Below are 72,089 nucleotides of genomic sequence, written 5' to 3'. Positions count from 1 at the left end.
TCGGAAATGGAGTTGGGAAGGTGAAAAATGAGGCCAGTAGTTGCATGGGGTTGGAAGGAGACGCTCTAGGGAGTTATTATAGGGAAAATGGCAGCAGAGCTGGTGAAAGGAGTGAGCAGGGGTGCAGCCCCTTGTTGTTGTTTAGTCGTTTAGTCGTGTCCAGCTCTTCATGACCCCATGGACCAGAGCACGCCAGGCACTCCTGTCTTCCACTGCCTCCCGCAGTTTGGTCAAATGCATACTGGTAGCCCCTAGTGTAATATAAAAACAGAAGAGCTTTTCCTAAAGATCAGCGTTAAAAAAAAATAAGTTTAAACTATGCATTTAGAAGTAGGAGCTTACTCCCTGGAAACGGTGCATAAGATTGCAATCATGCTGATCCTAATCAAGTGGGTATTGTACAGTATTTTGCTGCTCTTTGGGTTTGGGTATTTTAAGGACTGAAAAAGATGCTTGGCTTTTTAAAGACTTGTTAGGGGCACGGCTATGGAGACTGTCATGGCGAGATCCTGAGCTTCAAAACTTGCCACTTGATCCCTGTCTTCTTTTTCACAGCCATCCTAACTAGGGAGTATTGCCCTAGCTGAACACAGTGGGTCTGAGAAAACAGCCATAGGTTTCTGTTGCAAAGCTCTCACCTTGGACCGGGCTGTTCCTTTGTAATAGGGCATGCAAGATAACCACAAAGTTTTTGAAACTATTTTTCAGCGGCTTATAATTCAGCTTGTTATGTGCATAAAAGCAGTTTTGTAACATCAGCTTATTTTTAAAATGTGGTTTATTTTTTATTGAGGGGCTTCTTGCCTCTTTCAGATACATGCTTTCCGTAGTGGAAGTTAAGATCCAATTGCCATTTAATTTGCCATGTGCACATTTTTGAAGCATCCAGCCTCAGAATGAAGCATTCATGACAAAATAGGTTGTGTGTCCATGCTTGTTGCCTTGCCATGTGTTTGCATCAAGACAATATAAATTCTTCAGCAAGCTCACTGGAGCTAATTGGATTAGAGTTCTGTTACGTTGATCCCATGAAGACATTTGTCCCTGGAGGCCCTTTATGTTAAAAACAAATTATCAGTGGGGCCTTTTTGTAATTAAATTAATGCTTCAACTCACTTCCTCCGTCTTGACACTGAAAGACGGCAGACATGGCTAGATAAACACAGCGCCTGTCAACACAGCATATACTATTTGCTTTTGGAGCAGAAATCTGGAAGCCAAGGCCTGCATAACTCAGTGTCTCTCTTTCTCAATTTAGACAAAAGGATGTGCTTGCTGCTTTCTGTCCCTGATCTGTGGGACCAATGCAACAATTAAGAGTTTGATTTACTAATACAGATATGCTGTTTACCCATGGTGGCGCTTCTGCCATTTCAGAGTGACCGTGGGCCTGTGTAAAAGAACCTTTAGTTGGGTAAGGACTGCAGCCAAGTTTCATGAGCTCATGTGTATGACATTACACTATGTTAGCTAGTGTGATTTGTCCAATATATGTAATCGTTCCTTGCCAAAAAGTGGGGAGCATTGTGCGTGTCCGGCGAGCTGGCATGAGGTGCATATTTGCATCATGCCAGGATCACACACTCCCAAGGCTAGTCCCATTCCCTATTGTGTGGGGGCAGGATCACAAGGGCTGAGGGCTGAACTTAATTGATACCATTTGGGATTTCCCCCAATCACCCACTGTCAGGGACTGGACTGAAGAGAAGGGCTGGGAATTGCCCCCTCCTCTCCCCCTCTGCTTCCTTCAGAGGGGGAGGGGAGGGGAAGAATCACCCCCCAGTAGCTGCAAGAGGAGGAACAGACAGGATTGAATTACAACAGGATGCTGAAGTGCCAAGTTATGAGGTATTGGGAGGAGGAGGAGGAGGAGGAGTTGGAGAACTGAGAGCAGACACATCCTTGGAGAGTCTGGGAGCTCCCTCTCCACGGACTCACCAGTCACTTAGAATTCAAGAGCAAAGAGCGCAACATTGTTTGACTCCTGAGACCTCCTATAGGGACACAGGGTGTTGCTGGGGAATGAAAGGGAGGGGCTCAGAGTGAGCAACGTCACCATGGCGTCCAGAACTAGATTTGTTGCCTTGGTCCACAACTGCTGAATAAAACCATAAATACGATCTTCCTTGTTTCTTCTTTGATCCTGGAGGCTACTGGGGGAGGAACGAATCCATCGAGTCCAACACCCACATTCAAACTGCAACACCATTGATTCAACATGTGCATGCTGCAACATGCCTGCAACCTGTATGATTTTGCACGTATTTGTCAGGTATTGGGTCTGGCTTTCATGTTCCCTTCCTCTCCCCTTCTAACAAAGCATTATATTACTATAGCAACACTATATATAGATGTTACAGTCAGTGTTAAGATGGTGTCAATGTGCCACTTCACTTTACTGCTTACTGTAATGTGTGCACAGACAATCTGTCAGTGCAAAAACAGTCACATCTTCAAAGTGTAACTTCTTCCAGAAGAAGAAAAATGGGGGTGGAGATATATAAACGTGGCACTAGCTTGCAAGTACAGCGCTGGGCTTTGTATTTAATCTGGAAATCAAGAAAGAGTCGTACACCTAAATAATGTATGGCTAATATAATTATTTTGAAAGCTCTGCAAGAGGGGATGTCAGACTCCTGATGGGTTCACATCAGGGTTTCCTTTCATTATTCGCCTCTCGTTCAATATTGCCCCTTCACTATGGATTGCATTGATTTTGTAATCAAGAAAAGTAGTCATGTGGTGATTTTTCTTCCTGGAAAAGAGGGGGAAATAACAAGGGTGCCACTCTAGGAGAAACTGTTTGGGGAAATTATCTGTAATCAGATGCTTGAGGATGGAAATTAACATTAAGCTAATTTGTTTCCCACAAGAAGGATCAAAATATTATATTTCCTTCTGCACAATGATCCAAATAGAAACGTTGAGAATTTGGGCACAGTACATAGGAAAAAACCAGGTTTATACTGAAATTTCTCAGAAAAAGCAACACAAACCACTACGTATTAGGGGTCGTTCACACTTCCCCTTGTTCCGTGCCTGAAAAGCATGGGTCCAAGCAGTTTGGCCTCTGCCCTGCCACTTTGCCCCAGAAAACATATTTTCCTAAAAACATTCCATAAAGAAGACCCCACCATTCAATAAGTATCTTGCATAACTCTAGCTTTAAAACCTGCTGGTCTTTATTGTGGGAGTTTCTAGAAATAGTGGACATTCTCAGGGAGTCACTGAGGGAGTGGGGGGGCACGGTTTTGGAGGAGTAAGGCAAATGCCACTAGAAAAACGACTAGTTAACTTGGCTGCTCTGGGACCGCAATCTTTTCTTGGTCTTCTGATCTAGACATTTACCTGCAAAGTTTGGGTAACTGTAACTTTAGCAGAGTTTGCAAGTTCTTGGTTGCTGGACAACGCACAAACTTCTTCCTGACAGGAAGCATTCCAGACAGGGATGTACCATGGGGGCGCTGCTGGGGCGATGGCCCTGGGTGTTTCTGGGGGGTGCTGGGAGGGTGGTATGAGGAGGATGCAACTCCCCCACTGGTTCCAGATGACTTGTTTATTGAGCATCCATCCCAATTTGTTTGCACAAACTTGGTGGGAAGGTTAGATGATGCCACACCAAGCAATTGTTATGCCAGAACATTTCCTCATCACTTTCCTTATTGTAAAAAGTGTGAGTTTGCCGTTCAAACTGAAACAGGTTTGTTGCATAAGAGCGTCATATCATCTTTAACTAAGCATCCTGAATTTGCCTGCATGTTACTGAATATCACCTGAAAATAGCAACAGTTTGGAAGCACTCGTAAAGTGGTCAGTCATATGGGAGAGGTAAAGCACTGTGGGGAGCTATCTGCTCTTGCAGTAGTCATGGAAATGGTCACATGACATAGCTGTCAACGTTTCCCTTTTTTAAGGGAAATTCCCTTATTCCGAATAGGATTCCTCGCAAGAAAAGAGAAAAGTTGACAGCTATGTCACATGATCCTTCAGTAATCCAGGCATACCAGTCTCCAACTAAACTTCTAAAAGCAACAATTTGAGACTCCTAAAAGCAATTCCCTACTCTCAAACTAATAATTTCAAGGTTGCCAGGCCAGAACTTTCAGCCACTGGATGCCTGGGCAAACAGGAATGTTTTTAATTCTCTCCTGATGTCAATAGGCAGGGAGTTCCACCGTGTAGCTGCTGCTACGCCAAAATATTGATTTATTACATCATTCCAGTTATACAGGGTCACACACATTAGCAGCTGTTGAAAGCAGGGGAACACTGGCTACTTTACTTTTATCACCCAATCCTGTGACTCCTATTTGTAGACTTCATACCTGGTTGTTGCAGCATGCAGAATCTCCTTGCAACAAGTTTCTCCCAGCAACTTCTTCCTCCTACCAGCTTCATTGCCTCTTGATACTGTACTATGCTCCTTCCATTCCTTCACCTGACTCAGTCAGTGTCTGCATCTTGTGATCAGCCACCTTGGCATCAGCAAAGAAACATTTTCCTTCCATCCATCTAACTAGCTTGTGTAAAGGAGCTGCCTCACCATGCAAAGCAGAACTTGTGAGCCTCCTGTCTTAACTTTGCACTTGATAGTCCACTGCCCCCCCCTCCAAAAAAACAACACCTGATTTCTGGGTGCTTTCACTCCAACAGGCAAGCATTCTGTAACAAAAGGCAAACACTATGACAATTTATTTAACCAACATGGCTGTTGACTCCCAGCACTCTCCATATTCCAGAGAAGATGAGCCAAGCTAATGTGACAAGGTCAGCGCTTTCACTTGAACTGTGAGGATCAAAACATTAGTCTTTTGGAAAGCTGCAGAAAATGTCAGAAAGGAGAAGAAAATCACTGCACCCTTTTCCTGACATTTCTATGCCAGATACAAACTCCATTTGTTTCCTCTACTGGCTAGTGAATATAATGGCTGGGGACTATAATCATTGGAATGAATTATTATATGCCTATGTTGTGTGTACATCATCACTATGTATGTTTTGTAGCATGTATTTATTTATTTGTTACATTTAGGGAAGCTTTTAATGTCTGATGCTGTATTGTTTTTCATATTCAGTTGGAAGCCGCTCAGAGTGGCTGGGAAAACCCAGCCAGATGGGCAAGGTATAAATAATAAATTATAATTAATTATTATTATTATATTATGTCTCACCTTTCCTCTAAGGAACTCAAGGGGGTATCCAGGGTCCTCCCTCTCCCCATTTTATCCTCACAACAACCCTTTGAGGTAGGATATGCTGAGGAACAGCAACTGACCCAAGGTCACCCAGTGAACTTCATGGCTGAGTAGAGACTCGAACCCTGGTCTCCTAGGTCTTAATCCAACACTGTGTATGATGGATGGGAGATACTCAGGACATGATACAGTCCACTCAGGGTGCAGAGAATCCTGGGAGAATTCAGTAGGCTTATGTCTCTCCACCCCATTCAGTCCTCCTTCTTGCCTCAAGTAGCTGTTGAAATCATCCAGAATGTGCAGGGCAACCTTTTCCAACCTGATGCATCAGCCTCGTGTTTTGGATTTCATCTCCCATTATCCATGGGTATTGGTCATGGTTAGGGTTCCAGCCATTACTGGAAGGCACCAGGTTGGAGAGGATTTGAGCAGAAACTCTACTACATCAAACCAGTTGGGGGACGGGGATAAGTAGTGTCAAGTTATGTCTGCCTTCACTTTTGACTGAGTTGTAAATTTTGAACAGGTGTTGTTCATTTTTAACGAAACCAGCTATTCTCACTTGACTGTACCTTTGCATATTGGTTTTAGAAAGCTAATTTCAGTCACTGGAGCATAAACTGGGGAGATGGCTTGCCAAGAGTAACCCACAGATGCATCTTGACAGGTCCATTGCCTGCTGGGGAGGAAATGGACAAGCCTCTCCTCCCTGCACTTGCCTGCACTCAGCCAATGGGCATTTTCAGCCTGTGGATCTTCCAAGTTCTGTCTTGTGTCACAACTTGCCAGAAGCTAGAATGGGGGAGGTCATCTGGTCTGCCTTCTCTCCTGAGATTCTACAGCTCACTCAGCCTCATTCATTCTGGCAGAGCTTCATAATGGCCTTGTTCCAGCTACAGAGAAGCTGTCAAGCGGCCTCCCCACTCTCTTGAGCAGATATGGAAGATTCAGGCCCATTGCATTCCATCTCTTCAACCATCCACAACAGTCAAGGAGAGATTCGTATGCTGCTAAGGCCAAAAGCAGGGGCCGCCGAGGTCGGTTATCTTGGTTACTCTTATTCCACATGCTGTGAAATGAAAGTCAGTCTCTTCCACTGTATGCTAGTGGAACTACTAATATCAGAATAATTGTTTCAAAGATGGATGGGTCCTACCATAGGCAACCCGATCATAACTGGGCTAGCCATTTGCATACAGAAAACTAAAATTCAAAAGCAAGTGGTTAGAAGTGGCCCAATCTGTACTATGAAATTCTAAAACAGGTTGTCATTTCCAATAATTGACCTCTCCTTTCCTTTCTTACTAGGTGGGTGATGGAGAGGGAAAGCATCATAAGGGCAGCATTTGCCCCAGTATTCAAGATCACTGAACAATGGGGATCATAACCAAGGCCCAAGACACAGAGCCAAAACCTACAAACCAACATAGCTTTAGTCAGGTGGCTAGTCAAAGTATCTAATGAAAAAGAAACAGCATGATCCATGTGCAAAGACATTCGGAACACACTCAGCTTCACAATATGTTTTACAGGCATTAGAGGGCCTATTTATTCATTTAGTTAACAAAACTTGTATACTGCTTAACTGTAAATTAAGTCTCTAAGCCAGCGGTAGGCAACCTAGGGCCCAGGGGCCGGATGTGGCCCAATCGCCTTCTTAATCCAGCCCGTGGACGGTCCAGGAATCAGCGTGTTTTTACATGAGTAGAATGTGTCCTTTTATTTAAAATGCATCTCTGGGTTATTTGTGGGGCCTGTCTGATGTTTTTACATGAGTAGAATGTGTCCTTTTATTTAAAATGCATCTCTGGGTTATTTGTGGGACATAGGAATTTGTTCATTCCCCCCCCCCCCAAAAAAAATAATATTATATAATCCAGCCCACCACACGGTCTGAGGGACAGTGGACTGGCCCCCTGCTGAAAAAGGTTGCTGTCCCCTGCTCTAAGCAATTTACAAATAATACAAAACGTACATTAGAATATGGGCCCAAGACCCCTTCCCATCCACCACCAAATCTTCAGTCTACATACCAGGGTGGCGTGTAAATCGGCTTGCAATCTGAAATCCCATGAAAACTTGTTATTCTGAGAATGAACAAATAGGTATTATATTTACGATATAAACAATACATTATGTTACCATGAAAGATGTTTTCCCCACAGGATTCTCTTCTCTTCCCTGTGCTATGTAGCATCTACACGAAGCCGCTGGCAGAGATCATATAGGGCATTCTGTCTGAGATGTCTTCAGTATTTGGGTGGCACCCACCTTTTCCTCTTATTTCATCAGATACAGGGGAAGCTGCTGATGTCCAGAATCAGCGTTTGTGCACAGTAATAGATGGGGGTGAACAAACTGAGATTCAATCTAGACAAGGCGAGGTTCATCCACCCAAATGAATGGTGTTCCACTCCTTCTGGACGGGCTAGTGCTACTGGATCAAGTTCACAGTCTGAAGGTGCTTATTCAACCAGGCGTTGTCGTCATAGAATTGCAGAGTTGGAAGGGACCACGGGGGATCATCTAGTCCAATCCCATGCAGATCTTTTGCTCCATGTGGGGCTCGAACCCACAACCCTGAGACTAAGAATCTCATGCTCTACAAACTGAGCCATCTGCAGAGCTGCCGCTCAAGTGGCCTCCATGACTTGAAGCACCTTTTTATCAGCTTTGGCTGATATGCCAGCTGCAGCAGTACCTAGATGGAGATTCGTGGTGTCATGAAAATCGCTTGGCACGCCCATGAAATCATTTACCCCTCTCTGAAAAATATGGAGAGAAATTTCTGTTGCTTTGGGGGGATGTGGCAAAAAGAAATCCCCAAAGTTTTCCAGAGGTTGTGGCTTACTTCTAAATTATGTGCCTGAAGGGGAATGTTTGTGTCAATGCTGTTGTTTTTACTTTGTAAAAAGTGTTGCAGCAAACTTGCCTTTCCAGTGCCAGATATAGAGACCTTCTGTTTTTACATCCTGCGCTTCTCAATTTATGATTCCTACTGTATTTGTACATCCACATTAACTGTTTTATTTATTCCTCTACTGGAAAAAAGCCACAAATGTTTGCATTGCTTTCTGCTGCAATTAACATTATATTTTAATATTGAAATCTATTCTTTCTTCTACTTCTTTGTGATCAGACCAGAGAACATGTGTCATTGGGCAGTGTGACAGATATAGTTAGCAAATAAGCAAACACCTAAAACCCTATTCAGATTCACCAGTAAGATTTCACTTAGTCAAAAAGGGAACTCAGAGGCTGCCTTCTACCAAGTCAAACTATTGGTCTATTGGCCTCAGTATTGTCTCCACTGACTGGCAGCATAGGGTTTCAGATACTCTTCCCCCCCCCCCCAGCCCTCCTTGAACATGCTGGGGATTGTACCTTGGGCTTTCTGTATGCAAAGCAATTGCACCACCACTGAACTACAGCCCTTGTCCATAAATTATCCCCCAAATAATGGATCCAACTGAGGCTGTGCTTTTGCTCCTATGCTGTGTTTGTCAATTCCTAAAACTAGAAGCTAATGGTTTGCAAAAAAAAGAAAACCCCTTAACTTTGAAGGCAGCCAATTTCCATAGCCAGCAAAAACAAATTAAACATTATGGTTTTTGTATGGCATTATTCACGGAGATATTGTTCAAATGTGTCTTGCATCATCTTACAAGATTCTTTCTCGGCCCATGGGATTTGCTGAACAGAGTGCAAGCAAACTGCATGGAAATTTCATCAGTGGGCTACATTAGATATTATCGCTTTTGTTCTCTCTGGATGATTAATTCCCACATCTCCTTTGTCTTGCTACTCACATCGCAGACTAATATGATTCCCCCACCACGTTATAGCACGTGTCAATCTAACTAGGGCTTTCAGAGCTTAATGGCAGAAGACTGAAGCAAATCAAATGTATTATCACTATTAAGAACCTCTTGGGATGCACCTCATATGTTTTTAAACCATCACATATTTGGCTGGCTAGAAGCTGAAGCCACCCACCCACCAGGGTGGGGGGGTACATGTAAGGTCAGAAACAGAACGGGTTTATATATTGCTATCTGACAATCTTCACCTCTTCCACATTAGCCCAGTGCAGAACAGGCTGAACACCACCTACCCAGTCTAGGGAATCACCCACTAACAGTGCCTCAGTCTCCTGGATTGAGCTTCAGTTTATTGGTTCTCTGCCAGTCCACTGCCAAGTCCAGACACTGGTCTGGCACATCCACTGCCACAGATGCAAAGGAGAAATGGAGCTGTATTTTATCTTTATATTGTTGCACTCCAAATCCCCAGATAACCCATCTCAGTGGTTTCATGTAGATGTTAAACAGCATGGGGGGATAAAACTGATTTATGTGGCACCCCACATTGGGGGATCTACAGGACCAAACAGCATCACCCAAGCAACACCCCCCTCCCTGGAGATGGCCATACAAGTAGGACAGCTGCTCCAGAAGATTACTATGGTCAGTGGTATTTTAAGTTTGTTTTGCATACATTCAAGTTCTAATGGAATTGTCACGTACTGTTCTTTGTGTGTTTCATTGTCATTTAACTCCGGCCTCTATACTTGTTGTCCCTTACACCCAGTGGCGTAGCGTGGGTTGTCAGCACCCGGGGCAAGGCAAGTAATTTGCGCCCCCCAACCCGTGGATTTTAGCACTCGAGTCTCTTCCACTAGATTAGTTAAAGAAACCCTTACCCCCTAAGCACATATATTGTTTGTTATGAAAATACTGTCTCGTCACTGTTGAACCAACCAAACTTCAATCCATCTGGTCAGCTCAACATGCAGAATGACCAGCGTGCCCCCTTTCAATGCAGAGAGACTTACCTGCAGCGGCGGCTTCTACTCAGTTCCCCGCGTCTCCTCGAGTCCTCCCACCTCCTGCTCGGCAGCTCAGCCAATTGCATCCATTTGCCTTTCGGCCAATGAGGAAGTGGATCCCACTTCCTGATTGGCTAGGCGGAGGATCCGTGTGACAATAGCGAAATTTTTGCGAAATCTGTGACAGTGCTGAGAGAGAGTGAGTGAGCCAGGTAGGGGCAGAGAGCTGCGAGTGCGCCCCCCCCCCCCGATGTTGCGCCCGGTGCGGCCGGGCCCCCTGCACCCCCCACGCTACGCCACTGCTTACACCCGTGCATTCTGAGAAATGCATCTTCATGCACTGACTCTAGACCTCAAAGGCTTTTGCCACAATAAATTTGTCCGTGTTTATGCTGCCACAAGTCAGTTGGTTCTCCTCTTCTACAAGGAGCCTATCTAGGTGACCGACAGACTCTGTATGGACCTGAGAAGAACCTGCTGGATCAGGCTAATGACCCATCTAGTCCAGAATCCTGTTCTCACAGCGGCCAACCAGATGCCTGTGTGAAACCAGCAAGCAGGATCCAAGCACAAGAGCACTCTCCCCTCTTGTGGTCCACAGCAGCTGGTGTTCAGAAGCATTACTGCTTCTAACAATGGAGGCAGAACACAGCCATCACGTCAAGTATGCAAGAAACTCATGCTCAGGTGCCTAACAGAGTGCTGCATCTTTCGAAGATGAAATCTGTGTCTTCCCAATGGCCCCTTTATCATCAATGTGTTTCAGGTAGAACAAAATGAGCCTGTTTGTCTATCATCCACCATTTCACTTGAAAACACATTTCTGTGCTTAGAACTCCCCTATTGCCACACCAAGGGCTGCTGATGCTCCTGCCCATCCCATAATCTACATTAAAGGCATGTGCTGCCCACAATGTTCCAACATTGCTCGAACTCTATTTTATTCTTCATACCGCTGCTCCTTGTACGAGGCATTTTCTGTTACATCTGACGGCCACTAGGTGTCGCTGACTTCTTCTCCGCTGGCTTTCACGACTCTCGATGGCAACACAAAAGGAGCGTTCGTGCTCGCCTTAATATTTCTATTCCACGTATGACACTGCGTAGGCCACGGTCAAATGCCACATCTGGTTGTTCAGCAACGTGCCAGGCTCAATCGTAAAGGCAAAAAGCAGGTTCGCTGTTCGTTTCCCCCTGGGACTGTTTGCAGAGGCATTTTTTCTAAAATGAATCACGACATCCCCTTTTCACATGGGCATCTCTCTCTCTGTGTGACTGCTAATGGGATGCAGAGAAAAGAAAACCAGAAGTATTTGTGCAAAGCCATCCAAAGACAAGCACTGCATAAAAATCGTGACTGTAACGCAGAGCTAAAGGTAAAAGGACCCCTGACCATTAGGTCCAGTCGCGGATGACTCTGGGGTTGTGGCGCTCATCTCGCTTTACTGGCCAAGGGAGCCGGTGTACAGCTTCCAGGTCATGTGGCCAGCATGACTAAGCCGCTTCTGGTGAACCAGAGCAGCGCACGGAAACGCCGTTTACCTTCCTGCCGGAGAGGTACCTATTTATCTACTTGCCCCCTGACGTACTTTTAAACTTCTAGGTTGGCAGGAGCAGGGACCGAGCAACGGGAGCTCACCCCATCGCGGGGATTCGAACTGCCAATCTTCTGATCGGCAAGCCCTAGGCTCTGTGCTTTAACCTACAAGGCCACCTGTGTCCCTTATTGCAGAGTTACATCGGTGTTAATAATCCTAAGCCAACCACAAGATCTGGGCAGATCTGATCCCTCCCCATGCAAGTACAGAGGGGCATGTGTAGAAGAAGTGATGCGGGGGTCAGCAGAAGCTCCCATTCCTCCCCCAGCACAACCATGGGCTGAAATGCTGCACACATCAAGGTGAATAGGAAGAACAGGACACCAAGTGAACCCTGTGTTGACTCAACCAGAAATGCTCCCAGACAGATTATACGCAAAGCTGAAAGAAATCCAATCAACGGGGCAGGACATTTAGAAAAGTCTAAATATCTAAGTTGTTAAATAAAATATACAGAAGTAAAGCTAGCCAGAATGAAGCAAGGAACTGGAAGAAGTCAGCTTCCACTTCTGTTATTGGCCAGTGTGACAGGGTCAGAGGTTAGAGGTTAGAGGGTCAGACTTGGAGTAGGAAACCCCGGGTCCAAATTCCCACTTAGCTGCTAAGTTCCCTTGGGACAGTCACAATGTGTTAGCCTAACCTACCTCCTCACAGGGTTACTGCAAGGGCAAACATGGGATGTTGCATTATTCCACCAGTAACAAAGAATTCCCACTTCTGACATGGCTAGGCTGAAGTTTTCGAAAGTAGGGATTGTCGTGGACATGGGCAACCAGCTGCCTGTCACACATCATGATAAATCAGATAGTATTTTGCACCAAAGTTCAGATACCTTTTCTTGATACTTATCCTTCTATTCTTCTTACTATTTTTAATGTAATCAATTATGAACTGAAGGAGTGAGTGAATGTTTAAATGGATGTTAGCCATCAATAGCTTTCAGCAGTTTAGCTATCTCAAATAAACAGGACTTTGCCTCTGAGAAGGTGAGCTACTTTCCTTGCAAGTTACGAATCAGCAAGGCATGAATTGGCATCAATCAGGGCAGTAGCCTTACAAAAGCATCCTGATAGGGCCAGAGAGCCCTGTAATCATGATGCCAACTTGTCTCATCAGAGTAAGCAGCGAAAGAGGCTGGGAGCAAATGTGTGGGGTTTTTTTGCTATCCCTGCCAAACATGTGTGCATGGTTGAGAACTCTTGAGCAGATAGAACTAATAAATGATTGAAAACTGGTACCGTTGCCTGGGTCCCCTTCCAAACCCAGGCTACATTCATGACATGCCGAGAAGGACAGTGTTTTCGGTTTTTGTATGTGAAAGCACCTTTGCTATGGCTGCAAGTTGGTGTATAAGTCAACAATGGATACAAGCATTGGAGCCCTGAAGGCATATTTACACTGCAAATGTACATCATATTGTACCGTGGTAATTGTCATGGCTTCCCTCAAACCATTCCAAGATTGTGTTCCTTAATGATGGTGTTGAGAATTCTCTGTCACCATCCCTCCTGCACACCCGCAGAGAACTACGAGTTCCCAGATATTCGCTGCTGCACAGAAATGCCAAGTGGCAGGAAAGTGAGTTGGCGCAACGTCTAGTCATCCTGATGCCAAAGGCACAAGTTACGCAGCCAAGGAAAAGCATCCCGTTGGGAGGTTCCCATGTTGTGGTCCACAACATGTTTTGGAAAGTTAATTTTGGATAGAACAAGCACAGGATTTTTGCATTTAAATGAGTACAACTCTGTTAGCACATGACATCTCACGTTCCAAAGATTAACTTGATCCAACAATCTCTCCCTTCCCCCTCCATGCAAACAAATCTCACTGCAGCCAACTAAAGACAACCAACCATGCTCTGTTCCCCCCCCACCACCTCTCTCACTGCCAAGGAAATATAATGAATGAATAGAAAGAGAATCTACCCAAGTGACGCTGAAACAAAATCTCACACATACACTATGTAAAAGAATGCAGGTTTGCCACCCACTTCTCTTCTCCCCCAACCTTATACTGTATACAACATCAATGTCTCACATAGGACATAACTGATTTGTAGAAAAGATACTATGACCTGAAAATAGACAATGCACGTGCCCCAAAAACTTGAATAAAAAAATTTTGTGTGTGAGAGAGAGACTGCATTAACACTCCAACAGATCTCACGTCTCCATTGAGTTCCTGGGATGCTCCACAAACCATAGCTTTGGATTCAGGCCAGAAAGAAAGTCAGCTTTGAGCTCCCAGCATCAGCAAAATTCACCCACATACGCTAACCCTCCTGGCTATGGCTCTCCTTCCCAGGGTGGTAAGGCATCCATCCAGGTGAGGTAGGAAAAGGCCCACACCACTCCTCCTGGGAGAATCTCCTGTTAATCTCTATAACAACAAGGCCATACCTCCAGTTACAGAGATAAGGATATTTAACTGGCCATCAATTGACAAAGAAACTAGCTTAACCAGTTAAGCAGTTCCTCGATCCTGTGACAATATTTTCTCATTTAAAGCTGGATTTACTTTTTCCATGGAAAATCTGGTGTTTTTCTAAAAAAAAACTAAAAAAAACCCAGTAACTAGAAATCGTAAATCCAGATGAAGGATGCAATCCTAACCCTGGTTTCAACTAGCCAACAAGCAGTTGAAACCAGACATGAGCACAACTGGCTTCTCCATCTTGTGACACCACCCCCCAACAACTGATAATGGTTCTGGAGATACTACATAGCCATCATAACTAGAAGCCACTAATGAGCTGGCCTCTATGATAGATCTAGTAGTATTAATGCTTTGGGGGGGGGGGTGGCTGAGGCTGAGAATTCCTGGCCTAGTTAGGCCAACCTAATGATAACATGGCAGAAACAGTATTTAAACCAGGTACCTTCTCAGTTTATTGTTTCAGTTGCTTTCAGCCAGGGCCGGATTTAGGTTTGATGAGGCCCTAAGGTAATGGGGCCCTTTGTATGTCCCGCTGTCCTTTGTCAACAACAAATTGTCGCTGTTTTTTTGTATTGAATATATGCTATATGGTAATTTATGGACCTAATAGGTATCTAAAGCTATTTGCACATAACAAAATATGTACATCATAGGAGCCTACACAATACAAAACACTGTTGCTGTGTGTAAGTTTTATTTGTTTTTTATCTTATATTTTGGAAATGTACATCCAGGTGTGTTTTTCCCCCTCTAATGTTTTTTTTGGGGGGCCCCAAGAGAGTGGGGCCCTAAGCTATAGCTTGTTTAGCTTATACATAAATCCAGCACTGCTTTCAGCACATAGCAGTATCTTTGGCTTTCTTGTTTTTTAGCGCAAGGGCTATGCCCCCCCTCCACTCGCAGAGGCAGAATACTTCTGAATACCAGGTGCTGGGCCCTGCCAAGTGTGGCATGAGATGCTGCGCTCAGATCGTGGGCTTCCCAGCGGCATCTGGCCGGCCAGGTGTGAGAACAGGATGCTGCATTGACTAGGTGGGACCCGGCACGGCTCTTCTGGAGTCCTGACGCGCAATGCTAGCCCGCAACAACGGTGCACTAAAGGCAAGTGGGCGGAATGGATCTTGTTCTCCCGTAAGGAAAAAAAAAAGATGGAGCGAAGGGTGGCCAGGATCAAATAGCAGCGCGTACACAGGGCAGGGATCTGGAATGCGCAGAGTTGGGAGCGGCGCGTGCCGTTCTTTGGCACCGATGACGGCTAGGGAAGCGCTAGCTTGGCTTTATTTGCGGAATAAAACCGCCGCCCCTCCCTTCTCAACCGTTGCTGGACGATCCCTCCAGCAAGCCCACGTGCAAACGGCCAGGAATCCCAAACGACTGAAGGAGCAGCGCGTCTAATGCCCCCTTAAGGTGTCGCCGCCGCCCAAACGCCTGCACCTTGTAAGTCCACCTTAAAAGCCAATTCATGGAGGGGACTTGGGCAGGACCGGACCATTTTCCTGAAGGAGGGGGGACCGCTCTTGCTGACCCCGATGCCAAAAAGACTGTCTCCGTCTCTGTCAGTCTTAAGCAAACCCGTTCAGAAAAATAAAGCCTGCCAATCGCTTTCTTCCCTCCCCGCCTCCTTCCCGCGCGCGTTTGAGCCGATTCTATTTGTAATCGTCCCGGTCGGCCTTTAAAGAACCCCACAGGGAGGTCGCTGTAGCTTTAAGAGGGTAGAGCTGGGCTGATTGGTCGCAAACGGGGAGGGGGCAGGAGAAGGCGTGACTGACGGGGAGGGGGCGGTTTCATGACCATCTTCTCCTCGGAGTGCTTTTCCAAAGGGATGGATTTACTTTGAAGAGAAAGAAGCGCCAACTGGAGCCAGAGAGCGGCTTGTCCTGGGACGGGCGAGGCTTGGGCCAAGCCGGGTGCTGGCGGTGAGTGACTTCTGGGCTGCCTAAAGCGCAATCTTTTTTGTTTTGTTTTCGCCCACCGAGAGGCGATGCATGTGAATCTTGAGCAGAGTTCTGCTATCAAAGCTTGTGATTGTCAAACGCTGCACACCCTGTAACTTGCAGATCTCTCATTTCCAGAAATGTAAATCTCTCTTCGTATTAACTAGCCAGGCCAGTTATAATTCTACCCCTTCGAAGAGGTGCCAGTGAAGAACTTTGCCTGTGTAGTTCGCCTCTTTCCTGCAAACTATTTTCTGTTCTTTAAATGACTAAATATAGTTCTGTTCGGATGACCTAATTTGTTGGGCGATACAGGGAGAAGCCTCTTTTTTGGTAACTGTTTAGCAGTACAGTTATTCGTGAGCAATAATAATTTATGCAGCATACTTAGGAATGCTTCCCGCCCCCCGCGTCGGTTCTGTGTTTACTCAGAAGCATGTCCCATTGTACTAAGTGCGGTTTACTTCCAAGCTAAATTTATTCAGAACTGCAGCCTCAGTTGATCATAGTATATTTCACATGCCTGACCTTTATGCTTGGACTCTTCTCTGGCTGCTTTTGGAGATTCCTTTCAAGAATATACTTTTTTAAAAAAAGGGAAAATGCATACACCTCCCTTTTCTAAAAAAATCATTGGCTCAAAAACCGAAAGCCTCAGAACTGAAGCTATTGGCCTGAAAGGTACATAATAAAGAGCTGGAAAGAAAAACAAAAAGCTGTTTCACAGCAGGGGAAGATGAATGAAATGAATGAATATCAAGCTTATACCACAGTAGCATGCACATTTACTCAGAAATAAGTCTCACCTTGTTTAATGGGACTGCTCCCAAGTAAGTGGTTCTAGGGTTGCAGCCTTAACGGAGCTTTTTTTGTGTACACAAAGAACAACTAGCATACAGAATCTAATGTCCTGGCTGAAAATCTGGTCTCTAGCTAGGTATGAAACAGATTTCATGAGGAAAAACCCAGTCAGTAGTTAAGCCAATTCATATAAGTAACATAAGGCTGATCTGCCAGATTGATTCGGTGTTCTGTAGTATTGGGTTTGTCCAGAATCTGGCACTGTGGTCTTCGCTAAGTGAAAATATGAATAGTTGGAAAGTGGATTACCCCATCTTTGCTCAATTTCTTGTAGGAGTTTACAGCCGAAGCCTCTGTTCTTCTGCTCTTAAAGCAAGCCCCTGTCAGTCTTATGAAAGTATGCATAGGATTGCAGCCTTAAGAAAGAAACTGATACTGATCATTATTAATAGTTCAGAGGGTGTATCTGTGCTTGACAATGTCAAAACAAGAAAAGAATAGTTTTTCAGTGCATCAGATGGAATGGACTCTCATCCTCAGAAGCTTTTGTCACAGTAAACTTTTCAGCCTTTTTAAGGAGCTACTTCTTTTGTGTCACGCACAAAGTAATAGACTAATATGGTTATCCCTCTGAGGGTCGAAATGTGAAATGGATGAGGTAAAATAACCTTGTGATGAACTGCTTCTCTCAAAAAGTTGCATGTGACTTGACTCTTTGGCATGTAGCCATGTGACAGCATTGCCACACATCTAGCTTGCAACATTTAGGGCTTCTTTGCACGTGATTTTCCTTGTACGTGGGGGGCGGGGATTAGCACAATGTGTTATGCCTATTCTATGCATTTGCGTCTCCTGCAGTGGCGTGCATGGAAACTGTTGCCCCTTTGTCACAACAACGCTTCAGCCACATTGCAAGTGTAGCTGCAAACTTGAGCCTGTAAGAGGGGAAACTGTTTGACTACATACGCCACATCACGGGCATAGCCAGGATTTAGGGGGGTGGGGCAGAACCAAGTTATCTGCGACACAATTTTTTATTTATGTACATGGTTTAGGGGGGCAGCTGCCTTCCCTGCACCCCCATTCACCACATGCCATGTTTCTGCCCGGATTCACTGCTTCCATATTCTCAGCTGCATCAGTTCAGAATGCAAATTGTTGCTAGCCCATTTTGTCACAGGACTAAAAGGCCCTTTTGAAACTCGTATTTGTGCCTTGCATGAATGCCTCTGATGCATGGTGGAATATAGAAGAGATATGGAATGTTTGCAAGCATGTTTCCTTTTGTGCAGACAGGGGAGGAGGGCTGGTGAAAAGACGAGAGAGGAGATGGATGGGAAGAACTATAGGCACCTCATCAAACTTGCAGACAGTTCTTGGACCAGTCACTATCCTTAGTTCCACAGTAGCCACTGGTACCCTCCAGCTCCACTTCCATCAGCTAGCATGGCCAATAGTTGAGAATGATAGAAGTTGCCATCGGCAACATCTGGAGGGCACCATGTTGCTTACCCTTGTTTTAGATTAATCTTTCTCACGCAACTATTGTAAAGTGAAGGAGTGGATTTGGAAGAATGGCATAGTATAAGTAAATGAACTTTTAAACCAAGGCTTATTCATAATTTTAAATGCATTGCCTGTTTGTGGCTGGGTTTTTTGTGTTGTTGTTTTTTGTCTAGGAGTCGACATCACTTTCACAAGAAAGTAAAAGTATTGTTTTGTGGTGGGGAGAGATTTCTCTGCAGTGATGTGGAATGCCCTCCACTAAGTGGAGCAACCTGAGCCAACACTGATTTAGTCCAAGGTCTGGATTGTTTAACCTGCTCTGCGATTGGCAGATTTTAGCTGCCTTAATTTGCTGTTGCTACATTTAGTAACTCTGTTGTATGGTTGCCTTATTTGTTAACTTAGTATCCATTGAGAGGAATGTGGGTATAAGTATTTTCAATAAATAAAACGCAAAGACTGGAAGATCAGAAGATACATATATCAAGTTGTTTGTATGCCACGTTGCCACAGTTTATCCATGTTCAAGGTGGCTTACAACATGAAAATAATAATAATAACTGCAACATAACAAAAGCAGTCATAATCAGTAAACCAAACATCAAAAGTACGCAGACAGACTGAACAATTTCCACATAACTCACAACAAGATCTAAAATAAAGATACAAAAAACCAACAAGAGTGCAACAGCCTCTGTTTTTGTCATTGGAGTCACTCAGGGCTCTGTCATCCCAGGCCAGGTGGGAAAAGGCCTGCAAGGCAAGGAGCAGGTCTTCCAGGACTCACAGCCAAGATGCCTCACGCATGCACACAGAGTATCAAGTCTTGGTGAGGAGTCAATTGATACAACTAAATAGATGGTTCATTTTCCCCAAAGACAAGAGATGTATGAAGGAATCCATTGTGAATGCAGTGTGTGACAATCAAGTCAAGCGTGCTGTAGTGGATAGAGTGCTTGACTGGGTTCAACTGCTGATTCAGCCACTAAGCCCATACAGTATTTCACTAACCTGGGTCCTCCCAATGTTTTGGACTACAACTCCCAGCAACCTTAATCATTGGCCATTCTTCCTGGGACTGATGGGAGTTGTAGTCCAAAATACCTGGTGGTTGCGAAAGGCTGCACTAAACTCCTCGGACAGCCTTGGCCCATTTACTGTGTCGTAGCCTAACCAACTCACTGGGTTGCTGGGCGGATGAATGAGGATAACCTTCCATGGGCTGCCCTGATCTCCCTAAAGGTTAAATAGGACCATATGCCTCACTTGAGTCTTTCTGTGTTCCTATTACTCCCCCCCCACACACACACACACCTACCTTTATCATTGGAACATTCTTGCATGGTAGGTTATTCTTAAGCAAGACCTCCTAGTGAGATTCATGACTTATATAGCTATTAGCTTTCTTGTTTTCACAGGCATTTATGCCTTCATAGTATTGTATGGTGTATGCTTTTATGTTGTCCTTTTTGGCAGCTTGTATTCTACATGTTGCCACCTTTTATTGTTCATTGTGCTATGCCAAAAGCTGTAATCGAGTTTGTAATCTTCTAAGATCTATTGCACTGCCCCACCAAACCAGTTGGACAAAATGTTTCAGATTAAGATACGAGCCCACTTGCCAAATGAGGTCTCCTGATCGCCTCCCGCAGGGGTGGGGACCCTGTGAACCTCCAGATCTTGTTGGATGCTTACAAACTATGGATCTTCTTCCCATCTGTTTGGAGCTGGTGTAAGACACACCTCATCCATTTAGCTCTGGGTTTTTTTAATTTTTTAAAAAACTGTTTTCTATAGTTCAAGAAATTCTGTAATGATGTTGTTGTGTTTTCAGTTTTAATTGGATTTTTAAAAAGACATTCACTATGAACAACTCTGAATTGCTGTGAAAGTGGTATAGAAGTATTTTAATTTTTAAAAATGCATTAATGAAATGTATTTCCCTTTTAGGAATCAGTCCCTTGATAATAATAATAATAAAAATGCATGTGTAGTGTTAGGGGGACTCTGTCAGCATCAAAAAGAAGCATATATACCCTAAATATATTCAATACAACATGAAAGGTCCTGACCCTGAAACTGAATCTTCCCATAACATTTGCTGGAAATCGATGGACATTTTAAATGGCTGCAAAAATCCATTTGTGTGGGGCTGGGTTCTAGGATGGATGCAATTAAGAGAAATTAGCAAGGGAAAAGTTAACTGGCAAAGAAGTCCAATTTGCCCACGGCAGTGAAATACTTCTGGCTGCCAGAACTCTCAGTATGGAATAAGGTGTGCTCTACAACTGCAGCTTCTGCTTGGGACTAATGAGTCAGGCAACTAATGAATAGTTACCATGGGTACACGCACAAAAAGTTGCCGCCCCCTATTATAGGGGGTCATATCCATCAGCCCGGAGTTGAGACTGGGGAGGTGCCAGACCATTGTAATGGAGTAGATGAGAACCTATAAACTGAAGCTGAATCTCAACAAGATGGAGATGCTGTGGGTAGGTGCTTCTCTGGTCTGGAAATTAGGTAGCCCAGCTCTGAATATGGTTACACACACACACACACACACGTCGTTCAGGAGCACTTTAGATCCTGCTTTGACCCTGGGTGCCCAGTGGTTTGCCAGCTATGACCATACTTGGACAGAGCCTGGCTATAGTAATCCACACTCTGATTATCTCTTGGTTGGATTACTGCAATGCACTGTACGTGGGGCTGCCCTTGAAAATGAATCAGCAGCTACCGCAGGTATGTTAGTATAGGAATGATGCCTCCATCTTCCTGTCAGATTCATGCCTCTTTTTTCCTGCCTGCTGACTTATGGAGAAAGAGCATCTCATCAGAACTGGCCCCCAAAACATGCTGCCTGCTGAAGGGGTGGCCTGCCAACTATTCTTAAATTTTGGCAAATACAGATAGCTTATGAAATATATACTTTGTGGGTGTTCTAAATACTGAAGGTAGAATTCAACTTCACACTGTTCTAATCATTCATGCCTGCAGAAGTATTCCAGCTTGCCAGACAGAACAATGCCCCCCCCCCCATATGCTCTTCTGGGCTTCTCCCAACCACTGCCCCCAGGGCCAATTGCAGGGGGGAGGAAAGCCCCATGATGCAAGTAGAGGTTATTGCACAGGGCTTTTGCTGATGGGGCTGGTTAGGTGAATATTACTAATTTGCCTGTCTCCTAGCTTTGGGTATTTTATTTTTCAATTCTGCTAAAGCACACAAGAGTTATCGGTTTTGCTATATCTAGACAAAGAGGGTTGTGTCTTCAGCTTTGGCATGGTGTGGCTTTTGCTGGTGGAGCTGCATTTATTATAACCGCAAAAATGGAGAGGAACATAAGGAAGTTCACTCCGTCAGATCTGGGTTCCGACCAGATCATACTCTTAACAGCAAGGTCAGAGGTTATCATGCAGCCTATAGAAAGAAGATGGGAGTCTTGTATTCCTAGGTTCACAAAGCAACCCTATGCTTGCTTAGTTGGAACAAAGCTCTATAGCTACGGACTGGGGTGCTTGACTATGTGATTTGATCACCCCTGCCTGATCAAGGTAGGCCCTACCCCATCAAGACAAGTTTCGCCCCTCAATTCTGCTTACACTCCAAGTCCTCCTCTGCCTTCTAGCCTATGTACCTTTCCCCAAAGAGGGATAACTCTGTACAGTTTTCCTCTCATTGCAAGTAGCAGGCATAAGGGAGGGCTGTATTTGGGATTACAGGACAGGGAGAGGGGGGCAAAGGGTTAAAGCCCTCTACCCCAGTGTCATGCACCCCAATCTGCTCTGTGTGCAGGCTATAAACGATGCAAAGGCAAGCTACACGTAGTTTGACCTTAAGTAAAAATGACTCTGATTGAACTTCCGTGTAATCTGTTGCAGAGTGAGATCTTGTCATTCTTATCATCTCAAGAATAGCTTTGGTGACCACACACACACTCACGACTTTATTTGTCCAGGAAGGATGTGAAACCCAATTTCTGTTTACTAGCAGACTTGCGGGCTGATTTCACTTACTCACAGTTTTACAGAGGAAGTGAACATTGCATAAAATAAAACGCCTTCCCCCTTTTTTCCTTACAAGAGAGAGAGAGAGAGAGAGAGAGAGAGATTCTTAAACTGGGTGGAACATCCCAAGAAAGTGAAATGGGATGGATGAACAACTGATCCGCAATCTGAAACAGCAAAGGGGTTTTGCTTTTTGCTTTTTCTGCCTTTATTGGCCTGAGAAATGCTAACTGTGTGAGGGTGGGGCTGCCAAAGAGACACCAGAGAGACATGAAAAAAAATCAAACCTGATGGGTTCCGTCTGCCCAAGCAGCTGGACGCCAGCCCCGGCCATACGTAGGCTTGTGCTTTTAATTGGCAGCGGTGCATCGTGATGTAAGTGGAGAGCATGGAGATGATGAATCACGCTCGTAACTGGCACAGTGCCTCGCGTGTGCTTCCTAGCAGAAGATGCAGCAACAGGAGGCTAGGACTGCATGGAGCAAGAACTGCTCTGTGTGTGCCTCGGAAACTTCGTGCTATTCCGTGTGGAACAAATAAGTCATTCTTGGGTGTGTTGATGGCTGAATGGGGGGGGGGGGTAGGTGGGGAATTAGGTGCTCAGCCATGTGATCACCCCCTACCTGAGTTCTTGCAAATAGAATTGAGGCAGGCAAGTATGTGTGTGTGTGCATAATTATTTTCCATCTATATATGTTATGCAAGAAGAATTCAGTTAAAAGCATCCATCACGCACCATATATCAAAGGGGATATCTATTAATAATACGATCAACTCATTATTCTGAGTTCCCTGGTATCGTAGTTAAAATATGGAACTCACTTCCACAGGAGGCAGTGATGACCTCCAGTTTGGATGGTTTTATAAAAAAAGAGAGAGAGAGACAAAACCGTGGAGGATAAGTCTGTCAATGGCTGCTAGCCATTCTGGAGACTGTGCGCTGCTTCCACGGCTGGAGGTGAAATCCTTCTGAACACCAGTTGCTGGAAATCATGCTATTGTTCTCAGGTGCTGCTTGCTGTTTTCCATTTGGGGCATCTGTGAAAACAGGAAGGGACTACTGCATCTTAAGGGACGTGGGTGGCACTGTGGGTTAAACCACAGAGCCTAGGGCTTGCCGATCAGAAGGTCGGTGGTTTGAATCCCCCCGAGAGGGTGAGCTCCCATTGCTCGGTCCCTGCTCCTGCCAACCTAGCAGTTCGAAAGCACGCCAAAGTGCAAGTAGACAAATAGGTACCACTCCGGCAGGAAGGTAAACACCGTTTCCGTGCGCTGCTCTGGTTCACCAGAAGTGGCTTAGTCATGCTGGCCACATGACCTGGAAGCTGTACGCCAGCTCCCTCGGCCAATAAAGCGAGATGAGCGCCGCAACCCCAGAGTCAGTCACGACTGGACCTAATGGTCAGGGGTCCCTTTACCTTTACCTTACTGCATCTTAAAATACCATACCATAGCACCAAATACAATAAAGCCCTTCTCCTTATTTATAATTGATTCATTTTTCAAAATTCAAATTCTGTCTGTACTTGAGGAGTTCCCTGCTGGATCAGACCCAAATCCCAAACTGGTCCCGCACCATCCTGTTTGTCTTTCACTTATTTGGCAACATATAGAAAGCAGCTTCTTAGACTCTAGAGTCTTCTTCTGAGTCGGTCATAGGCTAGATGGACCATAGGTATATTGCAAAGCTAGAAGGAACCCAAGATGTCATCTGGCCAACTCTCCATCCCAAGGCAGAAGTCTCCACATACCAGCCAGACACTTACTTCCCACAGTCCGGTATAACAAATCCAGCTTTCCAACATTTCAGACAAAAGTATTTCCCATCCCTGTTATCTGAGATCCCTGCAGCAACACTGATAGTAATATGTCATGCCAGCAAAGTGCAGGATCTGCTCCACAATGGTGTTCAGTGGGGCTTACACAGGTTTGCAGACTGAAGGCGCTTGAGAAGGGTAGATGATTCCTGCTCTTCCAAAGCTGTGTAAAAATGGCAAGCTGCCTCAGCATGAATGCCCTTTCAGTTACTTAAAACAGTCATTTGTGACATTTCGGTGTGACACAACTCTGTGGAAATCTAAATGTGAAAAAAGGAAAAGAAAAAAAGAACAGCTGAGTTTTCCTTATGCAGAGTTTTGGAATCCAATGTATTTGTCCTTGATTTCTGAAGATTGGTATGAGCTCTGGAAATAATAAGAGTAGAAGGGTAAGCGAAAGTGTTTTTCTAATCTGTGCTATAATAACACACGTGTGTGTGTGTGTGTGTGTGTGTGTGTAAGGTAAATCAGATAAGTAATTCACTTTCAAGGCTACAAGGGGATCATATTATCCACAAGCTTGAGAAGGAACTTGAAAGGTTAAGGAAACATCACTCAGAACTATTGCTTTAAAGATCAAAGAGGCCGGACTCCTGTGAAATGCTGAGAAAGTAAAGAACACGAGGGACTGAGTCCCAATTTGAAACAGAACTTGTGCAAAAGCAGGAGATAAGAGAGCGGGCAGAAGCGGGATGGGTTTTGGGACAGCATTTGTTGCAGCAGTTTAGACTTGGTGTGGAAATCTGGCAGGCAATGGGAGAGGAGGGGGGAAAGAGAAGAAGAAGAAGAGTTTGGATTTGATATCCCGCCTTTCACTCCCCTTCAGGAGTCTCAAAGCGGCTAACAATCTCCTTTCCCTTCCTCCCCCACAACAAACACTCTGTGAGGTGAGTGGGGCTGAGAGACTTCAAAGAAGTGTGACTGGCCCAAGGTCACCCAGCAGCTGCATGTGGAGGAGCGGAGACACGAACCCGGTTCCCCAGATTACGAGACTACCGCTCTTAACCAGATCAATCATGCAAAATATGTTCTGTGTCTTTCTTCCGGAATATCTGCAACGGACTCTTGCAGAAAGACCATCATATCCTGGACCATATTTCAAGAGGTAAAAATGCGGACAGAAAAAGTTGTTGAGCTTTTTTAGGGCAATCACTGCCAGAGCCCGGGTTGCCAGACCCTGAACCCAAACCACCCATGCACACACAAACAAACAAAAATGGAAAACCCAAAGTCCAGGGCATTTGCTTTAAAATGTAAAATTTCCTCCAAATGTGCATGTAGGACCCCCCAAAAGAGGACATGTCCAGGAATTCCCAGATGTATGGCAACCCTACTTGGAGTCTTACCTATTTGTGACCCATCTATGCTGCCTGTTTTGTGGAAGGCAGCATAACAGTTGAGGCCTTCTGAGCTGGCCACATGGCGTTCCTAAATATGACTGGCAGAGTTGCTACCTCTGATATTACCAGCAGCTACTGGCCATGATAGCTATATTTTACCTGCACTGTCAGAGGTATTATGTCTCTGAATACCAGTTGCTGGGAATCTCAGGCGGGCAGAGTGCTTTGTGCAGATTGCAGGCTTCTCACAGACATCTCATCAGCCACTGTGAGAATAGGATTCTGGACTTGATGGACCACTGCTCCCCCTCAAACCCCACATTTTAAAAAGGAATAGGATTCCAATCAGATCAACCCAAGGCTTGGTTAAAAAGGAATGGTTTTGCCTGGCGCCTAAAGGTGTACAATGAAGGCACCAGGCGAACTTCCCTGGTGGGGAGGGGAACTTCCCACAGAGGGGGAGCCACTGCAGGGAAGGCCCGTTCTTGTGTTGCCACCCCCCAGACCTCTCAAGGAGGAGGCACATCAAGGAGGGCCTCAGAAAATGATATCAGGGTCCGAGTAGGTTCATATGGAAAGAGGCAGTCCTTGAGGTATTGTGGTCCTGAGCCGTTTAAGCCTTTATAGGTCAAAACCAGTACCTGAATTGGGCTTGGAAACTAATTGGTAGCCAGGGCAGTCCTGCTCTCTACAACATCTTAAGTCTGTTCCATCTTCTCCATTACAGCAGGTCAGATATTTGAAGACTGTTGTCACATCTCCTGGCTAAGCACACCCAACTCTTTCAACCATTCCTCATTCAGCTGTTTCCAGAACACTGCCCTGGTCTTCCTCTGGACATGCTCCCGTGTCCGTAAGGATGTGGCTCCCAGATTTGAGCAAGGTGCTCTGTATGCAGCAACATGCGGCATGAATCTGCAACCTCCTTTCCTTTTCCTGCCTTGTGATGCCCAGAGAGTTCAGCTGCAGCTGAACTGTTCAATATTCCCTGATATCCAGGCTTGAAACCCTGAGAGGTCTGGGTTCTTTTTTTAAAAAAATAATCCTAATAGTTGCGGGGTAACTCAATACAACATTGTAATACAATTTCTCCCTGCCCTCCCCATCAAACTGTGGCAGGATGGGGGTGGGATTTGCTGCAAATTCTTCACAGATGGCATACTTATGTGGGAGTCTGCATTTCAAATATGTTCATGTTCCAGGCTGTTTTAAAAAAAGAAATAGAAAAAAGTGGAGATTTTTTCTCTCTGTGGAAAATAGATCTGACTTTAAAATGCCTCTTCTCTTCTCCACACCCCCATTCCAATTAAAACAACCATCCCCTTTCATTTCTTGCAATACTTAGCTCTAATCTATACTTTAGCTATTCCGAAAGGCTGTGTTATAATGTCACTGCCAGATTCAGCTCAGAAATGGTACCTGGTGGAAGGCCAGTTCAAAAACCTTTTTGTGCTTCTTTCAAGAGGTCCAAGTGCACCCATGGATGCTAGAATGGGGAGGGGCGCTGTAAGTGCTGCTAAGTTAGTCACTAGATGGACTCGGAAGTTTCTTCTTGCTGTTCTTGTTTGGGAGATACAATAATGTTCTTGTCTGTCTTCCCGAGTCGAGCATCCTCTAAGCCTTACATGACAGGAGGAAGGAACTTTGACTTGGTGTGCATCGTCTCCTCCCAGTAATGAAAATGCATTATTATTATTATTCATTACATTTGTGTACAGCCCTTCATCCCCGGATCTCAGGGCGGTTCACAACATAAAATTGCAATATAAAACCCACAAAATACATAGGAAAAATAAAAGCAACAGCAAACCAATAATTCCCCTCCCTCACAACGTATTTAAAAGGGCATTGGATGCCAATCATCCAAAGGTCTGGTTGAAGGGGAACATTTTTTCCTTGCCCCTAAAGATCTATAATCTATAGCTGAACCTCCCTGAGGAGAGCGTTCCACAAATGGAGAGCCACTGCCACCCTCTGGACTTCATGTGGAGGAGGCACACAAAGAAGGGTCTCCGAGGATGATCTCAGGGCCTGAGTAGGTTCATATGGGGAGAGGTGGCCCTTGAGGTATTGCGGTCCTGAGCTATTTAAGCTCAGGTCAAAACCAAGACTTTGAATTGGGCCCAGAAACTAACTGGCAGCCATTGCAATTGGGCCAGGATTGATGTAATATGCTCAAACTGTCTTGACCCAGTGAGCAACCTGGCTGCCGAATTCTGTCCTAGTTGAAGCTTCTGAACCATCTTCAGAGGCAGCCCTACATATAACACATTTCAGTAATCTACCCTAGAATATTAGAAGAGCCCTACTGGATCAAGCCAGCACCCTGTTCTCACAGTGTCCATCCAGTTGTCTTCCCAAACTCATCCTTCCAAACTCAGTGCTTTCTTTTTGTTGATGTTCATAGAATCATAGAGTTGGAATAGACCACAAGGGCCATCGAGTCCAACCCCCTGCCAAGCAGGAAACACCATCAGAGCACTCCTGATATATGGTTGTCAAGCCTCTGCTTAAAGACCTCCAAAGAAGGAGACTCCACCACACTCCTTGGCAGCAAATTCCACTGTCGAACGGCTCTTACTGTCAGAAAGTTCTTCCTAATGTTTAGGTGGAATCTTCTTTCTTGTAGTTTGGATCCATTGCTCCGTGTCCGCTTCTCTGGAGCAGCAGAAAACAACCTTTCTCCCTCCTCACCTTGTGTGTGAGTGTGTCTTTGCTGCCTCTGGTAGCTGTTTAGTTCTAGCATTCATGGCACTTTTATCAAGCTAGGAGTACCAGCACCTTCTCTTTTTTTCAGCCAACCCTCCAACTCATACCTTTCACCAGAACTTCCCAGAGTAGGCTACAGAATAAGAAAACAATGCAGTAGAACACAACTCATAAACAGTCAAAAGCAGTTTCTGGAAAGGAGGAGAGTGCTGTTGCCCTCATTTCCCATCTGTGGTCTTCCCAGAGACATCTGGGCTGCATAGACCTTTCCCTCTGATCCCCCAGGAAACCACTTATGTGCTATTGGCCACACACTTCTTCTGTGAAATGTGCACTCTTGAGAGACTGTTCCATGAATGTCTATATAGTATATAATTTTAGGTGCTGTTGTCTACTGTCAATAAGCCAAACTTATTAATGAGCAGCATATTGTGTAGAAGGCAGCATGGCAGACCCCAGACATTGGCCGTTTTCCAAGCTACCTGAAAGAATGGTGCAAATAGGCAACAAAGCAGCAGTAATCCTGTTCAAATTTATATTCTCCACAGGAAAAATAGGGTGGGGGCTGGTGGAGAAGCAATTTACATTAATCATCATCCTAGAATTATTCTACTGAAGGGTCTTTACAGCTTATGCTATTCTGGCTGTGAATTTAACTTGGCACCGTGTTGTCTGAAGTATAAACTAAGGTTGCAGAAAGGTGCCACAAGAATACCAAGTGAGGAGTATTTTATTACACTCTTATTTTCCCTGAGAGGCCCCCCACATTCCCTCTCCCCAAATCATGCTCTGTGTTGTGTTGTAAAAAGAGGGAGGCAACTCTTTGATGCCAGTCAGCGGAGCCCATGAAGGAAGATGTGGTTTCTTACTCACTTTTTTCCCCATCTAGCAAAACTGTTTTTAATTAAGCATTTGGGATTTGAATTATTAAATAACAGAGCAGTTTCTGTCTGCTTTTGTTCCCTAGCTAATGCGCCTGCCAGACCATTATTGACCTATTTTTTAAGAGATTGGATAATGAAAGCAAAATGGGGATGTTTTACAAACATGTGGCAGAGCAACCCTATCCCATTACATATTTTAAAAAACTGCATGTGCCGGTTGTTTCGGTCAGACCTCCCCACTCCATCTCAATTTCAGCAGGGATATAAATTGCACACTACTCAAGGGACAGCTCTGGTTGCTATAATCTTTTGCCGTGACTATCAACAAGCTATCGTCCCAAATTTCTGAGGAATATTTAAATCCCCGTTTTCTTTAGGAATTCGCTAGGATGTTACTTTAGAATGTTCAGATGTTCACTTCTTATGTGGGTTACGGTCCCCATGAGAGATTACTACATCACAAAACTTAATGTGGGAATAATGCCTTTAAATGGTTGAGATGGAGTTGAACACTAGAACCTGTGTGATAGCTGCACCCATCAGCACGGAATTTTTTGGGCTTTCCTCCAGATCAAAAGCAAGCTAAATCTTCTATAGTGCATGGCTTTGAGAAAAAAAATCACACATTTCCCTCTGTTTTTCCAAGTTGTTCTACCAACTCTTATGGCTTTGCCAAACACTTGCCACTCACAGTATGGTTGTGTTCAGTTGGGTTCTCTTTGTTTTGTGGGTCATTTCCCTCATATTGATGAGTCCATATTTGTAAGATGTATACACAGTGCATACCGCTTCCTAGTTCCTGTGTGCCAAATGTGTCTTTTACATGCCAGCAAAATAACAGCTTAACTTCCAATCCAATAAAGATGAAAGGAATTAAATGAATTAATAAGATTGAATTAAATAAAACTGAGCTGTTTTTAATTGGGTTACTACACTTAGAGCCCAACATTCCTCCAAGGAGCTTAGGGTGATATATATACCATCATCATCATCCATGGTTCTTCCTCCAGCACCCATCCATTTAATCCATACAACAACCTGTGAGGTAGGATAAACTGGGATAGCATCTGGCCCAGTGTCACCTTGTGACAGAGTGGGGACTTGAACCCCGGTGTCCCAAGTCTCTTTGCTGTAATCGCTACGCTGCCCTGTCATTACACCTCTTGTAACGCTCATGTTACAAGAAGGGTTGAAAAGTACTTGCACAAGCAATTCCCCTTTTCACACTTTTGTCTTCAAAATATATACAGTGGTACCTCGGGTTAAGTATTTAATTTGTTCCGGAGGTCCATTCTTAACCTGAAACTGTTCTTAACCTGAAGCACCACTTTAGCTAACGGGGCCTCCCACTGCCGCCGCACATGATTTCTCATCCTGAAGCAAAGTTCTTAACCCGAGGTACTATTTCTGGGTTAGCGGAGTCTGTAACCTGAAGCGTATGTAACCTGAAGCGTATGTAACCCGAGGTACCACTGTATGTAAATGGTGTATCTTTTATTACAGGGAAATGCAGTTTCCTCCTTAGTCACTAAAGGTCCATGTTGTGTTATGGAATGCCTTTTCCTGTACCTTGGGTTTAAGTTAGGGATGGGCATAGATGACAATTTCCATTTCTCCCAGTTTTTCCAACCTTAAGTTCAGTTCTCCACGCTTCCAAATCAGTTGGTGATTTTTCAAAAGTCCTTATGAAAATTCATCAGCATTTTGTTGAGAATTCATTCCTGACATACACATTTTTGTATGCAGTTTTGCCTAATATACACCATTTTACAAAACAATTCCCACTAATACAATGCATTTCCGTATATTCTTTCCACCAATATATGTGTGTTTATGCATGCTCTACCCTTCTATACACAGTTTTGTACACATTACTTGACTGGAGAAGTGCATTTCAAACTTTGGAGAAGGGGTGTCCATTTCAGTTTGCTTATTGTGTTGGAAAGTTCAACTTTTTGAATTTCTCCTCCACCCCTAGTAACTTTGGATCTTTTTCTTTTCCTTCCCTTGTTTACTATATAATTTTCACAATCAGCCTCCAGGGACTGGAGTCCTTCTACAAATATAAAATTGTGGTTTTATTTCCATTGGTTAAAATAAATGTGTAGATAATGTTGTTCACTTGGTTTGACAGTGAATACTTGGAGGTACAAAAACTGCTGAATGTGACTAGTGGCTAAATGAAAACATGTTGTGGTAGGCCAAGAGCAATTCCTTTCTTAATCATCCCCCAAGGAGGTTTTGTATAATTTCATGTGTTTGTTTTAAAGGAACTCTGTTTTAAAAGCAGTGGCACGCGTCTCTGTTTCCTTTTGTGCTTTTTTTTCAGCAGAGAGGATTTTCTATCCAGGAGCTTGTCAAGAAAATGTCAAGAGTGGGCCTCCTTGGGTTGGTGGTCAAGGTAAAATACATTACACTGTCGACATCCATTAAGGCCGGGAAAAAATAAACCTCTGGAGGCAGATCTTAGCTGTGATCTTGAAGTTTAGAAGTCTGTTGAAGCACAAAAAATTGAATATATGCAGTTTTAGAGTGGGAGGAGAAGTGGATGTCCTTTATACACCTTCATGTGTGCACAATTGTTGAAGCAGTTCCACATGCTGGTCCTAAAGGAACCAAAGATTAGGACCTTTTGATGTGAAGAGTATTGTTTTGGTTGGCCCAAAACATTTGGCTGCCTGAAGTAGATGAACACACCCATTCCAAGTTTAGAAGCTGACTGGACTAGGAGTTGAGTTTGTTTTCCACGCTGGTAGGATTAGCAAGTAGCACACCTGAGGATAGTAGGTTTGCTTAGGAGTTGGGTATGCTGCTTTAGACCAAATCAGACCACTGGTCCATCTAACTCAGTACCGTCCACACTGACTGGCAACAACTCCCCAGCATCTCAGACAGGGGACATTCCCAGCCCAGATGTAGGGACTGAACCTGGGATTTTCTGTGTACAAGGCAGGTGCTCTGGCTGTCACCCTTCCCCACCCAGCTTTGGAGAGATGTAGGGCAGTCTGTGTGACACGCAAAGAATCAACGCCTTGCTGCTGCCCCTCATCTCTCTGCCAAATGGTGGCCCAGTCCTCTTTTAGCCCCAGAAGCTGCTGATGCTTGTCTGCTCAGGAACACACACACACACACACACACACACACACACACACATTTTTGCAGCCCCAGATCGACAGCAAAACAGAAAGCAAAGGTTTATTGAGCTCTTGTGGGTCACAAGTTGCAGAGGCCTGCCTTTAGTACAGCAGTCTCTGCTTTAAATGATGGTTCTTAATATTTAATGTGACTCTCTGAGGGCATGTAAGCGGCGTGAAGCCACTTTTCTTTTGTGAACCAACCCCTCTTGCCAATTGGCAGAGGGACCTTGCATTCATAACAATAACAACTTACTGTAGTATATCCACTGGCAGTGTGTGTGAACTTGTGACACAAATAAGTTTTTCCTCTATACGGAACCTTCCATGCTCATCCTCAACATGCTGCTTTGAGTCTAGATCCTTTCTACCACTGTGGTGGCTGCGGCTACATGACACTTACGTGAAAACCCACCACATACCGTATTTTTCCATGTATAAGATTTTTTTTTACCAAAAAATTAGGTTTAAAATTGGGGCTCATCTTACACATTGGTAGTGCTAAGGGGTGTTTTCTTAATTTGGAGTCCCCCAAAATAAGGGGCGTCTTATACATGGGGGTGTCTTATACATGGGAAAATATGGTAATTAGGTTATCCATGCCTTTTTTGTCCCTGCACATCCCCCAGGTGAATGAAGAAGGAGAAAAGTAATTGTGATCTTGAGGCAGGATTCAGCTCATGAGTCCCATCAGTGGAAGCCCTCCATGGTGCGATTTCACCTTTCCTCCTCCATGCCCATCTGAAATTGACTATGTGTGGGTCAGGAAAACTGCCAGAGTTGGGGATCTGGTGAGCTAACATGCATGCCCAGACAGAACAATCAACAGCATGATGTTGAATTTCTCCCTTGGTATTTGCACCCACCCACAACATGGGTGTGGGGGTGCACACACACACACACACACACACACACCGTTGCTGGAAGCACATCCACTCCTTCAGACACAATGGATTGTAATGTAGAATCAACCTGCTCTGATATTTTATTTCTGGATTGAAACTAATTTGTGAAAAAGCTCTTTTGGGGGGACATGCAGTAGGTCTAGATTGTATGTGTGTGCAAAGCAACAAAATCAAGATGGCAGTGTACACTGAATGTTGAATATAATGTTGTGTGTGTGCAGCCCTGTGCTCCAACACCTACTGATAGAACAACAAGCAATCTGTAGTTCTGTTACCTGTGTTTACAGGTGGCTTTTGTTTTACGAAATGCAGCTGCTTAGATTGCAATTTCACAGGAAGGTGGCAATGGTGGCGGTGAAACACATTCAACCCCAGCCATTTTCCTGCCCTCAAATCGTCAGCTCCAGCTGCTTTTCCTCCACCTGCATCTTGGAGATGGAGAACTCTTGCCTTGCACCCGTGTGGCACTAGAGCATGTACCAACAAGCTTCCGACAGGATTTGTGATCCTAGACTGGCCTTTTCTGCGTAGTTCCAAAACTAGTTGTGTGCAGACAAGTCCATATAGGCCTTTCTGACAACTTGGTGATTTGCTGTTTTTGTTTGCTTGTAGTCGACTAAAGCTAAAATGGATTGAAACTTCCTTCGCAACAAGTGTGAGATGCCCTTGAGAGTCTGAGAACAGATGGAAACAGGGAGTCTTGAGCTTAAATAAGAATTACTGCTCTCAGAGCTGAAGGCACCTTTCTCAGCTACAGTTTATGTAAGTGATCAAGCCTGGAGCTGTTGCTAGGCTTTGAAACCTTCCAAGCAGAGTACAGAATTTCAGAGCTTTAGGTGTATGCGCATAAGGAGCTTTGTGCCGTTAAAAATGATTGCGCCTTGTCCCAAAGTAGTGTCTAAATGTGCTCACCTACTATGTTCAAATCCATAATGCAGATGCCCTGCCAAACCACAAAGGGCTAATGAAAGTGTTAATAGATGCACATTTGAGAGCCTGAGTTGAGCTACCAGTCTAGCCGTGGGATCCTAGAACCATTCTTGTAGAATGAAAGGGTAGCTTGGAGGAGGTGGGGAGGGAGTTTACATTTACTGAATCACCTTCCCCGCTTCACATCAAAAACTTCCTGCATGCAGTAAAGCTAGCACACCAGGGAAAGGCCTATAATCAGCAATAATAAATAAAATAAAATAAATTCTAAAATACATTTTCCCTTTGCAGGTACAGCCTGGGGTGCGGGGATGAGTTCAGCAAAGTGGAATAAGAACTTGTCTGTGCATGGCACTGATTGGCTGGTGTCTGTGACATCATTAAGAAATTTCCCCATCCTGGAAGAAGTTTGCATGGGGAAGGGAAGTTGTGTTATTCAGTGAATACATAAGTTAATTGATAAGCCTTTGTGTGGCATAAAAAATATATGAAATAATAGATGCCTGAATTGTATGGGAGAAGCGCTTAGCCGCTGCTCAGTTTGCTGCTTTGCATGCCTGTCATTTTGGTTGTGACACCAGGTCTTGCTGCATGAGCTCTTTTTAAAATATTGCATCTTTACACCCTCCTCCCATAAAGTCCAATAGACATACTACACATATAAAGTCTTCTTTTTTGTGCAACATCCAAAAGAAATATCCAAAATAGTGACAGTTGTAACAGCGATCAAAGGCAATTAAGACGTTTCCCCTTGATTTCCTGGTGTTTTGAGGAAGTTTGATCTGGAACAGCCAAGGGTGGTGAACAGGAGGGATTACAAATTCATTTACTAGAAAGCTGTGATTTCCAAGAGGGAACTTGCCCATTTCCAGGGATTGTGCTGAAAGGAAGGGCAGGGGTATTTTGGAATTCCAAGCAATTTCCTCCTTGTGTGGATTAGCTTTCTTTCTGTTACGTCTACATAGGCAGGCATATGGACTTCTCGAGTATCGGATTTCTTTCTCCTGCCTAGTTAATTCAAATCCACCGTGTCAGTGATTACTACTAAAATGAGAATCGCTTCCTTTGCATTAAGTACTTTCATTGAAGGCGGTATTTTTTATTGTTTAAAAAAGGAACAATAATAATTTTCTCCAGGAGCAAAATGGAGAATAATATTTTTTTAAAAAAATAATAATAATAAAGGAAGAAAGAATAGGGCACAGTGCAGCCAAAGTTAAGCCCTTTTATGTGTCATTTATTTCTGCTGGGAGAGGTCTAAGTGCAAATTTCACCCTCTCATTGAGATGCAAGGAGATTTAAAAAGCGCTTAATGAGAAAAGCAATGTGCTGCAATGGCCTGGGTTCTGGACCTGCACACAGGGAACAGTGGGACCCTCAGGGAACAACTTTGGGGCAGAGGTCTAGGGCCACACTCAACAAGTGGGCCCTGAAATAAGACAGGGCTGGCTTTTGAAAGTTTCCATTTAAAAGTGGGGGCAGTGTGGAGGGAATATAAACACCTACAGGCAATTACCCATTTATTCATGTGTACATGCGACTGCGGGACGCGGGTGGCACTGTGGTCTAAACCACTGAGCCTAGGGCTTGCCGATCAGAAGGTCAGTGTTTCAAATTCCTGTGACGGGGTGAGCTCCCGTTGCTCGGTCCCTGCTCCTGCCAGCCTAGCAGTTCGAAAGCACATCAAAGTGCAAGTAGATTAATAGGTACCACTCAGGCGGGAAGGTAAACGGTGTTTCCGTGCACTGCTCTGGTTTCGCCAAAAGCGGCTTAGTCTGCGGGCAAACATTGGCTCCCTCGGCCAGTAAAGCGAGATGAGCGCCACAACCCCAGAGTCGTTTGCGACTGGACTTAGCTGTCAGGGGTCCTTTTCCTTTACCTTTTTACATGTGACTGCACATATCACCGCAAAACTGGAAGTGGCATGAAAAAGGGCAAAGAAGAGTATGAAAATGGCGTCTAGCCATCCCACAAGCTTTTGCAAATGCAATCCTAGGAGCCTCTTCTGTCCTCACACTGCAGGTCTCCTGGGAAATCTACAGGCACTTTTTAGTTTTGCTAATTAACCTATAAGCAGGAGGGGTGTGTGAAATTGCTCTCTCCACTCAGCCCTTTAGCTGCCTGTCTTCTTGGAAAGTTTGCAGCGCCGTGACACTCTGATTCTGCCTACCACAGTAATTTACGGTGACGTGGGTTTTATCGCTGAAGCTATAATTTTGTGTTTCCCGAAATAACTGTTAAATGTTCATCAAGGAGCAAAGGCCTTTGGCTGTTCCTTTGTGCAATTCCAGGACTGTGTTTCTTCTTAAACGCACTCCACATAGATGGCAAAGCGAGCAAATGCTTCTCTTTCAGCAAAGATGGAAAGGGCATCAGGTGAAGAGCTCTGGTTCCCTTATGTGAGATTTGGGGGGTAGCGGGGAGAGAACAGCTGGCAACCGTAAAATGAGGTTAAGAATTGCCAGCATCATATGAATCAGCCTTGAAGGGTCATTCACTCTTCACAGGAAAATGTACAGAAGTGTTCTCATTTCAGCCACCAAGTTGACTTGTGAGAATTTTAGAAATGGCGGCAGTGAGAGAGTGGGGGCAGTAGTCATTGCCCTTGTTTTGAAAGTGGAAGGATAAACACATGCTCATTAGAGTTCTCACCCAGGGCTTTGGGGAAAACAAAAGAACAGATTTAGGGAGAGGAGAGGGGGGACGTTTGGGCGCACAAGTGTAAATTCTTGCACTAATGGAATGGGGGACTTGGCAATGCTTTGAATATAAGCCATAGGTTTTTTAAAAAATAAACCAGCCGAACTTGAATAGTCATTCAAGCCATAGGTAAAGGTAAAGGGACCCCTGACCATTAGGTCCAGTCGTGACCGACTCTGGGGTTGCGCACTCATCTCGCTTTATTGGCCGAGGGAGCCGGCGTACAGCTTCCAGGTCATGTGGCCAGCATGACTAAGCCGCTTCTGGTGAACCAGAGCAGCGCACGGAAACGCCGTTTACCTTCCCGCCTGAGCGGTACCTATTTATCTACTTGCACTTGTTAGGATATTTCCATTCCACCTTAAAAGGGAGCAGGCTTTGTGAGTCACAGAGTCTGCGTATTTCCTGTTCACAGGAAGTTTATGTTTTGTCTATTCCTTTCGTTTTCTCTCTGTGTGCCTGAGACATCAACACAAGCAGTCATGTTTTCTTTGTTCTGACCAACGCTGAATAAACTTGTAAATAATGCTCTCCTGCGTGCATCTTTCGCTGTGTGAATTCTGCTGATAAGAGCGTGCACCAGCTCTGGAATGTGGCAAGCTATTTCTGGAAGCTCGTGTCGCTAATTGAATGATACTGCGTGTCTACGGGAGGTCGATGGATCGCAACGGAGACGACGTGGGGTCATGATGGACTCTGTCTCCCTGGCAGTATCCCAACAGCACTTTGACATGGTTTCGAACTGCTAGGTTGGCAGGAGCAGGGACCGAGCAACGGGAGCTCACCCCCATCGCGGGGATTCGAACTGCCAACCTTCTGATCGGCAAGTCCTAGGCTCTGTGGTTTAACCCACAGCACCACTCACGTCCCTCATTCAAGCCATAGTTAGGGACGAACAGACCATGTCAGTTTTACACATGTTCACATGTCCATTCTGTCCCATTTTTGCAGTAATTTGTGGTTACTTTTTTTAAAAAGTGAAAACTTACAGTTAAATATATATTCCTCACAATCTTAAAAACATATTTTTTTCTCTTGATGTACACAATTTGAAACAGATGTAATCCTAAAATATGTGTTTTTATGCACTTTGCCACCTCTTTGAGCCAAGATCTGCATCTCAAAATTCAGAGGAATCCAAAGGATTGTTGCATTCCACCAATGTATTAGTCTAAGACATTTGAATTTGGTTGGTTCATTTAAATGCAGCCTGAACAAAGTTTTCCACTGTACTTAGCAATGGTTTTCAAACCTTTTGTCCTTCAGGTACATTTTCCACATAGATTTGTCCACCGTGGGTACCTTTATGTACTTACCTTGAAACCGCTATGGATTACACAGCAAGTTCTGGGGTGCATCTAGGACACATACTTAGTTAACAGATGGGTGTCATTGTCCATTCTTATTCTGAAAGGCAACTCTAAAGTGCCCATTTTCTTATTTCCCATTTATCCCTGATACCATCCCTGTAGTTCCACTGATTGCTTTATCCTAGGCATGTGTTGAGCTGCTGGCAATAACTATAGAAATAGATAGAGACTGTGCCTCTAGGTCTAATGAACAGCTTTCTCATTCACTCCAGCATTCATCCCTGGGTCTGAAACCCTTCATTAATAAGGCTGAAACATCCAGGGAAGCAAAAACCAATATTGATAGTCCATCACTTGGCCTCCAGTCTGCTGCAGATGCACATTGCAAGGGCAGATTGACAATGAGAGAGAGAGCAAGCTCCGTCTTTCGAGGAAGCTTGCCCCTCTCCATTATTTGTTGTTATTTATTTATTAAATGTATAGTTTAGCCTGACTTTTGTTCTATGATCCCACGGAGAGTTTCAATGCAATTAAAAAAAAAAATCCATTCTAAACAATTAAGAACATTTTTTTAAAAAAATCCACTAATATTCATTCATAAAAACTAGTGGTGTGTCAAAAAATTGTCCTTTTTAAATAATAATAAAAAAACAATTTTCCATCTGTTAATGAAAAAAAAAAGATTTAATCTGAAAATTCTCAAAGGGTAGAGAGAAAATGCCAGTGACATTCTCATGGATGGGACGCAGAGCTGTGTTGAGCTGACCCTACTTTCAAGGTGGCTGAGGGAGGTCTGTGAGTGTTGTTTTGTTCTGCAAATTATCTCTCCAGGGGTCTGCAGCATTCTTAAGTGCTCACCTTCCCTGAAGACCTCAGCTGGATGGTACACCTGACAGCTTTTTGTTGGTTGTTTTAAAATGGAGTTGTTGGGTTTTTTACTTTTAAAGAAATGCACATGGAACATTTTGTTGGGTACGTAAAATGCAAAAGGAAAGACTTCCGTTAAACAGTATTAGTGAGTGCACCAATCTTAGGCGTTTGGTAGCCATCCTCTTTGGCTTTCCACACTTCCATTAAAGCTCAGGAGAAGATGCCACAAAGTAACTCCTCCCATGGTGATTTTTGAGACCAAGAAGGCTGCTGAAGTACAAAAAAATAAAAAAATAAAATCTCAAGTGGAGAGCATGCGCACCCCACCTTTGGCCACCGTGCAACAAGGCATAATAAAAAAAAACCTCATACCCAGTGAATTCTAAAGTACCATTAGAATGAGACCAAAAAACAGAAGCCACATTTGAACTGAAATAAATCTTTTGATAAACTGGAGGGCAGGTTTCAGCCCAGCAACTAATAAAAATCCTCCTTACAGCTCCCAGGTGCAGCTAATGTCCCATAAATGCCCAGGCAAACAGGCAGGTCTTTTCCTGGTGCCAATATGCTGTAAGCTCTGGCACCAGAACTGCTTCCAGGAGAACAATCCACAATGGGGCACCACCACAGACAGAGAAGACCCTACCCTGTGTCACCACCAGGCGAATCTCCCTCAATGGTGTGATAACAAGAAAGGCCTCCCTCTGCCATACCAGCTATAAGGGGTAGGCTGTTATGGGGAGAGACACCTGTTCAGCCATCTAGGCCTCAAGTCATGACTGACCCTCACCAGGTTTACTTCCATCTCTGAGTTCTCCTGATCTCCTCTGGAGCTACCTGCTCCTGTATAAGCTCCCAACCTGACCTGGAGCAACAAGATTTCCTAGGGCTCCAAGCAAAGCTGCCTTGAGCTAGGGAAATGGGCAATGGTTGGTATGTGAGAACCAACCAGAATACGCTGGAGACTACAGAATTGCGGACTAGACGAACGTAGGTCTGATTTAGGAAGGAGACCAGCCCCAGGGACCCTGGCAATTCCGAAACAGGGGCAGGAAGGTGATGGCTTCTCCTGATTGGTTTAACCCCGATGTTCAGGGGCTTAGTACATCTAGGGACATGTGTCATGGCCAAACAAGGTTGCTCTAAATGGCTCACTGGTGATAATTTATCATTTCCATCTCCTATGCAGTTGGGCTGGGACAGAGAGCAGGTTGGGAGATACAGGTTTGCAATGACTGGGTATGCTGGGTGAGCTCCATGTCCCTAAGGAAAGCCATGTGCAGACCCACCACTGTTGCATTGTTCAGGGATTTGGTGCCTAGTCTGTAACACTGGACGTTTCTCTCTCTCTTTATTATCAGCTTCATGGCCACAATTAAACATCAATCGTGTCCTGTAGCTGCTGCTAAATATGAAAGCTACAGATTTTGAGAGAACCATCTGGAAGAGAGAAGGAGGAACACCGAGGCAGCTCCAGCTGCTGTTGTTGTATCTAAGCCCCCCCCCCCCTTGCAGGTTTCATAACAGGATTAGGCAATTTCAACGTCACACAGGTTACCATGGATACTGTAAATCATTGTCATGAGCAGTTTCTCAGCCGAGGAGTTTATACATACTCAGAAAGGCTTTTCCCCCCAGATAACTTTTTATTTCTTTTTTCAGCAAGATGAGATGTTTTGGTTCTGAGCTTCATGCTCTCTTCTAAAAGGCATGGACTATGTATTGACTTTGACCAGAAGGGAAAAGAAGAATTGAGGTCTCCCGCCATCTTTTGTCTCCTGTCTCCCCCACTTACAGACCTTGAATCAGGCTTGTCTTGCAAATGAAGCCAAGCTAATCCAAACCTGGGTTAGGCACTGAAAATTTAGGGGTAGTGCTCAATCCTGGGTGTGGTAATGGGTGAAGGCAAGTAAGCTGAAGTCCAAGTCAGAGAAGACAGAGATCTTTGTGGGAGGTTCATCCTGCCCCGAGTGAGTGGGGTTCCGGCTGTTCTGAAGGAGATTTTGGGGTTATACTTCCCTTATAAGGATCAGGTTTGTAGTTTGCAGATGACAATGAGATACATGTGGTCTCTCTGGAATGGAGAACTCTCTTAGCAACCTAGGATGGGGTGCCAACTATGGCCTTTCCTGGCTTCAGTTGTGTATCCAAGTCCTGGTACCTCCAAGGTGGATTACAACAGCACATGATGCTGCTTTGAAAAGGATCTGGAAACATCAGTTAGCCTAGAATGGAAGTGGCTAACCTGGTGTCTTCCAGATGTCCTTGGACTACAACTCCCATCAGGTGAAGTCGACATGTCCAGTGGCCAGGGATTATGGGAGTTGTGGTCAAAGAACTTCTGGGGAGAACCACATGGGCTACTCCTGGCCTAGAATAAGGCTATGAGATCACTAACTGGAACTGGATGATACAATACAACCCTATTAACACCAGTGCTTTAGCAGGCAGGTTACTACAACATGTACCTACTCAGACCTGAAGAGCATCTTGCCAGAGTCTTAAGACATAACATGGGAGGAGGTAGCAGACATATAAATGAGGCTTTGTAGGATGATAGGTGGGAGTGAGTTGCACCATGGCCTTTTGGGAAGGAGTAACATGTAGTGGCCATTTCCTCATCTCTGATTTTTATGCCATCCTTAGGGAGACATATGGCTTCCTTGATTCCTTCATAGTACCTGCAGAGTCTCATCTGCATGACTGCTACCTCCTTCTGTGTTTCGTATTAGGCGCTTATGAGAACCAGGTCCATGGCTTTACTACCAGCTACCTTTTTTCAATACCCACCCCCCAAATTTCTTTGTTTACCATCTTCTTGTCGAAGAGTTTTGGAGAACTCGAAAGCTTGCATGCTGTTTTGTTGTGACACAAGAATTCTCTCTCTTTTCCAGTTCTAACCTATCGGTACCATGGCTACAAGTGCTGTTCCAAGTGAAAACCTTCCCACGTACAAGTTGGTGGTGGTCGGAGATGGGGGTGTGGGGAAGAGTGCCCTCACCATTCAGTTTTTCCAGAAGATCTTTGTGCCAGACTATGATCCAACTATTGAAGACTCTTACCTGAAGCATACGGAGATAGATGGGCAGTGGGCCATTCTAGATGGTGAGCCACCTATTTTGAATTGATGGGCTTTCATCTGATGCTGCTCAACTTTTGTGTGTGCATAAATTCCATATATCTTATTGATTGCATATGTTATATCTCAGTGTAGATAAATGAGATGCAAGAATCAAGTGGAGCTATTCCGATTTGCCCATTATTCCATGCAGAGTATATTTATCAACCTGCCTTGGCATTTCTTCTCCAAATGAAAGTTATTTTAATGATAATGATTTAAATCACTGAAGTTTTGGTTTGGGAGATCATGGCCAGAACACACAGGCGTTTGGGTCTTTAATGGAGTGTTTTGCCCTGGTATTCAAAAATATGTTTATCTTGCTAGGCAGCGTGCTACAGAGAAAATATAAAAACCACTGAGAGAGAGAGAAAACAATACAACAGACAAAAAGGCACCAGGCAGAAGTCAAGCCAAGAACACACACAAAAAGAATGAAACACTTGGATAGAAGTAGATTTTGCTAGAGACAAGTATAATGTGTAGTTAATCTGTGGAACTCACTGCCACAAGGTGCAGTGGTGGCCACCAACTTTGATGACTTTAAATAAGGATTGGACAAATTCATGGAGGAGAAGGCTATCAATGGCTACTAGGCATGATGGCTATGCTCTGCCTTCCTGGCTGGAAGCAATGAAACTTCTGTGCTACACCCTCCCCCAGTTCAAATAAAGAAACTCAGAAGTTCTCTCCTACCTGTTGTTCCAGGAGCATATTTCAGTACATTAGCATTGTACTGTATTTCTCTCAGTACTGGCTCCAAGACTGAGCAGTGGTATGAAGGTGAGATTGATGGTATTTATTTGTTTGCCATGCTGAGTTCCTGGTTTTTCTTCAAGGACCTGAGAGGGGCATATATGGGATTCAATTCTCACAACTATGCTATGGAACAGGTGAGGCGAAGAGAGAAAGAGAGAATGTGGCTTGATCTAGGTTACTCCATGAGCTTTGTGAAGTGAAGATTTGAACCCACGTCTCCTCAAACACCCTCTTTATCAATCCATTGCACCAGCCCTTCAAAGTGTTCCCAAATTTACACAAACTGAAGCCATTCCTGAAATCGACTCAGCTACAGATTCACATTTTGCATTGTTGTTGTCTTTGCTGTTTTTGCTTCAGATGACATGTGCACTTGAAAAGCACTCTTACAGGTCTGAAAAGAAATCCGACCCCCTCTTGAACTTTTACTTTTACTAGAGAACAATGTAGGAAAATAAAGGTAACCAAGGCAGGCGCTATTCATAAACTTGTGAATTATTATGCAAGGGGTGTTTTTTGATAACCACTACCACTTTCTCTGCACGTAGCTATTTTCATCATTTCTCTCCTGGGGCTGCTTGTCCAGTTGCTCACGAACTCAGTGCATTTGTATACATGCAATGTTTATGCACACACGGCTGGAATCCAAGAATTAATCTTGCTACATTAAATTAATTCCACCTTTGTTTTGAACAGTTTGGATCAAACAACTTGTTTTAGTCTCCTGTTTTCTCCCACTGCTGCTGCAACCACCCACCATCTTCTATTTGCTGCTGAATCTGATGCTTACAGAGTATTATTATTATTATTATTATTTATTTTGCTAGAGGCCAGTCTGGTGCTGGTGGTCCAAATCTGAAGCCAAAGAAAAATGCTTTAACAAGGCAGGCAAACAGAAGTCTCCTGAGCATATTGGCTCACCTGAGCACCAGCCCCCCACAGGCAACCTGTTCATTGAGCCTCCATCCTGATTTGCTTGCACAAAGCTTAAACAGAAGTTAGGCTCCAGCCAGTCTTTACTGAGCATTCATTGTGATTTGTGTGCAAGGATGTTAATGACAATGAGCATTCATCCTGACTTGCTTGCAAGGTGTTTTATATGTCTTCCCATTAATCCTTCATTTGTTCCACACTTTTGACTTTCCTAACTGCAAAAAGTTTTGGGGTTTTTTTCTTTTTAAAAAAGGGGGGGCTGCAGGGTAGGATTTGTTGCACCAGGGTGACAAATCCATTTTATCAACTTTAACTGTGCAAATCTAAAGTTGCAGCCTGTACTTGCATCCCTCCTTCAAACTACCCACCAAGTGTCAGCACCTTGGTAAGGTTAAGGTAAAGGGACCCCTGACCATTAAGGGTCGTGACTGACTCTGGGGTTGCGGCACTCATCTCGCTTCATTGGCCGAGGAAGCCGGCGTACAGCTTCCAGGTCATGTGGCCAGCATGACTAAGCCGCTTCTGGCGAACCAGAGCAGGTAAAAAAATGGGAAGGAAGAGGTGTGGATTTTATTTTGTTTTAAAGGATGCTTGGGATGTACCTTCACAGTCTTTTGATTTCTGGCTGGCATTGTAAGCCTACTTGATTGGAAGCAAATTCCATCAAAATCCCTGAGACTTGAGCAAATCTGGTTAAGACAAGGCACTATGCCCACAACGCCATAGTCATCCGGGATATTTAGAATTACAATCTTATGCATTTATGCTCTGGTACTAGCTGCACAAGTATGTATGCTTCTGTTGGCTCAGAAGTGAATTCCACTTGGGTCAATTTAGCCTTCCCCTAAACAAGTACGTGTAAGCTGGTTGCCTAAATTCTTCCCATAAGTTCTGTCAGCGTTTCTTGCTGTGTTTGGCTTGGCCCACCTCCAGATGTGCTCTTGCTTCACACCAAGATCACGCTGGTTCGTCTGCCTCACTTCTGCAAAGATCATAAAAACAGCTTGGGAATAATCTAACCAGAAGGTTAAAGGGCCAGCGATCATTCTGAGAGCATTCATGCTTGCATAGTCGCTGTCACTGAGAAGCTGAAGCCTGGGTTTCTTGTTTTGTTTTAAAATCTGACTTCTAAACAAGCTAAATAGTTAAGGTTTTTGCCTCTATTCTGCCGGCCCTTTTTGCACCAAGGTCAGTGAACAGGTTCCTAGTTCTGCCATCTCTTCTTAGCACTCCAAATCCATGCTTCATCAGAAGTGAAATTATTTCTTCCCTTACAGAGGAGAGGAATAGTTTTGAATCCTGATGTTTGCTTTTTTTGTATTAGAATCAATCCCTCCCCTCTCCCCAAAATTAGATCCCTTCTCTCTGTCTTTGAAGGGGAAAAAGCATTGGCTGTTTCACACCACCCTCACTGGTTGTAAATCGTCTGAGGATTTCTCGTATCATGTGGTATGCCGTCACATCATGGCAAATGCAAAATCAGAGCGACAGATCACAAATTAGCATAGCAGCGATTCAGAAGTGTTGCATGCTGCTCTGATATTTTATGATACAGAAATTGCAAAGCCTTCCAAATTGTTTTTTTTTGTGTGTGTGTGTGAGTGTATTCCATAACATGTCTTTGACACAACAATAGTGCATTAGTGATGGATTTACACTGGACCGTCTGCACATCATTTTGCTCTATTATTTGTTCTAAGGTGCTTCCCCAATGCTGCATCATTATTGCTGTCTTGAGGGACGAAAAGTAAACCAAGACATTTGTGGTACAAAAAAAGTTGTGGGATTTCAGTAGGATATTATGGGATATACACTAATTAGAAATGGAACAGTATTTCCACTTTGAAATTTTGTAGCCACAGAAAGTATTGAAAACAAGAACATATATAACCACCCCAATACCATCATGAGCACAAATCATCATGAATGCACAATAAAAATCATATCTGAGGGGCTCTAAATAAATAGTGTAAGCATATACCTTACATATTGCTTTTTTAATTTTTAAGGGGGGGGGCTAATATCTAGGGGCCTGAATCTGTGTTTACGTTTCACCAAGCAATGAATACAGTGGACCATATTCAACCAAGTAGTTGTCCTAGCAGAAGCAAGCACAATGAGTTCTGCTAGCGCAGCAGAGGGCTTAACTTTGAAAAACAGAGGTGTAAACTTTCCTGGAGGCCACAGTCTTTGACCTGGAGCCTCTGTGCTCCCTAATCCCAAATATACAGAGGCTGGCTGTGGCTCCATAGTTTGTGGTGGGGGAAAATGCATTCTGTACATGCTCTGAGGCATAAGAACCTCGTTAAGGTTACCAGATCTTTTTCATTGAATCTGGAGACATTTTTCAACTTCAATGGATTTTGTATGGAGACTGGTTTGTAAATCCGGGGTCCGTCCCCAGGAAACGGGGACGTCTGGTAACCTTACTTTAGATATTAAGGAGAAAATGTGGTACAGCCTTAAGTGTTGAGATTCCTGCATTGCAGGGGGTTGGACTAGATGACCCTCACAGTCCCTTCCAGCTTTGCAGTAATATGATTCTAGCTGTTCCATTTGAAGCTTCAGGGGGCGGGTCAAGTGCTTCCATGTCAAAATCTCCCTGCATATGAAAAGCATTTCAGGATAAAGGCCAAGCCTGGTGCCTTCTCTGGTGTGCTAGCTTTCCAAGTAACCCGCTAGCTTGACACAAGGCAGTTTCAAACAACTCCACTTGTATGCATTCAGAGATTGTCATTGTTCCCTGAGAAGACAGTACCACGTGCCATCCCTCGGCACTTAAATCCACTCACAAGGTCTGCCGGAGAAACAAGGGCACGATATTAAAAGAAAGCAATTATAGCATAATTCCTTTTTTTTCCTTTTCTTCCTGGGCTTTTGCTTTGCTTTTGCTTAATGGCTTTAGAACAGTCATTCAGGAGTAGCCTTGAGGTCATGCCTTTCTCCGTCTGGCAACAAAGAGTTATGGAAAATAACTTTTATAAGAAGGAAAGAATGTTCTCAACCATTCACCCCCCCCCCAGGGTGCCTCAGAATTGGACCCACGCAGACTGCAAATATATAGAGCAGGGTTCGCCTTCCCTCCTCCTAGCCAAGGAGAGAAGCTAATGTTTCAGAAGGGGCAGGGTAAAGAATACAAAGACGTTATAATCGTAACAGCAATATTTATTTCACCAAGAGTACACCAAACGTACAGTGGGACTGATGTTTTAAAAAGCAACAACAACAACCACAGGCCTGTTGGGTTCTCTAGACCAGTATCCTGTTTCTAACAGTGAGTAGCTAAAGACTTCTATAAGAACATGAAAGAGCCAAACCTCTGTTGGTTCCCATGATGGAGGTAGGTAGAAGTGGCCTCTGCTCTGCTCTTCACTACAGGGGTTTGAGCATAGTTTATTTTTCAGAAATATACCAGTGCATCTGCCAAAAGTATACCATGTCAAGCTGCCCTGGGCTTGGACTCTATGGATTATTCTGTGGTCCAGGGACTCCTTTGCTGCCTATGTGTTTAACAAAATGCAGTTACACAACATACGATGTGACAAAATGCCCTGTCTAGCTTGGTCCTCAAATGCTGGGGTTTGAGTTTTAATATATACAGTTGTATCTTGGTGGTCAAACACCCTGGAACTCGGACGTTTTGGCTTCCGAATGCCACAAACCCGGAAGTGATTGTTCCGGATTGCAAACGTTCTTTGGGAACCCAAACGTCTGGCGGGGCTTCCGCAGCTTCTGATTGGCTGCAGGAGCTGCAATTTGGTTTTCGAATGTTTTGGAAGTAGAACAGACTTCCGGAACGGATTCCGTTCAACTTCCAAGGTATGGCTGTACATCCGTAATGCAAAGGGAGAAGAAGATAGTCAGTGGGGAATCTTACTGTTGCAAGGCTCAATCCCCCTTTCAGTCTAGTTCTTGGATTACAATGGGGTGTTCATCATTGCTAAAACTAATAATCTGGGAGACTTCAGCTGCCATCCTAAGCACATCTGCCACCCTCTTTGACTTCACACATGCGCTGACTTCACACATGCACTGAACACATGTAGGGGAGAGCTGGACCCCGCTGCCCTGGCTGCATCCTCCCAACATCCAAATGTTGAACTGGGCATAGCCATAAGGAGCACCTACATGCATGCACCCTTAAACTCTTTTTACCTTTCTTGGTCAGTGTGCAGATGTAGGGAGGGCTGGAGGTGGGGCAGGGCTAGCCATGCACAGCCCCCCTCCCTTCCTCCAGCATAGACCTGGAAACGTGTACAAAGGAGGCTTAGCTCTCAAGCAGATATGTTTAGGGCAGGAGAGTCAGGATGGACACACAATTTGGCCAACTGAGCATCTTCTACTTTCTCTTTTCCCTTGCCATCCCTAAGTTCTGGACACGGCAGGCCAAGAAGAATTCAGCGCAATGAGGGAGCAATACATGAGGACGGGGGATGGATTCCTCATAGTCTACTCAGTCACAGATAAAGCCAGCTTCGAGCATGTGGACAGGTTCCACCAGCTTATCCTCCGAGTCAAAGACAGGTGAGTGCATTTGAGCTGCAAGTACTCTGAACTCCCATGGATTCTTTTAAGGAGTAAATATGTCGGAGCCCTCCCTCAAGAGACTTAACTTTTTTGTATGGCTCTCGACTGAGTGGACATTGAATTGATTTGCATCCTTACCTCCTACATTTTTTATGACTTTATATTTTTATGACCCATCCTTTAACCCATTAGTTATATTTAAAATATCTGCATGTTGCCAGAATATTTAAAATATCTGCATGCTGCCCTATGGAGATTTTTTAATGAACAGCATTGGTGTTTCTGATGTGGCCATTCAAAACCAGATTCTCTCTAGCCTGGGTCTCTCTAGCCTGCCATACCCAGATATAAAAACTTTGAAAGCGACATCCTCAATTTGCCAGCCTGTGTGTAAAGTATGCTTGTTTACATGTTACATTGAACACAAGTACATTTGGGGGGTGTGGCAGAGATGCTGGAGGGAGCAAGGGAGAGAAATGTTCCCTTCAGTGAGTTTCCTTAAGTTGCCTTCGAATCCAAATTCTCCAGTCTCCCAGCAGGCACATGCCTCATCCCACATTGTTCAAGAGTGCCTACTCACCCTCCAGATACGCTTTTGGGGGTTACAGGTGACTGCAAGTGCAGGGAGGAAGAATGGAAACTATTTCCTCCTTGAATGTAAATTGCCGTCCCAGCATCTAGTCCACTGACTTGTCCTATTTTCTGTGGATTGTTTTTATGTGTACCACTTGGAATTTGAATAATTAAGCGGTATATAAATGTCATCAATAAATAACATTTATAACTGAGCAGTCAGTCCATATTCAACTCCTAGTTGCTGACAATGACCAAGAAGAGAAATTAAGCAGTGTCCTTGCATGTGTGAACCAGGCCAAAGCTCAGATTTCTAGACTGGTTTTAGGTGTCCACTGCAAGTATATTTGCTATTAACATTTGCTATTTAATGCACAAGCAAAAGATAAGAAAAGCCTTGGTAGATCACTACGGCATTCATTCATGATTTGATCAAGCTCTGTTCTTCAATTAAGCAGCAAGTGCTTTGGTTCGTGGTTTCTGTCTTCTTCAGATACTAGAAATAATGTGACACCCAAGAAGCAGCGAGTTTTTGTACTTTATTCTCTTCTTCCAGGGAATCTTTTCCAATGATCCTGGTGGCCAATAAAGTAGACTTAATGCATTTGCGAAAAATCACCCGGGAGCAAGGAAAGGAAATGGCAGCAAAGCACAATGTAAGTATTTTGGTTTCTTTCCATGATGTTTCCTTTGACCATTCAATGGCCTGTAAGAGCCTATGGCCTATTGGAAGTACATAGGATGCTAGGTCTGTACTTCCATCAGCAAAAAACCCACTATATTTTGTATGACCAGGTTGACTGTTTGCATGCACATGTGCCCATTTGTACACCAAACCCACCAAGTATATGTCTTTTCTGGACTATATGAATATATTTGTCAGAAATTTCTATGGTGCCTTCACCAAAAAATTCCACAAGGTGGCTTTAAAAAAATAAGGTACAGTGGTACCTCGGGTTACAAACTCCTCAGGTTACAAACACTTCGGGTTACAGACTCCGCTAACCTGGAAGTAGTACCTCAGGTTAAGAACTTTACATCAGGATGAGAACAGAAATCACGTGCCAACAGCTCAACAGCAGTGGGAGGCCCCATTAGCTAAAGTGGTACCTCAGGTTAAGAACGGTTTCAGGTTAAGAACGGACCTCCGGAACGAATTAAGTTCATAACCAGAGGTACCACTGTACTATAAATACATTGTATGTATTCTAAAAAATATACTATCATTGCTAGGGCTACATCAGCAGCAAATTTCTATATTTCATATGAATGCTTTTGAATATCCCTTTCCCATGGTCTTCTGTTCTGCTATGTGCTACTGTATTTTATTTGATTATGTTGTGACCCACACCGGGATGTTACAGGATGAAGTGTGGTTTAAAAATGAAGTAGTAATAATAATATGGATCTCCTTATAAGTACATATATACTTTGCAGACAGCCATTCCTTCTCCCCAGGAAACTCTGGGAACTGTAATTTTGAGCGGGGCGGCAAAGCTCTCTCCAAACTACCCATTCCCAAGTTTCTTTACATGAGACTATGTCAGTTAAACTGGTATAAAACTGATGCAAGGTTATAGTGCAACTATGCCACTAGAGAGTACCTTTATCAAGTCATTTTCTGCCATGGAATAGTGTACAAAATGTAGCAAAAGAAACCCTGGAACATGTAACCCACCCTCTTCTTGTCCTCATTATCAAGTATCAGTGTGACAAGCTCTATCTGTGAACAGCTCTTGAATCTTTCTGAGCTTCTAGTTATTCAAACTGTCTTCAGGCAGATTGGGGAAATAAAAATGAAACTCTATATTCGGTACAAGCCACCTTCCTTCTTTGTTATAATGGAATCCCTACTTTGCAATCAAATGTTTTCTTTCTCGTGAATCATTACATAAAACCATTTCCCCAATAATATACATATTTAAGAGTTACTGGGCCTTTATTTTCCAGATTCCATATATAGAAACCAGTGCAAAGGATCCCCCATTGAATGTTGACAAAGCCTTCCATGATCTTGTTCGAGTAATCAGGTGAGCCATCATCCTGTTGAGTTGGCCAAATACTGACATGGTTTGCAAGGGTTTAATAAATCTATCATCCACAGGCTAGAAGCAAGAGCTAGTTCATATCTCACTGCTAAATGCCACTTTTAATATAATGCACTGTTTACATATATGTATTCCAGCACACAAATGACCATCTTGGTAGCACAATACTTATCCCAGATCAGTTGTGGAACCATTTGATCTCTCTATCACAGATGGTCCACATGATCAACTCAAATGGCCCTTGTGAGCTTGGTCAGCCTTGAGTTCTGATGACATTATGTCATCTAAGCTCAACATGCCCCTTCCAGCTCAGGCCATTGTATCACCTGATCCTTGAAGGTTAATGCCTTCTGAGATGGTCTACGGCGGTGACTTTCAAACTTTCCTCTTTTTAAAAACTGGGGGGGAGGGGGGAAATTACCTGCTAGGTAATTTGGGGGCAGGTCCTAAGATCCATGCTCAGTGTTCATTGGGTATCATCCAATCAAACTTACTGTGCTCCTGGAACATTCTTCTACAGCTGCACCCTGATCAGTAATGGTGGGCAAGGTGCCTTTCAAGGAAGAGGACTCTCTTATGCTGAAACCCTAGAGAAGTTTCAAATAAGCTCCAGGTTTTCTCAGAACCCTTCTTAGAACCACTAGCTCAGGGTAATTGTCCATTTCTAAGACGAGAGGTGCTTAGCTCCAATCTAGCCTGAAAGCTGTTGGACTGGGTGTGGGTGCTTAGCTGGGGGAACGAGAAACCAGCTCGGTAGTACAGCCCCAGAGAAGGTTCTCTGGAATAGAAGAGTCTCCTCAGAACTGGATATACCTGCTTTAAACCATTGAATCTCATGTGCAACAGTGGCCCAATGTAACATGAACCCATATTCCGCCACATGCAAAATTAGGAAAAGTCCAGTTGGCTTTTATGTAAACAAAAGTCTAAAATATGGGCTTAATGTGCCTCTCCTCTCAACTTTGCCACTTAGCTTGGAAGTTTCCATTACTCTTACTTGGATTACAGTGTCTGGTTTTCCTCTATATCTTATTTTGGCAAAAGTCCAAAAGCACTGGATGTCTTTGTCCATTTATTTAGCTGCCGGGTTGTTTTACTCGCCCATCGAGTGGAAAAAGCACTGCCAGTTCAAGTTGAGAACCCACAGTGGTGGAATGGATGAACCATCAATCTGTCCTGTCTAAACTGGGATTATATTTCCAGTTCGGCTGCAGATTTTCTTCAAGGTGGTTTGTTTGCTGAATTTCTACACAACCTGCCTACTAAAGCTGCAATACTATAATGCTTACCTGGGTATAAGCCCACTGAACTCAGTGACACCTCTGCCCTGGCATGTCTATGAATCTGCTGAAAAATAACTCCACCTGGAAAATGTGCTTCCATGGAAATGGTCACTTTTACAATATTTCATGTACAAGAGAGTTGGAAAACATGTTGTGTGATGCCTCTCTCCTCCCCCTGCCTCAACTGAGCTGAGGATATAGGCCTACAGAAACGCTACCATTATCATGGCCATTTTTCCAAGCAGTGCAGAGAAAAGGAGGAATACGTGGCGCTTCCTTCTTCCTTGCAGTCATATCTTCTGCTGATTTATGCCTGTTTCTCAGGAAAGCAGGTGCCACTACCCACTCATCCTAGATCATCTCCTTTGGCAGCAGAAATAGGGAGTGGGTGGCAAGGAGAAGTCGCTTTGGGAGGACAGATGCAAGCTGGAATTGTGCCATGTTGTTTTCAAATCATTTTCCTCATTAGTAAAGCTGGCACTGAGAAGACTCCCTCAGAGCTGAGCGGGTGCAGCCCCCGTTGTTTAAATCTTGCGTCAAGGACAGGCGCACGCACGGCACTGTGGCAAATTGGGCAACATCTGGTTCTGCCCAAAGAATCTTCATCATAAGGATGGCGAAGCATCTGGTTGCTCTGGTTTTCCATTTGCTAATTGCCTTCTAGGGGTCGGCAAACTTTTTCAGCAGGGGGCCAGTCCATTGTCCCTAAGACCTTGTGGGGGGCTGGACTATTTTGGGAGGGGGAATGAATGAATTACTATGCACACCAGGCAGACCCCCCCAAATAACCCACAGGTGCATTTTAAAAGGATACATTCCATGCAAGAGCACCAGGCAGGCCAGTATTGTAGATGATAAAAATAAAAATTAAAAAAATTTCTTACCTGCACTGATGATCGTCATTGTTTGGAAGGGGGGGGGTCCTTGCCTGGGTTTGGTGCTGCATTGCGGCCTGCTGGGCCTCCTGCTGCTGGCACCTCTTCCGCACTTTGGGGGGCCATCCCGCCAGCAGCGGAGGCTGAATTGTAGCAGTGGCGGAGTGAGCTCTGGACTGCGGGAAGGTCTCCAGAGGCCTTCCTACAGTCCGGAGCTTTCCCACCGGCAGCGGAGGCCAGATCACTGTCGCGCAGCCAGCAGGGAGAGCTCTGGACTGCCCACAGGAGCACCAGGGTGGCGGTGGGAAGATGAGCGGCATGAAAGGGGCCGCTCCGGAGAGGGGCTGCTTAAAATGGTGCCCAGCCAGCTCAACCCAGCCCCCTTCCTCCTGTAGGCAGGGCGGGGAGAAGCCAGGAGGAGGGAGGGAGGAGGCGCCACCATGGTGTGTGTGTGAGAGAGGGGGGAAATGGCGCAGGGGGGAAATGGTGCAGCCCAAACAGAATCCCCACGGACAGTCTGCAAGCCAGATCCTGAAGGCAACTGGGCCTGATCCGGTTCTCGGGCCTTAGTTTGCCGACCCCTGTTCTAGGGCATCTCTGCTGTTGGAGTTGATCTGGTGGAGAATGGATCCATGATGCATTTTCATGAGAATCTTTGAAAAAAAATGGCAAACTGCTAAAGAAATTAAGATTGAATTTAAAACTGGAATAATGGTAAACTGAGAGAGACCAAAAGGGACAGATTCATCCATTCCTAACTTGTGAGTGAGAATGCCATCAGTGCCAGATTTACATTCATATAGTAAACCATACCTGAAGCAAGCATCGCTTTTGATCCCCTTGCATGAAAATACCTGTGACAGTTCTGCCCCATTTTGCTACAATGCTGTGTGTGTTCTGTGTCTAATACAGAACTGAAAGCCTTCCTGTTTTACCATTCCACCTTTGTATTTTTACAGGTAGAGTCCCCACTACTTAACCCTTATACAATGATGGTACCTGCTTACCTTATTCCTTTGAATTCTGCTGCCACCATTAAATAAATTCTAAATACTCCCCCGTTCACATATCACTGCACACCCACACACAGTAGCTGGGTCTAGGCACAGGACTGAGGGCACTTCCAGAGGACCTGCTTATTGAGCGATCAGCTTGATTTGCTAGCAGGGAGATTAGACGACATTGCGTCAGAGCAAGTATTATCCCACAATTTCCACTGCATTTTCCCGACACTTTCTTTATTGCCAAAAGTCTGACATTCTGGGGAAGCAGGCATGTTGCACAAGACTTCTCAGTCAACTGTAACTTTGCAACAGGAATTTCTGCTATGTGCTTGAATCCTACCCAAAATTAGTAACAGTCTGGAAGCACCCCAACAGACTGGGAGACTTAGAATCATAGAATTTTAGAGTTGGAAGGGACCCAATGGTCATCTAGTCCAACCCCCTGCAATGCAGGAATCTCAACTAAAGCATCCCTGACAGGTGGCCATCCAACCTCTGCTTAAAAACCTCCAAGGAAGGAGAGTCCACCACCTCTCGTGGGAGTCTGTTTCACTGCTGAACAGCTCTTACCGTCAGAAAGTTTTTCCGAATGTTTAGTCTGAATCTCCTTTCTTGCAACTTGAAGCCATTGGTTTGAATCCTACCCTCCAGAATTTTAAATTTTAATTTAAAATTCAAACAATTTATTAAAACTTGTTTAGAATGTCATATAACAGGCTTGTTTGCATGTTAGATGTTTAACGATACTTTGAAATTATCTTCAAAATGATAGTTACTTCTAAAGAAATCTATTTCTTTGTCCTTTGTCCTTTTTTTTTTTTTTTAACTAACACCCCTTTTGTTCACAGGCTTTCCAGAGGGCTTTAACCTAAAAGTCTTCCTTCTGGTTAGGGTTCTCTTATCTCCACACACACACACACACACACCAAACTCACAAGACACAGTTACTAAAGAGGTGACTATGTGTCAGACAGTTTCTTTGCACACTGGCAACTCAAGATCACCTATACATTTTATTTCTCAGGCCTTGAGAGTAAACTGCAATTCTTTTCTTCTCATGCAGTTAACCAGTTGCAAGCCAAACCATTTTTATAGCAGCACAACATTAACTTGCTTAACTTGGGCATCATAAGGGCTGCGTACACACTATTCAACGCACATGTCCTCCCCACCTCGAAGAATTATTGTCATTGTGGTTTGTGAACGGTTGCTAGGAGTTGCAACTCAGTAAACTACAGGGCCTATAATTTGGGGGGAGGGCAGAAAGTGCTTCAAATGAGCTTTAAAGGTATAGTGTGTATACAGCCCATGTTTCTGCAAAAAAGGACTGGGAGCCTCCCAGCCCATATGTGAATGACGTCATGCGGATGCATGGAATCAGAATGTGGGTGACCATTAATTCCATTCTGCACTGAAAATAAAATGCTATAAATATTATCTTCCTCATTTTCATTGTGACTCATAAGAAATTCTGCACATTCAATTGGAATTTCATAGGGATGATGTGGCACCTGTCACAAACATGCTCTGCTGTGTCCTTAAAGACAGGGAGCTGATTTTATCCAGTGAGGAAAAAACACGTTGACAAAGAAGTAAGTTCCATTAGGTCCAATAGGACATGCTTCCTAATAAGTATGTTTTAAATAGAAAGATCTGTTGCAAACTTAGGTAATAAGGAGAGATGCTGTTCTTTGTTTATTTCTTTGCTTTCTGTGAAGCAATGCTGATTTGTAAGCCTCTCTCTTTCTTTGAATATCCCTGAAGCTGGCAGTCTCCCTAGCTGCCCATCAGAGCAGTTTAAAAGGGCAACCTTTCCTTTTTAATGCTGTGTTTTGCAGTGCCTTCAACTCTAAGCTGGCAAAGTCACTTTGCACCCTATGTTGTGCATGACCCACTCCTCATTCATCCACGTAGCATTAGCTATAAAGCAAGATCCTTTCCCTCAACTGTCTTCCTATCCATTAATCCAGGGGTGGCGAACTCCCAAGAGACTGCGATCTACTCACAGAAGTGATCTACCCCCTTTTGGAGGGTTCAGGGCAAAGATGTTGAGCTTTTTTTAGGGAGAAAGGGGGACAGCCCCTCACCAACAGATTGCTGGGGAAACAAACAGCCTCACTGAGTAAACTCCATCTTCAGTTCCGCAGAATTCTATTTTACGCTAAGGAAAGGGACCCAGCGATCGACCACGACCAACCAAAACCTCCCAGGGATCTACCAGTAGATCGTGATCGACCTGTTGGGAATCCCTGCATTAATCCATCTCAAAATGGATTTCTGTGCTGCCTTCCTGTCTTCATTAACTGTCAGCCTTTAACTGGAATGGGACATCTGGCATTTGTATATGTCCATTATGCCACACTGACCCATTCAGCCAGGAAAGATAACCCAGCCTTGCCTTGCAGTTGTGTTCTCTAGGAAGCTCTGCTAGAATGGAGGCTCTGTACGCCTGCCAGCCCCAGTTTTGCACAGAGGAGGCAGCATAGACTCTGCTTCTCCTGCATACAAGCTTTTCAGTCATTGCAAGACTCTTCCGGCTTTTTCTGGCTGGCAGAGAAGGGATGTGAGATAGAAGGAGGATTCAGTGGAAGGGAAAAGCTTGAGAAATGCTGCTTCTCTTGGTGTTACACCTAAACGACATGACACGCACTTCAGAACCAGAGCCGCAGCCATGCCACACCATAGTGACATTTTGTTCTGCCCTTTCAACAAAATCCTATACAGAAAATGCTTACGTTGGCACCTTTCTGCATTCGCTGATTTGTACCAAGTCCCATGGGAGGAAATGGCAAAGTTCCCCCTTGAGCTGGATGGAGGTTGGTATGGCTCAGCAACAGAGGGCATCCTTGGAATGGTTGAAGCAAAGAAGGGAAACCTGTAGCCCTCCAGAGGCTGTTGAACTTCCATCAACCCCAGCCCAGTGTTCAAGGATGAGGGAAGTTCAACATTCAGTGTCCTGCAGGTTCCCCATCCTGGGGCCAAAGTCTCTTGTTCTTGAGCCTAGGGCTGGGTAGAGGAGCCCATCTCTCAACTCCCCACATTAGATGCTGTGGGCTTGCAGCCACTAGATGAAACTACCAGCTCCTTTATTATAAGAACACACCTTTTCTATGACATGAATTTTCTCAGCTGTCAAAGTTCAAGACTGGAGAATAGTTTTTGAGGGAAATGAAAGTAGTCTGAGCGAGTTGCTGTTCTCCTTGGCTTCTTGCATGTTTCTTACACCTCTGCTCACAACAGGTTTTGAAAGAATAGCAGGAAGGGTGGTGCAGCTTAACTATGGCAACCCCATAACTCCTGACCCCAGCGTAGCTGCAGCTTACCTGAATGGAGAGCTGCAGGCCACGAGTGCCAGATTGGCTCTGTTGGTATGTCCATGCAGCCCCACCCGAACCACTGCTCTGCCCCACCTGCGTCCTGTTCAAGTAAGCTGTTGAGAGGGTAACTCCTCCATTGGACATCAGTGACTATTGCATACAGGTCATGTGCCTCTTTCTACCAACTTTAAAATAAAAATCCAAAGCCACTTCAGAAGGTTGTGAGATCTAGTGGAGAAACAGTGAAGGGGAAGAAGGGATTGATCCACCATCCTCTTCTTCTTTTTTTCCACTCTAGGAAATCAATCTCTGTTACTTGGGAGAGGGAGAGCAAAATAGCTGGGGTCAGAAGGTGGTGCTCAAATACAAAGGATTAAGCAGATGCTATGACAATTTTTTCTTTTTCAAGAGACCAAGTGCACAGAGCAAGCCATGCCCACTTTTTACACTGAGCGAATTTAGCCACAGCAAGGTCCCCAGTTCAGTCAGGCTCTAATTAGTAGAGTACTTAGCATAATGATTAAAATCTGCTCTCCCTTCAGGGCACAACTCTGTACCAGCTGTTAGGGAGGGAAGTCTGCTTTGCTCCAAGGGCCTCGGAATGCTGGAGACAGAGGAAAGAATTCAGCCTCACACTCTTATGATCATTCCATCAGCTCAAGCATTTCTGCTTGCCAGATGGAAATATCTCCCTCGCTGTGCAGTTCTGGGGGTTCTCCTTGTGGAGGTGGAAAATAGATCTGACCCACGTGTGGGTAATTAACAAATTGAATTGCCTGGGAGTCTAGATTCAAAACACAGGGCTTTGCACACTCTCTGGTGGGAGGGAGCCCCCAGCATAGTTAAAAACACTATTAGAATTAACCCGCAGCATAGTGTGGAATATAGGTCGTCAAACCATTTTGCATATCCCATTTAGTCTTCCTTAAAATGCTTGCCCCCTCTCTCTACCACTCTAGCAATGAACACACCACACCCTGTTAAGTAAGTTTAAAAGCTTTACTTACTAAATCCAAAGGTCTGATTCAAGCATTGTTTCATGCTGCAGCAAGAAGAACACTAGTAGATTGCTCTTGGGTGCAAAATGCACAATATAGTTTCAAGCATGTGGTCTGAACTTTGATTGATTACATGGCACAGAGAGAGAAAGAGAATAAAGGAAGAAAAGCAGCTTTACTTCCTCCTTCATGGAGGAAGTTCATGACCTAGTTGTGTCCAGGAAGAGGCTCCTCTATGTTAACCGCACTTACGCATAGTTATGTTTGACTGCAATTACTCACACTCCTGACCCTCCATAGTGGATTTGGAGGAGGAGGAAAGTGCTATTGGACTAGTGGGAGCCCTACTGTTTGCATTCCCTGTTAAATGAGTCCAGCCCAGAAAGCTCAAGACCTAACTCAATGTACACACACATGCAGGTATGCGTAGTGAAACCCTGTCAACCACTTTTTGAAAAAGGGGGGGGGGGAAGCTTTGGCTGTGACCACACCATACATCTAAAGTGCATTCAAGGCACATTCTGCCCCCTCAAACAAAGAATCCCTGGAAGCTGTAGTTTACATCTCACAGAACTACAGCGCCCAGCATCTTTAGCAAACTACCATTCCCAGGATTCTTAGGGTGGGGAGTTGGAAGTATTCTTTACATATGTGATCTCTATGTACCCTTCTTCAAGAGAGATCAGGGAAGCAGGAGGGATTTGTGAGTTGCTTATCTTTTTCTACATTCACCACTTCTTCTTCTTATCATCATCATCATCATTAGGACCAATGAGTCTTTTTGAGGAACTGTAAACTCAAAGAAACTTACAATTCACTGATCTAAACCCACACCCAATTGCTATGCCAATGGCACAGATCCAAACACATGTTACTTTTTGGGAAATAAATCCTTATGTCCTGAAAGCCTGTTTCTTTTCTTTTCTGTCCAGGCAACAGGTCCCAGAGAAAAGTCAGAAGAAGAAGAGGAAGACCAAGTGGCGTGGGGACCGAGCACCCAGCTCCCACAAACTGCAGTGTGTGATTTTGTGACTGTCTCTCCCATCTTTCTCTCAATCCATTCCAACTTGAACCTAATTTGAAACTCAAAAGGAGGAAGCAGGGGGGAAGAATCCAGCCTTGAAGCCCAGTGCCACCTAACTGCAACGTAATGTTTCGAGAACGGCAATCCTTGTACAGAAGGACTCGACGGGGAGCAGAACCTCAAAGGCATTTTTGAAGCTCAGCCAAAAGGCTGCTTGACAAATGGCACAGGGTGGTTTTATTTTTTAAAAAAAAGGAAAAGGAAGAAAAGAAAGCGCCCCCAAAGCAGGGGGCAAACTACTAGGACTTGGGAGTATTTGTGAACATTCACCATCTCGGCAATCTTTTGTTTTGTAATGGAGACACAGTGTTCTCGGTTATACTTGCACACATTTCTGGGCACAGCCCGTTTCTATACAGTCATGAATGATTCCATTTTGTACAGTTGTTTGGGGTGGGGGGAGGTGACTGGCAGTCAGAACTTCCTTACTCAGCAAGTGTGGAGGGAGGAAGAAACAGCAGGGGTGTGTGTGTGTGTGTGTGTGTGTGTGTGTGTTCTTGCACTGTACACTCCCAGAAGTACTTGGCTATGCAGCCAAACTGCAGTTTCATATGAAATTGCATAGATTTGAAGGGAGAAAATGAATTCCAGCTGCTCTGGGGACTCCAGACATTGTGTCAGATCCTGGAGGGCAGCCAGCTCTCCGTCTGTAAAATGCCAGCGAAAGAGGACGGAGGGGGTTGTTTGTTTGTTGTCATTGTCCTTCTTGTTAATCCCAGTTTGGGGAAGGGGGGAGGCTGTATTTCTGTTAGCAAACTGCCATGAGGGGGGGAAAAGAGAAAAGCAGTCATTTTGCTAATCCTGACAATATTTAAATTAAAACGTTATTTACAAAATAATAAGAGTATGATTGCTTTTAAGAGAGAAACTTTATACTGATGCAGATTGAATACAGTTGTGTGCCTATGCATTTTGGTGTGGAAAGGTGAGGGGTGAGGGTCAGTTTATTAATTCCTTTGCCTTGCCTTGCCTTTCATTTATGAAGTCAAATAGTTTTGAGTTTTATTAATTAATTAATGTTTACATACCAGCGTTCCTCCAAGGAGGTCTAAGTAACACACAGGGTTCTTCTCCTCCCTATTTTTATCTTCCCAAGAACCCTTTAAGGTAAGATTGAGAGACAGTGGCTTTGTTTACACTCCCATTAACTGCATTTCCAGTGCTGAGTTTTTAATCTGTGGTCACACAATGCTATCCCAAATGCGTGTGTATTTTGGTACAAAATACTGCTGTTCTGCACATTGTTTTTTATTCTAGCTTCACACCAACTGGAGCCCTTTAAGCAGTTCCTAATTTGTCTTTAGCCAAGGTGTGAACAGCTTTGCAAAGGATAGAGACATCCCTGTCCTTTCAACCCCCAAAGTGCAGAAACGAACAGGAACAAATCTGAGAATGATGAGGCCCTGCTCGTGTGAACAAGTTAGGAGTGAAAGTGCTCAGGCTTGCAACAGAGGTTACATATATATATATTAATGTTTATTTGGCTATGTTCGGAGCAAGAGGAGGAACAAGCAAGTGGTAGGTCCTTCGTGTGGAGAAGACAGAGAAATGCTGTTGGTTGGAAGGGGGGAAAAGGTGAAACTGCTCAATACCTACTTTGTCTCTGTCTTCACCCAAAAGGAAAGCAATGCCCAACCTGGTGATAACAGAATAAATGATGCAAGGAGGGAGCTGCTGCCCAAAATAGGAAAAGAGATAGTAAGGGAATACCTAGCTACATTAAATAAATTCAAATCTCCAGAGCCTGATGAGCTACACCCAAGGGTACTATAGGAACTTAGAACCTCTGTCTAAAATCTTTGAGAATTCTTTGGAGAACAGGTGAGGTCCCTGTGGATTGGAGGTGGGTAAATGTTGTCCCTATCTTCAAAAATGGGGGGGGGGCAGAGACCCAGGTAGCTACTAGCCAGTCAGCTTGACATCAGTACTAGGAAAGATCCTAGAACAGATAATTAAACAGTCAATGAGCACTTAGAAAAGGATGCTGTGATTACCACATCCCAGCATGGGTTTCTCAAAAACAATTCATGCCTGACTAAGCTCATTTCTTATTTTATAGAGTAACAAGCATGGTGGATCAGGGGAATGCTGTGGACATAGTGTATCTTAATTTCAGTAAGACTTTTGACAAAGTCCCCCACGATAATAATAATAATAATAATAATAATAATAAAGTAATAATAATAAAGTAATAATAATAATTTATTATTTGTACCCCGCCCATCTGGCTGGGTTTCCCCAGCCACTCTGGGCGGCTTCCATAGAAACAAAAAATACAGTAAAATATTACAGATTAAAAACTTCCCTGAACAGGGCTGCCTTAAGATGTCTTCTAAATGTCAGGTAGTTGTTTATCTCTTTGACATCTGATGGGAGGGCGTTCCACAGGGCGGGCGCCACTACCAAGAAGGCCCTCTGCCTGGTTCCCTGTAGCTTTGCTTCTCGCAATGAGGGAACCGCCAGAAGGCCCTCGGCGCTGGACCTCAGTGTCCGGGCAGAACGATGGGGGTGGAGACGCTCCTTCAGGTATACTGGGCCGAGGCTTTAAAGGTCAACACCAGCACTTTGAATTGTGCTCGGAAACATACTGGGAGCCAATGTAGGTCTTTCAAGACCGGTGTTATGTGGTCTCGGCGGCCGCCCCCAGTCACCAGTCTAGCTGCCGAATTCTGGATATCCTTAGGTGGATTTGTAGCGGGTTGATGTGACCCGAAGAATCCTGGGAACTGTTGTTTGTTCAGGGCACTGGGAATTGTAGCTCAGTGGCAGATAAACTACAGTTCCCAAGAGGGAAACCATGTGCTTTATATATGTGCAATATATACGGTGTGGATGTGACCCATTCCAGGTTTCCTTCTCTTGCTGCCCAGTTAAAACCGCTAATCCTCCAGCCAAAAGAGCAATTAACATGCAGTAGCTGTATGGAAGCCACTGTTTTTGGTCTTTGACAATTAGGTTAGGGCAAGGCCTTTCTAAGACAGAGTGAGGGTCTCCTGTGCACATTTTGCATCTTAATGGCATGAGTGCCTTTTCTGCTCTTGGCAGCCCCAGCGCCTGAGCTGTGGGAACCAGCCAAAGAGTCTGGGCATACGCTTCTGGCACAGCACACACTCTTTTCTTGCCTACTTTAGACTGAAAACTGACTTATTCCAAACAAAGACAGCGTTAAGGATGCAACACAACACCAGCAGCAACAAAAAAGCAGGAAATCCAAAATGAGGGCCACTGCACCCTGTTCCAGCTCACACCATTGTGAAGAGGGAAGAAAACACAATGGTGTGAACTGGGCACCCAGCAGGATCCTCCCTTTCCTTTCTGAACTTCCTGCCTTCCATCACTGCTGACTTCCAAGACCTAGTTTCTGAGCTGAATGCTCCTCACTGCTATACATTCAAGGCTGATGCTCTCATATATATGTGCCCACAATTCCTGGTTTGACTTTGCCCCCAGAGGCGCACTCCATTGTCTTTTGAGACAGATGGATGCCAACAAAAATTCCTGGAGAAGGGTATTTTCATTTCTGACCATCCGCTTCTTAAGAATCCTGAGTCCTGTGCAAAGATACTTTGTTGAGAGATAAGACAGATCTGTAACAATTGGACTCTTTCTAGAATAAAACATAGGTAGGCATTTAATAACCTAATAGGCAAAGGAGAGAGCAGAGGTGAGGAGCCTGCGATTCTGCAGATGGTGCTGGACTTCAGCTGCCACCAAACCCAGCACAGCCAAGAGTCAGGGATATTGAAAATTTTGTCAAACAGCATGTAGAGAGCCACAGGTTGCCCGTTCCTGAAAGGGTGTGTCTGTAGCAGCAATTTATTTACTGCTGATATTTATAATGGGGAAAGTAGTTTGTGCAGCATCCCAGGTAGAACTGGCTATTTCTTCATTCCCAGGTTTTCTTGCTGAAAAGTGATTCTCAGTATGTTTGCACATGAGGGATGGGTAACTTTTGTTATTATTAATGCTACTACTATTATAATTGTTATTATTATTAATATTGTGCCATCCATGTGTATTGACAACACAGAAAAGCACCCCTATTGTTGCCTGATTCCAGAATAAATCAGAATCTGTTGCCACATTTAGGGACTTGATCAGATCAGCTGCCAGAGTCTGTGGCCTACCCTACAGCTGTATTGGTTGCTGCTTGCAGAGTTCGGGGAAATGTGAGGATGTCACATCTTGCTTCCCCTCAGTGGCGTAGCATGAGGAGACCACAGAGGAGGTTGTCCTGGGTGCAGAATTTCAGCACCCAGTCGCTGGTCTCTGTTGAAAACGGCTTCGCCATGCAAACCAGGAGGTGATCTCTCCAGACAATGGAACGATTCTTCTGCAGACACCATTAGGCAGTGCATGCATGCTCTGTCCATTTCCCTCCCTCCCACCCCCCCTCCACACGGCCCCGAGCACTGGCAAACCACGCTACGCCACTGCTTCCCCCTGCCCATAAACTCCACAACTTCATGGCAGAGCAAATACAGGTCAGCAGCATCTGTGTGTCTCCACCTAGCTTGAAGTTTGGATCTGAGTGGATCAGGACTGGACTCTGAAACAGTGGATGTGTGGTGTCCACAGTGAAACTGGGTATCCACTAGTATGCCTGGATTGTCCCTCCCTCATCCCCATATGCAACAGAGCATGTTGGAATGCCCATGTTTCCTTTTGGCGTAGGATGGACAAGTGCCCCCTATTCAGCTCTAACAACATGATCCATTCCTCCACTAGGAGCTGCATGAAATGTGCCCTGGCATGGTATGGTACAAGCCTTTGGGATCCATAAGCTCCACAAATGCAAGGGCGAAGTTGTGCTGGCTCTAAGTTACTAAAGTAGTTGGGCAGTGTGTGAAACAGGCTTCCTCAAACTCGGCCCTCCAGATGTTTTGAGACTACAATTCCCATCATCCCTGACCACTGGTCCTGCTAGCTAGGAATCATGGGAGTTGGAGGCCAAAAACATCTGGCGGCCAAGTTTGAGGAAGCCTGCTGTAAAAGAATGACTTGTCTTCTGCCTAAATTGAGTTTGAATTATAAATTGGAGTCAGCGGGCGAAAGAGAGAATGTCTTTTTGGCTGCTTGAGCCAAACATCATGTCAGAAAACGAAGCTCCTTTTATCCCATGCCCCATTCTTCACTGAACATGATCTGGATGCAGGAAGCATTAACAGACTCTGGAATTTCAAATAAGATGCTAACATTTTCTTTTAATTTTTGTCTGGAGATGGAAATATTGCTGGATGTGCTTTTTCACAGCAGCCCAGCTGAAAGAGTGGGTGTATTATCAAGAGCGGGTGTGGCACGTGACAAATCCTGCTGTAGCCATAAGAAAATTCCTCCTACAAGAACATTATGCACACATTGTTGACCTACATAGTCCTCTTCAGCTTTTTGCCATCTCTCTCTCTCTCTCTTTGTGCCTGCTCTTCTTCACCCACTTCAACTGCAATTATTAATTAATTAATTAATTAAATTCCTAGAGCACCCTTCATCCAAAGAGCACAGAGCAATTTACAATATAAAAGCACCAAAAATACATAACATAGCAACATGCCACAAGCAACAACCCAACCCCGTCCCCAGTTTAAAAGACCATAGATGGTTTAATTAGCCTGGGAGAAGAGCAATGTTCTTGCCTGGCACCTAAAGATATGTAATGAAGGCGCCAAGTGAGTCTCCCTGGTGAGAGCATTCCACAAATGGGGAGCCATAAAAAAGCCCATTCTCGTGTTGCTGCCCTCCAGACCTCTCACATAGGAAGCACATGAAGAAGGGCTCAGATTAAGGTTGCAGGGTCTGGGTTGGTTCATACAGGGAGAGATGGTCCCTGAGGCAATGAGTGTGTCCTTCTCTTCTCTCCTCTCCTGTCCTCTCCACCCAGCCAGATGAAAAGGCTCTATAATGAGGGCTATGACATGTACCACAGCCAGCATCTATGGTTTTCTTTGTGCTGTGTGTGTGTGTGTGTGTGTGTGTGTGTGTGTGTGTGTGTTGCAGGCTATCTATTGCACTGCTGGGCTTCTGTTGCATGAAGGCAAAAATGACCTAATGGAAAGGTTGCAAAGGTCACATTAACATTCTTGTACATTGACTGAGAGTGCTGAGGTGCATCAATCTTCTTGCTTTGGCTTTTATACACGAAAAGCCCACCTCTGCTGCTGTTGTTTTTCTAGATGTTTCCTTCTGCTTTGTACTGTCTCCTCCAGCTCATCTATTTTTCCTCCCTAGTCTGCTTTTTAAGACTCCAGAAACTGCGCAGTCCCACCCCCAGTTTGCCCAAAGGGCACAAGAAAATTCAGTTCTGCTTTAATTCAGGGAGGAAAACAGGAGATTATCGGCTTGACCTCATGCCATAATAAAACCACTATATACGCAGGCACATCCTTCACATGCAGTTAAGTGTGCATTCATTTGTACTTAAGAGGATTAGTTGCTGGCATTAAATAAATAACCCATCATGAACACCCAATACATGAAATGTTAAGCATGCATCAGCTTGACATTAGCAGCAAAATTAGCAGAAGTAGTATATACAAATAATATTTCAGTTAGGTTTTATGAACTTGTGAGCAGGAGGAACTTGCACTGTACACTGTACTCAGCTCCAGGAGCTGTTTCCATTAGCATATGCTTGAAAGTGATTTTTTAAAAATACGTATACTCAAGAGGGCATCAAGGTTAAGTGCAACCTGACACATGCTCAGCCCTAATGACAGACTGTGATGGCGTAATCGTATTTTTCCACTGGAAACAAAGGCTGCGATGCCAATGAAAAGGCCAAGTGGGATAACCTTGTGTCATTAAAAGCATGGGGGAGGCAGGGGGGGGGTCTTATATGCCATTTGCCTCCTGCTGAAACACAACAGGGACGTTCTGCATTTATTCCCCATTTTCTCCATGGAAAGCAAGGATGGGAAAACCTCTGAACCTTCAGATGTTGCTGGACTACAAATCCCATCATCTGTAACATCTGGCCATGCTGGCTGGGGCTTGTGGGAATTAGAGCCTCCAGAAGATCAAAAGAGACTACGAGGCTCTGGGCAGGAAATTGAAGCAATTAAATGCACAAATCGTCATCTCATCTGTCCTCCCAGTTGAACGACGTGGCCCAGGGAGAGAGAGGAAAATAGTGGAAGTAAACAGCTGGCTTCGCAAATGGTGTAAACAGGAACGGTTTGGATTCTTAGATCACGGACTGCAGTTTCTTGAGGATGGACTTCTGGCAAGCGATGGGCTGCACCTCACAACGGTTGGGAGGAATGTTTTTGCCAAAAAACTAAGAAACCTCATCAGGAGGGCTTTAAACTGACTAATGTGGGGGAGGGAGACAGTGCTCCTGAAGGTAGGAGTCTATTAATTGATGAAGATGATCATCCAAATGTCATAGACCAAATGGAGCAAACAGCAAGCAGACCTAGTGGTGGGAGGAAAAAATCCTTAAATAAGAGACATGGGGGAATGACTAATGGACTTCAATGTCTGTACACTAATGCACAAAGCATGGGAAATAAACAAGATGAGCTTGAGCTCTTGGTACAGCAAACTAAATATGACATAATAGGCATCACTGAAACCTGGTGGGATAAGTCCCACAATTGGAATGTAAAAATGGAGGGATACAATCTATTTCAGAGAAACAGACCAGACAAGAAAGGAGGAGGAGTGGCGTTATATGTCAGGGATGTGTATACCTGTGAAGAGATCCAAGATTTAGAACCTCAAAGCCAAAGTGAGAGCATTTGGGTCAAAATTAAGGGAGAGAAGAATAATAGTGACCTCATTGTGGGAGTTTACTATAGATCCCCAAGCCAAACGGAGGACATAGATGATGCCTTCCTGGAACAGATGGCCAAGCATGCAAAAGGAAGGGAGATAGTAGTAATGGGGGACTTCAATTACCCAGATATTTGTTGGATGTCAAACTCAGCCAAGAGCATAAGGTCAAACAGATTCCTCACTGGCCTTGCAGACAACTTCATTGTCCACAAAGTGGGAGAAGCAACAAGAGGAACAGCCATTTTAGATCTGGTCCTAACCAATGTCGATGACCTGGTTAATGGGGTAGAAGTGGAAGGATCATTAGGCGCAAGTGATCATGCTCTTCTGAAGTTTACTATACAACGGAAAGGAGCAGCCAAGCATACTAGGACTCAATTTCTTGACTTTAAGAAAGCCGACTTCATAAAACTTAGGGAAGTGCTGGGTGAGATCCCATGGACAGTAATACTAAAAGGAAAGGGAGTTCATGATGGCTGGGAGTTTGTTAAGAGGGAGATAGTAAAAGCACAACTTCAGGCAATACCAATGAGACGGAAACATGGAAGGTGCCTAAAGAAGCCAGGGTGGCTATCTAAAGAACTTTTAACTGAGTTAAGATTAAAAAAGGATGTGTACAAAAAATGGAAAAGGGGGGAACCACCAAAGAGGAATTCAAACAAATAGCCAGCACGTGTAGACACAAAGTCAGAAAAGCTAAAGCACAGAATGAACTCAGGCTTGCTAGAGAGGTTAAAAGCAACAAAAAAGGCTTCTATGGGTATGTTCGTAGCAAAAGGAAGAACAAAGAAACAGTGGGGTCACTCAGAGGAGAAGATGGTGAAATGCAAACAGGGGACACAGAAAGGGCTGAACTCCTCAATGCCTTCTTTGCCTCAGTCTTCTCCGATAAAGAAAACAATGCCCGACCTGAAGAATTTGGAGGAAATGATTCAGCAGAGGAAACACAGCCCAGAATAACTAAGGAGATAGTACAAGAATACTTGGCTAGTTTAGATGTATTCAAGTCTCCAGGGCCAGATGAACTGCATCCAAGAGTATTAAAAGAACTGGCAGATGTGATCTCAGAACCACTGGCAGTCATCTTTGAGAATTCCTGGAGAACAGGCGAAGTCCCGGCAGACTGGAGGAGGGCAAATGTTGTCCCTATTTTCAAAAAGGGGAAAAGAGAGGACCCAAATAATTACCGCCCAGTCAGTCTAACATCAATACCAGGGAAGATTCTGGAGCAGATCATTAAGCAAACAATCTGTGAGCACCTAGAAAGGAATGCTGTGATCACCAATAGTCAGCATGGATTTCTGAAAAATAAGTCATGTCAGACTAACCTGATCTCATTTTTTGACAGAATTACAAGCCTGGTAGATGAAGGGAACGCAGTGGATGTAGTCTACCTTGATTTCAGCAAGGCATTTGACAAGGTGCCCCATGATATTCTTGTAAAGAAGCTGGTAAAATGCGGTCTTGACTATGCTACCACTCAGTGGATTTGTAACTGGCTGACTGACCGGACCCAAAGGGTGCTCATCATCCTGGAGAAGAGTGACTAGTGGGGTGCCACAGGGTTCTGTCTTGGGCCCGGTCTTATTCAACATCTTTATCAACGACTTGGATGATGGACTCAAGGGCATCCTGATCAAATTTGCAGATGACACCAAACTGGGAGGGGTGGCTAACACCCCAGAAGACAGGATCACACTTCAAAACGACCTTGACAGATTAGAGAACTGGGCCAAAACAAACAAGATGAATTTTAACAGGGAGAAATGTAAAGTATTGCACTTGGGCAAAAAAAATGAGAGGCACAAATACAAGATGGGTGCCACCTGGCTTGAGAGCAGTACATGTGAAAAGGATCTAGGAGTCTTGGTTGACCACAAACTTAACATGAGCCAACAGTGTGACGCGGCAGCTAAAAAAGCCAATGCAATTCTGGGCTGCATCAATAGGAGTATAGCATCTAGATCAAGGGAAGTTATAGTGCCACTGTATTCTGCTCTGGTCAGACCTCACCTGGAGTACTGTGTCCAGTTCTGGGCACCACAGTTCAAGAAGGACACTGACAAACTAGAACGTGTACAGAGGAGGGCAACCAAAATGGTCAAAGGCCTGGAAACAATGCCTTATGAGGATCGGCTAAGGGAGCTGGGCATGTTTAGCCTGGAGAAGAGGAGGTTAAGGGGTGATATGATAGCCATGTTCAAATATATAAAAGGATGTCACATAGAGGAGGGAGAAAGGTTGTTTTCTGCTGCTCCAGAGAAGCGGACACGGAGCAATGGATCCAAACTACAAGAAAGAAGATTCCACCTAAACATTAGGAAGAACTTCCTGACAGTAAGAGCTGTTCGACAGTGGAATTTGCTGCCAAGGAGTGTGGTGGAGTCTCCTTCTTTGGAGGTCTTTAAACAGAGGCTTGACAACCATATGTCAGGAGTGCTCTGATGGTGTTTCCTGCTTGGCAGGGGGTTGGACTCGATGACCCTTGTGGTCTCTTCCAACTCTATGATTCTATGATTCTATGATTCTATGATATCTGGAGGGGGCCACAGAGAAGGAATCTCAGATATTTGGGGCCTGAGTCACTTAGATATTTAAACACTAATGTGCAGACTTTGAATCAGGCCCAGAAATGATGGAACCCTGACCAGCAATCTGGCTGCTGCATTTTGGAGCAACTGAAGTTTCTGAGTCATATTCAAGAGCATCCCAAAGTAGTGCTTTTTTTTCAGGGTACCAGCACCTCTTTTTTTGTTGTTGTTAAAAGGTGTTACACTTACTGTAACAACTTCTTGGTGAGTACAGACACCTGTTTTCCTAGGGGAAAAGCACTGGTCCTAAGCATGATGCATTGTAATGATCCAATCTGGAAGTTAGCAGAGCATGGAATACAATGGCCTGCTCATCTCTGTCCAAAAAGGGGCATAGCTAGTGAATCAGTTGTAGCTAGAGAAAGGCATTCCTAGCCACTGAGACCGCCTGACCGTGCTGAATCCAGAAGCAACCCCCAAGCTGTGAACCTCCTCCTTCCAGAGGAATGCAAACCCACCATGAGAAGCCATCTCCCCACCTCCTGGATGTGAGACTGAGTTGTGTGTTATAACACCTCTTCGTTTCACCATCTCCAAGCACTAACACCTCAATCACCTCTCCCAGGTCAAAGCTGGGTGTTCTCTGCCTATTGATGACACCTTCCTCCAGATCATGGGTAGGCAAACTAAGGCCCAGCCCAATAGCCTTCTAAATCCAGCCTGCGGATGGTCCAGAAATCAGCATGTTTTTACATGAGTAGAATGTGTACTTTTATTTAAAATGCATCTCTGGGTTATTTGTGGGGCATAGGAATTCGTTCTTTTTTTCCCTTTTTCAAAATATAGTCCGGCTCCCCACAAAGTCTGAGGGACAGTGGACCGGTCCCCTGCTAAAAAAGTTTGTCACCGGTATTGAAAGCCGCTGAGGTATCAAGGAGAACGAGCAGGCTCACGCTCCCTCTATCTCTTCTGGCAAATGTTATCAACCAGGACAACAACCAAGGCAGTTTCAATGTCATGGCCAGACCTGAAGCTGGACTGGAATGGATGCAAGTAGTCAGTTCCTCTGAGCATACCTAAAGTGAGACCGCCACCAACTTCTCAAGCACCTTGCACATAAAAAAGTGATATTTGCCACTGGGCAACAGTTGTTTAAGACCCCACCAACATCAGCCTGCCCTTAGCCAGCCTCTGTGTCTGCTTTCATATTGACAACAAGTCCAATGGGTGGAATTGCCTGCCAGCTTCCTCGGTGTTGCTCTTGCATAGAACTCTGCCGGGGAGGAGGATAGGGCAAAACTAGAATTAGCTCTGGCTGCCATTGGCTCTGCTTACTGTCTGTCTCCTTGTCTTCCATCCTCCCAGTCCCAGTGGGCATCAGCCAACAGTGGGAGCCACTGTCAGAGAAGGACTTCCAGGTGGAACTTCACTGTGGTTTATAATTCAGAGAGATTCCTTTCTATGAGACACTAAGTAACCATGTTAAGTAAAGGGTAATGCTGTTAGGAGGCAGGAAGGCTAAGTCTTCTGGACCAATGTACAGATTACAGCTTTCTTTTTTATCAGTCCTTGTTTATAGACACACCCCACAAAAACCCACACTCAGCAGTTTTCATTTTAAAAATTAAGGGTATCATACATAAACACACACCCACACAACCCTCAAGAGGACTTTGTGTTATCCATGTGTAAATATGGAAAGAGGGAAAAAATGGATTGCATTCTGGCAGAGCCAAGCTACAGATAACCAGAATGATAAGGTCAAACTGGGAGTTTTTCTGTTCCTGCCAGACGTTTTGTACAACTGGATCTTTTTGCTGGAACATTGGATTAGGCAGCCTCACCTCTCAGTCATGTACTCTCAAGCTGCCTGGACGCACTGACCAAGGAAATTGCAGCCTCAAATTACCAAGAAAACACCTGCAGGACAAGCAAATCCCATCAAACATCTCTGTAAGAGTCATGGATATGCCATTCAATAGTACCATTAGCCACTCTGGGCCAAGCAGAACAGGATAGAATACAAATCTGCATACGTGCACAAAAAGATCTGTGTAATGCCCAAGCATACACAAATCACTAAAAGGGAGGGGAAACCTCTCAGTGATTTTAAGTGGTTTATTACTAAATGAACACACCAAGATTGTTGTTGGTTTTTGTCCTTACTCAATGTCTGCCTGCCAGTTCATCTCATTTACCCAGAAGTCATCATTCTACCAGCTTCTTACCATGTGTTGCCTCCAGGACCCACTTCTAGTAGCCAGGCGTGCATCACCTACCTTTGGCCGATTAATTGTGGCTACCCATCTTCCTGATCGATCACTGTCAATTGCCATGGGGTTCACCAGTCCTTTAGCTGTAGAG

General features: G+C 44.4%; 1 protein-coding gene across 3 annotated transcripts; it reads left to right on the top strand.

The window, feature by feature from the left end:
• The first annotated feature begins 15,814 nt into the window (after window positions 1-15,814).
• Window positions 15,815-59,602, top strand: MRAS (muscle RAS oncogene homolog). 3 transcript variants are annotated; one of them, XM_083431171.1, is made up of 6 exons: window positions 15,815-15,973; window positions 41,797-42,007; window positions 48,083-48,236; window positions 49,369-49,468; window positions 50,763-50,842; window positions 59,270-59,602. In XM_083431171.1, exons 2-6 carry the CDS (start codon window positions 41,815-41,817, stop codon window positions 59,367-59,369), a joined length of 627 nt encoding a protein of 208 aa, XP_083287297.1. In that variant the 5' UTR covers window positions 15,815-15,973; window positions 41,797-41,814; the 3' UTR covers window positions 59,370-59,602. The 3 variants fall into 3 exon arrangements, with proteins under 3 accessions (XP_083287297.1, XP_083287299.1, XP_083287298.1); XM_083431172.1 differs by lacking the exon at window positions 15,815-15,973 and adding an exon at window positions 31,431-31,454; XM_083431173.1 differs by lacking the exon at window positions 41,797-42,007 and having other exon boundaries at window positions 15,856-15,973.
• Window positions 59,603-72,089: the final 12,487 nt, after the last annotated feature.

This window comes from Podarcis tiliguerta (assembly GCF_965153285.1).
Source record: "Podarcis tiliguerta genome assembly, chromosome: 1".
NCBI lineage: Eukaryota > Metazoa > Chordata > Lepidosauria > Squamata > Lacertidae > Podarcis > Podarcis tiliguerta.
The sequence above is the reverse complement of the archived record's forward strand: the minus strand, read 5'-3'. Positions and strand labels throughout refer to the sequence as shown.

Coding starts and splice junctions, on each gene's coding strand:
- MRAS (XM_083431171.1), top strand. CDS start 41,815: ATGGCTACAAGTGCTGTTCCAAGTGAAAACCTTCCCACGTACAAGTTG. Junction 42,008..48,082: donor GCAGTGGGCCATTCTAGATG/GTGAGCCACCTA, acceptor GCCATCCCTAAG/TTCTGGACACGGCAGGCCAA. Junction 49,469..50,762: donor AAATGGCAGCAAAGCACAAT/GTAAGTATTTTG, acceptor TTTATTTTCCAG/ATTCCATATATAGAAACCAG.